At 34.9% G+C, this 72,089-nt stretch overlaps 2 protein-coding genes and 1 pseudogene across 2 annotated transcripts; 1 reads left to right on the forward strand and 2 right to left on the reverse strand.

Moving 5' to 3' along the window:
* The first annotated feature begins 3,246 nt into the window (after positions 1–3,246).
* Positions 3,247–10,939, forward strand: LOC133311622 (glycerol-3-phosphate acyltransferase 9). Its single transcript, XM_061512699.1, has 8 exons — positions 3,247–3,342; positions 3,471–3,567; positions 9,370–9,457; positions 9,535–9,631; positions 9,805–9,890; positions 9,975–10,094; positions 10,188–10,286; positions 10,752–10,939. The coding sequence occupies exons 1-8, from the start codon at positions 3,262–3,264 to the stop codon at positions 10,798–10,800; spliced, it is 717 nt and encodes a 238-aa protein (XP_061368683.1). The 5' UTR covers positions 3,247–3,261; the 3' UTR covers positions 10,801–10,939.
* A 945-nt stretch (positions 10,940–11,884) lies between these two features.
* LOC133311619 (potassium transporter 10-like) lies at positions 11,885–29,990 on the reverse strand (annotated as a pseudogene).
* A 19,787-nt stretch (positions 29,991–49,777) lies between these two features.
* LOC133311609 (ethylene-responsive transcription factor ERF098-like) lies at positions 49,778–50,197 on the reverse strand. The gene has a single exon (XM_061512677.1). The coding sequence runs from the start codon at positions 50,195–50,197 to the stop codon at positions 49,778–49,780; it is 420 nt and encodes a 139-aa protein (XP_061368661.1).
* Between the last annotated feature and the right edge of the window lie 21,892 nt (positions 50,198–72,089).

Below are 72,089 nucleotides of genomic sequence, written 5' to 3' on the forward strand. Positions count from 1 at the left end.
TTCAACTGGAGTCTCTGCTGGCTTGCATCCAAGCATTCCTGTTTCTTGTAACAGGTCTAGAATATATTTCTTCTAAGTTAAAGAAATTCCTGCCTTACTTCGAGCAACTTCCATGCCTAGGAAATATTTGAGAGATCCAAGATCCTTCAGTTCAAACTAATTAGCTAAACATTTCTTCAAAGGGCTTATCTCCTCACAATCATTACCTGTGACAATTATGTCATCAACATAAACAATGAGAATAGCAATTTTACCACCATTAGAGTGTTTTAAAAATAAAGTGTGATCAGTCTGAGCTTGGAAGAATCCTCTTCCCTTAACAGCTTGAGTAAACTTCTCAAACCACTCTCTAGGAGATTGTTTAAGACCATAGAGAGACTTTTTCAACTTGCATACTGAATCGTCTCCATTTTCAAAACCAGGTGGTGGATCCATATAAACTTCTTCATGTAGATCACCATTCAAGAAAGCATTCTTTACATCTAATTGTTGCAAGGGCCAACCAAGATTTGCAGCAAGTGATAAAAGAACTCGGATAGTATTAAGCTTGGCAACAAAGGCAAATGTCTCTTGATAGTCTATCCCATGAGTTTGAGTGAATCCCTTAGCAACCAGTCTGGCCTTATACTTGTTGATGCTGTTATCTGCATTAAACTTTATTGTGAACACCCACTTGCAACCTACTGTTTTCTTTCCTCTGGGTAATGCTACAGACTCCCAAGTTCCATTTTTGTTGAGTGCATCCATTTCTTCAAAGACTGCATTCCTCCATTTTGGATCATCAAGTGCTTCTTGGATATTTTTTGGTATTTTTGTACTGTCTAACATAGTGTTGAAAGCACGAAAACCTGGGGACAACTTTTCATATGTGATATGATGAGAAATAGGATGAGCAGTACAAGATCTAGTACCTTTTCGGAGAGCAATAGGCACATCTAGGTTGGCTGTATCAGTGTTGCTGGAACTAAGACTCGAGTCAGAATCCTGGCAGTCTAGAGGCTCCTGAGGTGATTCTCGCCTGCTGTAAAACTTTCCCCATTTCCCGGGAGGATCTCCATTATCTGACACATTAACTCCCCCTGTCTTTTGCATAATGACTCCCCCTGTCTCCAACGGCAAAGGCAAAACAGAATCATTTGGTTTCCAAGACTTATCTTAATCAACCCCAATAGACTCCCCCTGAAGAGAAGTCGAAGGAAAAAAAGATTGTCTCTCATCAAATGTGACATCCATAGAAACAAAGACCTTACGAAGTGAAGATGAGTAACACTTGTAGCCCTTTTGGTTAGGAGGATATCCTATGAAGACACATTTAATGGACTTAGGATCGAGCTTGGACCTTTGATGGGGAGGAACATGTACAAAAGCCACACAGCCAAACAACTTGGGAGGAAGGGAAGAATGAGCCCGGAAAGAAGGAAAGGTGTGGGTAAGACAAGATAAAGGAGATTGAAAATTTAGGACACGAGAAGGCATCCGATTGATGAGGTATGCTGCAGTCAAGACAGCTTCCCCCCCCAAATATTTAGGGACATGCATGGTAAACATAAGAGCTTGAGCAACTTCAAGGAGATGTCTATTTTTTCTTTCAGCCACCCCATTTTGTTGAGGGGTGTTAGGACAAGAACTTTGATGAAGAATACCATGCTGGCTGAGATAGTTTCCAAGAACAGAATTAAAATATTCAGTACCATTGTCAGTTCGAAGAATTTGGATAGAGGTCTGAAACTGAGTTTGAACCATAGCATGAAAGTTTTTAAAAATGGATGCAGCGTCAGACTTATCCTTTAGAAGGTATACCCAACATACCCTAGAGTGATCATCTATGAAAGTTATAAACCAACGAGCACCAGAGATATTTTTTTCACGGGCTGGACCCCATATCACTATGAATCAAGGTAAATGGAGAAGAATCATGATGGACTCTAGGAGGATAAGAAACACGAGAATGTTTTGCAAGCTGACAAATATCACAAGAAAAAGAACTGGGATTTTTATTGATAAATAAGCTTGGGAACAACTTCTGAAGATAAATGAAATTTGGGTGTCCTAACCGACGATGCCACAACAAAACATCATTACAATCATCAGACAAACATACCGAGTGGTTCATAAAATTTTTTCCTTCACAAGAATTTTTTTCTAAATAATAAAGTCCTTCTTCCTCTCTAGCACTGCCAATCATCAGCCCCGAGTCCTGTTCCTGGAAAATACAAGCATTGACAGAAAACTTGGCAACACAATGTAACTCAGACGTAAGTTTGCTGATAGAGATAAGGTTACAAGTACGAGAGGGAACATGAAGGACTGAGTTCAAAGTAATGTGTTCAGAAAGTTTAATGGATCCTTTTCCAGCAATAGTAGAGAAGCTGCCATCTGCTGTTCTTATTCGTGATTGTTGATAGTAAGGGGTATAAGAACAAAATAAGGTTGCATTACCTGTCATATGATCTGAAGCCCCTGAATCAAGAATCCATTGACTACTATTATCAACATGGAACGCTATACCTTGTTGAGCAACATTGCTGGATGGAAATTTACTTTCAATCAACATGGCTGCGTGTGGTAACGCGTAGGGCGGACGCTCCGTCCTTTCTCTAGCGCGTGGGGGGGCGTGGCTCAACAGAATCCGATGGTCCTTCTTGAAACTTGTAGATCGGCTCCTTCTGTTTCGAATGGTGCGGATCTTGGTCAGAAATGTCGCCGGAAAAATTTTCCGACGACTGCTGACGGTGGCTGACGGCGGTGGAAAGCTGGGATTTTGCCTTCTACAGTGATTGGTAGCCTTACTTTGCTCTTGGGACTTTGTAGGAAGGGAAAATAACCTTAATAATGGTTGGAGGTTGAGTTTTCCGGCGTTGTGCCGCCGGTTTGAAGGTGGTTGTGGTGGCTGAGTTTTCTCAGGACCAACCTGCTCTGATACCATATTGAAAAAGGTTTTCAGTATATCGATATTTAATAATTACATGAGGAATGATGAGTATTTATACAAGAAAAAATAGCTAAGCATGACTCAGCTATGACTCACTAAACCTAATCACAATCATAAGAATGACTCAGCTATGACTCACTAAACCTAATCACAATTAATTCTAATTAATTACAATTAATCCTAACTAATAGGAAATAAAAACAATCAATCCTAATTAATCTTAATTATTCCTAATAAATAAAAACGGAAAAATATTTGAATTTGAATTCTGATTTTCTACATTAACTGTATTGTAAAGTGGTCATTTCCTTCAGAGGTGTTTGGTGGAGATGATGTGCAGTTTCTTTGTTGCATCTTGGACTGGGGTTGTCAAGTACCATGGCCCTAGGCCTAGCAGGCGACCAAAACAGGTTTGTCTAACATTTATTAATGTTGTCATATTATCCTTGTTGGTTCCTAGCAATCCTTATTTATGTATTCAATTAAGAGTAAATGTTGTTTATTACTTATCTGAGCTTTACCTTTATTTGTTCAACAGGTTTTTGTGGCCAACCATACTTCCATGATTGATTTCATTATCTTAGAACAGATGACTGCTTTTGCTGTTATCATGCAGAAGCATCCTGGATGGGTTGGTAAGTATATAGAGCTATCATGTCTGTCTGGAATGTCAAACACTGTTACGGCTCTGGATTCTTTAGAAATTGGAATTGGGTATTACAGAAAGGAAGAACAAAGGAACAAATGGAAATGGAAGAAAAGAGATCTGTTTATTGATGAAAAGAGAAACAAACAACACACAAGAGACACTTCTCTTGCCAAGGGGCACTCCCCTTCTAACTGAGCACACTCAGCCTATATTCAAAAAATACTAAAACTGATTCCAATAGTAAGGACTCCCCTTTTTTATACTAATTAAACCAATCCACCGAACTAACTAACCATCTTCTAACTAACTTTCTAATGACTAAGTATATTTCCTAAGGAATATTCTTTATCACCAACCCCCTATGAAAGAACCTTGTCGTCAAGGTTGAAACTTGAAAGATTGAAAGTGTCCTTATGTTGTAATGACATCCTCCCAAGAACTTCATAATTTCATCTTCAGCTTCAAAGTTTCTTCCTGTCTGCTTAAAAGGTTCATGAGTAATGGTAGAAATGTCTTCCTTGTAAGCACTAAACAAGAAAGATGTACGAGCCGCAAAACCAATATTAATGATCTCTGGGACACTTTCAGGTTGCTGACTTATCCCAATAGTCCCTCCAATATTAATAGCTATTAGCCTGTTAGAATATTAGATATGATATGATTAGATATGATTAGATATGATTGGATTCCGTCTTATCCGTAAATATTCTGACTGTATCCTGACTGTATTGGGATTAGGTTTGGGCCTTTCACTTAAGCCCATTAGGGTCTCTATATATTGTAACTCTCTGACACAGATCAATACACAACATATTATTCTTCTATTATTTTATATTCAAGTTGGTATCAGAGCTCTTTCGTTCTGGGAACCCTCGCTTCCGCTTAGAAACCTTGTTTTTTGCTTTAAAACCTAAGCCCACTGCTTAGGAGTCCTCTTTCTTGCCGTGCGTCCTTCCGGCAAGCCTTCTAGGGCTGTAAACAGCCTCTGAGTGATTTTTCCAAACGCGTCAGCACCTCCGACGGCCACCGGAACCACCGCCCGCCGTCAGAATCACTGTTCAGGCAACCGGAGACTTTTTCCGGCGACTTTTCCGACCAAACATCACGCGATCAGGACCCTCTCTTCCCGGCGACCAGGTCTGTGGTGGTCCGGTCAGCAACGCATCTCCCACGCGCCGTCACGCGCCACCTGTCTTCTCTGCGCGTGGGCTTCATGCGCCACCTTCTGCCGGCGCGTGAGCACTATTCCGGCTGCTTTTTCCGGCCGGTCTTGGACAAAGAAGCTCGCCTTCTCCTCCCCATTTTGGATCTGTGATTGTTTCTCTGTGGGTCTGACCTTAGACGCGTGGTTCTTCTTGATTGGATATCGTTTGCCTTCGTTTACGGCTTTTATATTTTATCTTTAAATGGCAGCAGCATCTCCTGATCTCTCGGAGGTTAACTCTCCTTCTATTGTTGCAAATATAGCTCAGTCAGACAATGCATCATTTGGTTCAGGTTCGGACTATGCTGCACTCCAAACCCCTCTCAGGAAGGCTTCCCCTTAGTCTCAGCCTTATACTGGTAATCCCGTTGCTTGTGTTTCTCATTCTACATCACTTGGCACTTGGATATTTGACTCCGGTGCTACCGATCATCTCTGTGGTAATAAGGAACTCTTTACATCTCTTACTTATTCTGATCATTTACCGTCTTTTACCCTTGCGGATGGAATCAAAGCCCCAGTTCGTGGGATTGGACAAGCTCGTCCGACCCCTACCTTGGCCCTGACATCTGTCTATTACATTCCTGGCATCCCTTATAACTTAATTTCTATTAGTAAGTTGATCCACTCCCTCACTTGCACCATTACTTTCTCTAACCATTCTGTTTCTGTGCAGGATCCGGGTACGGGGAAAATGATTGGAGTGGGTCGTGAGTCACGGGGGCTTTATTATCTGGATGTGCCTCGTCCTTCAGTAGCATTCTCTCACAGAATCTCCACAACTTATCCACAGTCGCCTAGGTCATCCAAGTCTTTCAAAGTTGCAGAAAATGGTTCCTCTTTTGTCCGGTCTTCAGTCTTTAGATTGTGTGTCATGTCAACAAGGGAAGCATACACGCTCCTCTTTTGCCAGTCGAGTCAATAAACGAGCTGATGCCCCTTTCTCTCTTGTTCATTCAGATATCTGGGGTCCAAGTCGTACCTTGTCTGTCTTAGGTTTTCGGTATTTCGTTACCTTTATTGATGATTTTTCCCGTTGCACTTGGACCTATTTAATGAAAAATCGTTCCGAGCTATTTTCCATTTATAAAAAGTTTTCTACTGAGATCCATACTCAATTTGGTGTTTCTATTCGTATTCTACGTAGTGATAATGCTAAGGAATATGTTTCTATTGATTTTTCTAATTTCTTGGCCACACAAGGTACTTTACATCAAACTACTTGTCCTCACACTCCACAACAAAATGGGGTGGCTGAACGTAAAAACAGACATCTCATTGAAACTGCCCGTACCCTTCTTATTCATATGCAGGTTCCCCTTCACTTCTGGGCAGATGCTGTACTCATCTCTTGTTTTCTCATCAATCGCATGCCTTCATCTGTGCTCCACAATGACATTCCTCATAATCTATTGCTTCCAGATGTTCCTCTTTATACTCTAACTCCACATGTCTTTGGTTGTACTTGTTTTGTTCATGATCTCACTCCTGGTAAGGATAAGTTAACATCCAAGGCCTTTCAGTGTATCTTTCTTGGTTATTCTCGTCTTCAAAAGGGTTATCGTTGTTATTCTCCCGACCTTAAGCGTTACTTAGTTTCCGCTGATGTCACTTTTCTTGATCAACAACCCTTTAATTCTATCCCATCTCAGATGTCACAGGTTGATCATGTACTTCCTGTCCCTTTTCTTGACTTGTCTTTGCCAGCTGCAGGTGCTTCTATTCCAGATGAGCAACCTATTACTTCTATACCTGAGGACCATCCACTTCTTGTAACAGCCCCAAACCCTGTAGCATGATATTGTCCGCTTTGCCCCGCGCACAAGCACCGTCGAGCTCACGGTTTTGTTTCTTGGGACACCCCACAAAAGGCCTCACACTAGAAGAGGTATCCATACCCTTATAAGGCATGCTTCGTTCCCCTCTCCAACCGATGTGGGACATTACATCCTCCCCCGCTGTACACACCGGTCCAGGGCCAGGCTCTGATACCAAATGTAACAGCCCCAAACCCTGTAGCATGATATTGTCCGCTTTGCCCCGCGCACAAGCACCGTCGAGCTCACGGTTTTGTTTCTTGGGACACCCCACAAAAGGCCTCCCACTAGAAGAGGTATCCACACCCTTATAAGGCATTCTTCGTTCCCCTCTCCAACCGATGTGGGACATTACATCCTCCCCCACTGGGAATACAGCGTCCCCGCTGTACACACCGGTCCAGGGCCAGGCTCTAATACCAAATGTAACAGCCCCAAAACCTGTAGCATGATATTGTCCGCTTTGCCCCGCGCACAAGCACCGTCGAGCTCACGGTTTTGTTTCTTGGGACACCCCACAAAAGGCCTCACACTAGAAGAGGTATCCACATCCTTATAAGGCATGCTTCGTTCCCCTCTCCAACCGATGTGGGACATTACACTTCTCACCTATCAGCGTCGCAAAACTGTGCCTCCTGTCGACTCAATTCTTGCTGACTCATCACCCACTGCTGTTGCTTCTTCCCCTCTGGATCCTTCATCAGAGACTCTTCCCATTGCTCAAAGAAAAGGTACACGTACTACTCGTAACCCTTATCCTCTTTATACCTTTTTGAGTTATGACCGTCTTTCTTCACCTCATTTCACCTTTGTTTCTAGTCTTTCTTCTATTTCTATTCCTAAGACCACAGGTGAAGCACTTTCCCATCCAGGGTGGCGCCAAGCAATGCTTGATGAGATGACTGCACTTCATTCCAATGGCACTTGGGACCTTGTTTCTGCTCCTCCAGAGAAGTCTATAGTTGGTTGTCGCTGGGTTTTTACTGTGAAAGTTGGACCTGATGGCCATATTGATCGTCTCAAGGCACGTTTAGTTGCCAAGGGTTTTACTCAAATCTTTGGCCTTGATTATAGCGATACATTTTCTCCGGTCGCTAAGATGGCGTCAGTCCGCCTCTTTCTTGCCCTTGCTGCTGTTCGTCACTGGCCACTCCTTCAACTTGACATCAAAAATGCCTTTCTTCATGGTGATTTACAAGAAGAAGTTTACATGGAGCAACCACCTGGTTTTGTTGCTCAGGGGGAGTCTGGAAAGGTGTGTCGTCTTCGGAAATCCTTATATGGTCTCAAGCAGTCTCCTCGAGCATGGTTCAGTCGCTTCAGTCGTGCTGTTCAGGCGTTTGGCTTAATCCGCAGTAAAGTTGACCATTCTGTGTTTTATAGGTTTACATCTCTTGATAAGTGTATCTATTTGTTAGTCTATGTTGACGACATTATTCTCACCGGAAGTGATCAAGACGGAATTCGTCAGTTAAAACAGCATTTGTTTAGTACATTTCAAACAAAGGATCTTGGGAAGTTGCGTTACTTCTTGGGAATTGAGGTGGCGCAATCCAGACAGGGCATTTCTATCTGTCAAAGGAAATATGCCCTAGATATCCTAGAAGAAACTGGTATGTTGGGGAGTAAACCAGTTGATACACCTATGGATCCTAATGTCAAGTTATTGCCCGGACAGGGGGAGCCGTTATCTGATCCTGGACGTTATCGGAGGCTAATTGGGAAGCTCAACTATCTTACTGTGACTAGGCCAGATATTTCTTTCGTTGTTAGTACGGCTAGTCAGTTTCTTGATTCCCCTTGTGATTCACATTGGGATGCTGCTGTGAGGATCCTCCGATACATCAAAGGAGCACCAGGAAAAGGTTTGTTGTATTCAGATCAGGGAAATACAGAAATTTGTGGTTATTCAGATGCTGATTGGGCAGGATCACCCTCGGACAGGCGCTCTACTTCTGGCTATTGTGTCTTCTTTGGAGGAAACTTAATTTCGTGGAAGAGCAAGAAACAACCTGTTGTTGCTCGATCTAGTGCAGAAGCTGAGTATCGTGCAATGGCAAATGCTACCTGTGAGTTAGTCTGGATAAAGCAGTTGATTCAGGAGCTTCATCTTTGTGAACAGAAACAACCCATGGCACTCATCTGTGATAATCAAGCTGCGCTACATATATCCTCTAATCCTGTCTTTCATGAGAGGACCAAACATATAGAGATTGATTGTCACTTCATTCGAGAAAAGATTCAGTCAGGAGAAATCAAGACTGCTTTCGTCAACTCCTCTGATCAACTAGCGGATGTTTTCACTAAAGCTCTTAGAGGTCCTCGGGTTGAATACATTTGTAACAAGCTTGGTGCTCATAATATATACGCACCAGCTTGAGGGGGAGTGTTAGAATATTAGATATGATATGATTAGATATGATTAGATATGATTGGATTCCGTCTTATTCGTAAATATTCTGACTGTATCCTGACTGTATTAGGATTAGGTTTGGGCCTTTCACTTAAGCCCATTAGGGTCTCTATATATTGTAACTCTCTGACACAGATCAATACACAACATATTATTCTTCTATTATTTTATATTCAAGTTAGCCCAAACATAGCTATGATACGAACATAAGCAACAATGCTAAGCATTTCCATTGTTACCATCAATGTGTCAAACAGCCTACCAGCTGGGTCTTTGGTTTTATCTACTAAAATTGAGACAATTGACACAAAAATTTATTTATGAATTTTATCAAAGAAATTAGCTACTGTGCAGGACTATTGCAGAGTACCATTTTGGAGAGTGTAGGATGTATCTGGTTCAATCGTACAGAGGCAAAGGATCGAGAAATTGTGGCAAGGAAGTGAGTAAAAAGAAAGACGTTAGAAAATATTTCTAAGATCTAATTCCGTTTTGCTAACATAATTTTTCATGCTTCAGATTGAGGGAACATGTCCAAGGAGCTGACAACAACCCTCTTCTCATATTTCCTGAAGGAACTTGTGTAAATAATCACTATACGGTCATGTTCAAGAAGGTACGTGAATCATTTGCAATCGCAGTCAATGTAAAACGCAGTTATGTTCTCCTATCTTACTTAATGAATAAGTTTTTCTTATTATTCTTTTATTTTGTACACATTTACTTCTCTTCATGTTCCTGTACTGAGGAAACTTTTATTGAAGCCTTCTAATTTTTAACGGTGTTTAGGGTGCATTTGAACTTGGCTGCACAGTTTGCCCAGTTGCAATCAAGTACAATAAAATTTTTGTAGATGCTTTTTGGAATAGTCGAAAGTAAGATGTTTATCATGTTAATTATTTCTACTATGCACACTGTTTATTGTTGTTATAGAGATTCTGCATTTCATGCATTTGCAGGCAATCATTCACTACGCATCTGTTGCAGCTAATGACATCTTGGGCAGTTGTCTGTGATGTTTGGTACTTGGAGCCACAAAATCTGAAACCAGGAGAGACACCCATTGAGTTTGCAGAGAGGTAAATAATATTGATCCCAATTGCATTAAGAGAGGTCTATGTTTGGCTTTCTTTTAGTGTCAAAATTGTTTCTATTTTGTTCTAATTATGCAGGGTGAGAGAGATAATCTCACATCGTGCTGGCCTTAAAATGGTTCCTTGGGACGGATATCTGAAGTATACTCGTCCTAGCCCAAAGCATAGAGAAAGAAAGTAAGTTCAATTCCCTTATTTTTCTTGGGATCAACTATGCTGTCATATGGCCTGTGGCATAGGTTTTATAATTGGAATTATGAATTTTAAGGGATTTTGGTTTCTTATAAAATTTTGGACTTGTGGTGGATCATATTATATCCACCTAAGCATCATTTGCTGATGATTGAAGCATTTGATCTCAGTTGTTTGGAGGAACAACTAATTGTTAGATGTGTCAAATGTGTTACTTGAGCCTTTCAATTTTTCTCAAAATTGTGTTAGCATTTAACAGTATTTCATCTCATGTTCCTCCATTACAGTTAGGATTGGTTCTATTCTATGTTAATATTTGATAACTGTTAATGTTGCAAGTTTTTCTAATTCTATTTGTTGGAATTTACATGTACCAGTCATGTTATGTTAGATTTTTTAATTCTTAGATGTGTCATGTTACTTAATTTTTTTGGTTATCATGCTTTGTAGGCAACAGAACTTTGCCGAGTCAGTGCTGCGGCGTTTGGAGGAAAAGTGACGCGTACCTTTTGCTTATTTTTCTTAGTTATGTCATTCTCCAACCTTTCTTTCTTTTCTTCTCTTTTGTAGTTTTATTTTTCATGCTACTAGTTACATTTGTATTTATTCAGATTTACATACATCACTCTAACAAAGTTGCTGATATATACAATGGTTGTTGTTAATGGTGATATGATTGTTTACGCGTTTCGGAGCTGTCAAAAGTTGAAATTTTTCTCTTTTCCATTTTGGTACCTCGTGAATTTCACTTTGGGGTTGAAACAAATCTAAACAACACATACGTTGACACCACGTGAACTTCATTTGAGAATTATTTCTCACATATTTATGTATTTATAATTAAAATATTAGGTATGAGTTGTTATCTTATGTGAAGAAAATATATGATGGAGGAAAATTAACTTATCTTGTGTTAATGGCAACCTCGTAGAAGAATATAATGAGAGGATGAATGCCTGTGAAGAGCTCAGAGGAGAATGAGTGTGAATAAAGGTTGGACGAGAGAATGAAGGGAAATGACTTTTTAGTCTTTTCATTTTCTTTCCACATATATTTTTAGGTGGTTTAGTGAGTAATAAAAAATGAAGAGTCAGCATATATATTACTTTAAGCCAAGAAGAACAAGAATTTTAATCAATCTTGAATGAAAAGGCTCACAATTGTCAATAAATTAATAAATCCTATTCAGGTATCTTGTCACTAATTTTTTTATATTTTTGTAGGAAAAAGTACAAGAAAGGATTCCAATTGAGTAGCACAGAAAACCATAAGAGTGAATTCACTGCGCCACTGGTGCTATTAGCGCCAGCATCATATTTCAGCACAGAGCAACCGCGTTATTAGCGCGAGATTCGCGCTAGTAGCGCGAAGTCACTGCCTCCAAACGTAATTCCCACGCTAACTTGAATGTTCCTCACTAGATATATAAGCAACTCTCATCATTAGCCCTTAACATGCACTTTGTCTTTGTCCCTTCATTTTTAAAAAATTAAACAGACTCGAACTGTATAAAATTATAGTTCCACATGATAAATTTCACTGATCCTGTGCTAAAGAAAAGGAAAAGCAAAGGGGAGAGGGGGCTACACATAGAAAATCTGTCCAACATTTAGGAGACTCTCGTGAGGAATATTCAAGAACGTGCTATTTTCCCTACATATCTTCCTCAGAAAAGCATATATATAATCAACAGCTATTTTCTTGTAGATTCTTGAACCCCTGCTCGCCCTCACAACTGTGTTTCCTAGTATGTGAACCACCCCTGCATCCCTGCATTTGTTCAAAAATTCAATTTCATCATTCCCATTCTTGCTGCTTCTGTTTACTTGACCAGAGGACTGAACAGTAACAATTTCATGTGATGGAGATTCAGCTGTTACTATTGAATCTACTGATGAAATTGTAGTATCTATAAATGATGAAACTGTGTTTCTATTGTCATTCAACATGCCATCTCTTGTCTGCTCAGTTTGTTGATAATACAAACTTTCTTCCTCTGAATCTGAGCAACCCTCCATCATGCCATCTACTGATGAAATTGTAGTATCTATAAATGATGAAACTGTGTTTCTATTGTTATTCAACATGCCATCTCTTGTCTGCTCAGTTTGTTGATAATACAAACTTTCTTCCTCTGAATCTGAGCAACCCTCCATCATAGACTCAAGCCTAACAAATATGAAAAGGTTATGAAAGAGTTTTTTCTCAAAATCATCGTCTCTCTTATGCAAGTCTTTATATCCATATCGCACCACACATCTAAACATGTGGAAATTCTTTGGTCCAATTCTCTTCACAAGGAACCTCTCTTCTTCTGGGACAGTGTACACACACAAAAACAACAACAGAATGAATGGCTGGTAGGTTGGTGATGAAATGAGAAAATATGTGGGGTACTCCACTTGCAAGCTCAGTGTAGACTAGCCCAATACCAGGGACACGAACAAGTCCTAAACTTGGTCCTAGCCCAAGAATCCATGCCATTGAAACCTTACTTTGCATTTCAAACTCGTAGCGTTTCAATGTACCATAATGCCAAACATACATAATGATAAAAAATGTTCCAGCAATTGCAAGGGGAGCCCAACCACCTTGATCAACTTTGTAGAGTACAGCGGAGAAGTATGTGCATTCCACAATCAATGATGAGCCAGTGAACATGATGACGAGAATCCAATGGCTGCGCCACACTAATATCATGATTAAAATCATAAGCAATGTTGTAACCAGCATCACTATCACGACTGCAGTACCTGTCATTACAATGATATTATATAATTGTTTGTAAACTTAAATGAAAGGCTGCTATGACATTGTAAAATCAGAGGAACATAAAGACTTTGATAACATGTTACGAAACAACTCTCTTAAAAGCTTAAACTAGTTGGGAAAGACACATGAATGGTTTTCGTTATATCTCTAACATATTTATGTTATATTTAAGGGTCTCTTTTTTCTCATGTTACATGCATTCCTGTAACCGTTTTTTAACTATGTACTCCCAGAAGTACATAGTTATAATATTAAAGTTAATTTTTTTAACTATGTATTCCTTGGAGTACATAGTTAAAAAACTGTTGCTGGTTTTCTTTTAATTATGTACTTCAGGGAGTACATAATTGAAAAACGATTGCAGGAATTTCTGTAACATGAAAAACACATTTTCCTATATTTAATACCTAAATTGCATATCGCTTTTATAGGTGAAATGCACATGTGTGGTACTTCTTACACTCTTTGATGTAAAAAAAAGTAGGGAGAGACCCTTTGATGTAGTGCTTATTAGAACCTCAGCTACAAATTTTTTTATTTCTCTTCACTTGATGGATTTTGCTCTTTCTGCTTGGCAATATTCCATATCCTTCTGAAAGTTTTACCTTTTTCTCTCCTTTCTTATTAATTTCTTTTTCTTATTCACCAAAAAAAAAAAACATGAAAAATATTCCTACAAGGGAAAAACTTACCATATGCATTTCCAATCTGGTTTTGATTTTTAAACCCAGCAGTAACAGCAATGCAAAGAACCATGAGGATCCAATTAATATCTGGAATGTAAATCTGGCCAAGGATCTTCTTTGATGTATGTACAACACTGACTCTTGGGAAACAGCCATGAGCAAGGGCTTGTTTAATAATTGAAAAGGTTGCGGATATTATGGCCTGGCTTGCAACTACAGTTGCTGCTGTTGCAATAACAAATACTGGCCAGTATATTCTGTCTGCAGAACTAAGGATAATCAACATTTAACAGATAAAAAAAAATTACTACAAGAAGAAACTAATGTGCATCATTCTAAGAAAGAATAGAGGATTCTTGTAGTAGGTTTATCCCCAAAGATATTATACAAACTTAAGCAATAAGGCAAACAAGTGCAAATGATTGAGAGCATTCACATCTACGAAGCACTGACATTTCAAAAATCCTGACGTGTCGTGTCTGACACTCCCCGACACTTCAACGCGGGTTGTAGAAACTCAAAAAAAGATTCAAAGATTGCGTTGCGTTGCGTTACGTTTTTAGTTCTAACTATTAGATTCGTTGGATTACTATTACCATTTTATTGAATTTAATATAAATATTTGTGATATCTTATGTTTCTTTGCAAAATTAATGGATATTATATGTTTAGCTTTATTTTTTTTGTTAAATTATTGAATATTAAATATAATATACGCAACATAAATTATAGATATTATTCAATCTCAAAACGTGTCCTAACATGTCGAAATCTAACATTTTTTAGAATTCACGTGTCAGAATATCATGTCGTATCGTGTCCCGTGTCCCATGTCAGTATCGATGCTACATAGATTCACACAGACTGGACACAAGCTTATGCATCAGGGTCAAGAATTTACTATGAAAATTGACTGGTCTAACTTGGCTATGAAGTTATTTCTTATAACCTGCAGCTTTAGGTACATCTAGACTAGAGCAAGTATTTAGGCAAACTGAGTTAAACCATTTAAGTTTTGCATTTTTTTAAGATAACAAATTCTATGAGCAACCATGTCAACCATATTTTTAAAAAGTCAAGTGAGTCATACACAAAAAATATTTTTGTGTAAGTATCTTCCTTTCCCCCTCATTTAACTTATTAAAAAAGCTTAATGACTTAAAAATAGAAAATTATCATAAATTAGTCAACACAAACTATCGAAAAGAGAAAGAAAAGTGAAAAATTGTACTTCCATGTTCCACCAAGAAGTTTGTAATAAGAATGTAGCAATAAAACTGTTGATCATATTCTAAATACCATTGGGGCATCACAAATGGAAATTTAAATATAAAGTGACAAATATGACAAACCTGGAATAGAACGATAAAAAGCATCTTGTGAATGACTCATGTTATTCATAAGGTAAGCAGCCTGTCCAGAATAGGCCAAAAGAAGGCAAGGAAACACAAGTAGAGTAAATGCAATTTGTACAGATGAGACTGGAAAATGGCCTAGGTCAGCATAAAGAGCCTCAGTCCCTTGAAAAAAAAAAAAATCATCACAAGTTGTCAAGTTCAAATTAACCATTCATTAATTCTTCTGAAATACAAGGAAGAAATCAACAGTTATAAAAACTGAATGTACCTGTTATGCTGAGCAAGATGCCACCAAGGGAAGTCCAACCTTCTTTACCTCCTCTTAGATACCGATATATATATAGAGGTGAAAAAGCTCTTAGAACGGTGTTGCCATATTTCAAGATGTTGAATAAACCTATACCTCCAATTAGGAGAAACCAAAGCAGGACAATTGGAGCAAAGAGCCAACTAACTCTTTCTGTACCATAATGTTGCAGGCTGAATAACAAAACTAATATTGCAACAGCAACAAGCACAATTACTCCTGTAACCCAGAAAAAAAAAAAACCAGCTTTTCAAGACTAACAACTCTAAATCAGATGAACTTTGAAACCAGAATGCTTATACATGTAGTGGTAGAAATAGAAGAAAAATGCCCTTACCGTTACTCAAACCAGGGCGATTCAGCTTGATGCCACCGGCAGCAGATAAAACTACAACAGAAGATCTTGTAATGAATATCTTGAGTTAACTGGAGATGTAAGAAGGGGGGAAGCTAACTGCAGCAAAATCATACAATACATATAGATAAATGAAATAAATGAACTAAAATATATTAATCTCTAAATCATCCACACTAAAGTTTTCATTATGTTTTTTCTCTTATAAATATGGCAAATAGTTTGCTCATGTGGCAGGAATTCTTGCAACCATATCTACTCACTGGAATACATAGTTAAAAGAAAACTAGCAACAATTTTTTAATTATGTACTTCTGAGAGTATATAATTAAAAAAATAACTTTAATATTATAATTATGTATTCTCGGAAATACATAGTTAAAATACAGTTGCAAGAATCCCTGCAACATGATAAAAGGGGGACCCTATAAATATAGGGAGAATAATTTCTGCAGTTGCCGGCAGAAATCATTCCCCTGCCACTGACATAGATTTTTGTCTTCTCTTTCTCATTTTCTCTTCTCTCTCTTGTTTTTGTAGTGGTAGAGGGAATGATTTATGCGGCAAGTGCAGAAATCATTCTCCCATAAATATAATTCTTTGAACAAGCACCATAGGGCCAAAACTTATGCATGCACACCTCCTGGGGAAACAAAATTAACAATAAGTAACAAAACTCAAAACTATATAAAAAAATCAACATAAGTTAAGAATGTGAGACAAATTAGCTGGCACTCAGTCGTAACAGATTGCAAGATATGATCATCCTTCTCAACCCAATGGCTAGCAGATTGAAAGATAGCAGACAGAATGCCCACCACTGCTCACTACACACATCCTCTAATATCCTCACAACTGCCTTATCTTCCTCAAGCAGAGTTTTAAACATTGAGTTCATGGATTCTTTCACTTATATGGTTCTCAATTAATCCATTCCTAACCAATGTGAGATTTTACAACTGGCACTTGAATTCTCAACACAATTAGTCATAGACACTTTCATGCCATATCAAGTAATATATAAGGTCATTCAAAATCCTACCAATTTCAAGTTACATTCACATCACTGTCCTATTTTCTCTTCTCAAAAAATGAGTTTATAGTTTCCCTTCAGTCTGATAAATTTGCACAAAAAAATACTGAAGCATATAAATAGATTGACAGATAAACTACTTAGGTAAATAGCAAGAAAGTTCATATTTACAGAAGCATAACAAATAAATGGGAATAAGAATATCAGCTTCAAAGAGAAGACATACCAGATATAGATGGGGTAAGAATCCCATCTCCAATCACCATGCAGGTACCAACAAGAGCGAGAATAAAAATGGTATTTTTAATAAATGCTTGTTCCTCTAACCATCTTTTTGTTTTTGCAGCAAATGATCTTTCAGGTAAGGTAGAACGACTATATGTTGATAGCAATTCATCAGTACGATGCTGGTTGGGAATAGCTTTTATATTTGCATGTCGACATAGCAAGGAATAAAGAGCCAATGTTCCACCTGCTCCATAGATGTAAGTTTGGTAAAACTTAGTAGCAGCTCAGCAGTGTCAAATAGACACATTTGTTTAATAAGCCATATAGAAATATTTGTGTGCTTTACTTAGTTAATATTAAAGGAATCTACTTAGATCTTTAAATAAAAAAGTTAGCTTGCTCATGAAATCTCAAGCATTATTCGCTCTTCACTAAACTTAGTATTTCCTTTGTCCAATCATAAATATCTTAATTACCAAAAACAAGCAAAACAATATATACCTTCACCGTTGTCATTTGCTCTTAATACCACAAAAACATATTTGAGCAGTGGCACCAAAGTGAGAGAGTATATAATCAAAGAAAGAGCTCCAATCAAATCCTCCTCATCTTTAACTCCGTTAGGGAATGTATTATTGAAAACATACAAGGGAGAAGTGCCCAAATCTCCATAAACAATACCAAGGCTTTGATATGCAAGCCGCAGAAGCAACAGTGTAGAAAATCCCTGAACAAAAACAACATCAACAAGGAATTACACACCAAGTTCCAGTAGCTAACATAATATCTTATTATAGGATCTGGATAAGAGAATAACAGAATGAAGAAATCCAGATTGAAAGTTTACCTTAAAAATCACATAATAGACATGTAAAAATATGGATTTCTTAGTCTACTCGACATTTCGATACACACTTGAATTTCTTGTATGTATTTAAATTTGAAATGAGAGTAACAGTTTTATTTCAAATCCATGCTCCAGAATGTAATTTAGAGCGAAGGGCCTTTCTTGTTGCTGTTGTTAAAAAATATATACAACCATTCAAATGCCACCTAGTTTTTAGGAGTTGCTTCTTAACTTGATCTCAGTATCTATCACCAAGTGATCTCAGAAGTTTAGTCCTTGCTGCTTCCATACTTCAACTCCACTTAGTGGCTTAAGTTTTGATATCATGTTAAGGACCAAGTCTCCTAAAAGTTCAAGCATAGATGGAGGCCTGGAAATGATTTTATATCTCTAACACATTATCTTGTACAAGAGTTCTTTGGACGTGTAGCACGAATAATGCATACTCCCAGCTGAAATTTAATTTAGCTACCAAGAGTAGGGAAGCAAAGATCAAAATTTTGTCCACTTAATCATTGAGGCTCTGCTACCTTATTCTAACATTGTATTGAAGCCTTTATAACCAAGTGGTTAGAACTTAGGAGTTTAACCCTTGCATGAGCAAATAGTCTTTTGGCTTGTCAACACTCCAAGCTCAATAAAACATGTACATGTTTCCATCGAAGCTTAAACCTTTTGAAGACTTGGTCCTTGATTAATGTTAAAGACTAACAATATTGATGAAGTGCTGGAAAAACAATTGACGAGAAAAAGGGATAAATCAAATTGTAGATTCCACATCATAATTCTAAGCTACATTTTTTATAGTGACTTTTGGACATTGACCATTTGCATATATTGTATGCATGGGTCGAATTGAACTGAATTTTTTGAAGAACTGAACCGAATTGGTTTAAAAGATTCGGTTTGGTTAAAAACCAGTTCAGTTCGGTTTGAAACCGATTCGATTCGGTTCTTGAATTGGTTTCTAAAAACCAATTCGGTTCTCGAACTGGTTCTTTAAAAACCAATTCGGTTCATGAACTTGTTTTCAAAAATCGATTATTTTAAGTGCAGTTCGGTTCAGTTCACAGTTCAGTTCAGTTTTTTGGTTCTTTTGCACACTTCTATGTTGCACGAGCATATCTACTATAATGATGCGACTTGTAACACCCCGTTCTAGAACCGGTTTGTTAACATTACGTATGGCATTAGGCGCAGTTACAATCACAACAGTTGAATTAAAGTATGGATAAACTTTTTCCTTTTTATTTACAAACGTTTATGTTTAAAATCAAATCTGTAATTAAAACTGTTGAATATCATAGATACAAGAGGAAATGATAGTAATCCTTGTTGTATTAAACTACACAACATTGGTGCTATTATATAGCAAACCAATTGAAGAATACAAAGAGACACAATCAATGTGGGACTTCTACACTATTAACACTAACACTCTTAACACTCCCCCTCAAGCTGTAGCATATAGATCATATGCTACAAGCTTGATACATAAATAATACTCCCATTAGGAACCAAAAACAACAATGCTACATCAACGAAATGAAATGACTAAGTACAACAAATCAACTGGAATGACCATCAGTCTGAAGAGCTGATAAAGAGACGGTGCTGGAATGGACATCAGAGCATGGATGGTGCCGGAATTATCATCGGCAAAGACAACTGAGCTGACCAGGACATCAGCATCAAGATCCCTCTCAGACATTTCATTTAACAGTTGGTGAGCAGCTGTGGTTTCCCCTTGACTATGCTACAAGCTTATTACAAGAAAGACCAAGTAACATAACATCAAAATAAATCTCCTAAATGAGAAACCAAAAATCAACAATGTGCTAAAAATGGCGTCGAAATGAGCATCAACATGGAAGATGCCGGAATGATCATCGGCAAAGACAATTGTGCTGGAATGACCATCAGCAACATGGACGGTGCTCCCCCTCAAGAGGAACTTCTAAATAGTGCCGGAATTATCATCGGCAAAGACACTTGTGTTGGAATGACCATCAGCAACATGGACAGTGCTCCCCCTCAAGAGGAACTTCTAAACAGTGCCGAAATTATCATCGACAAAGACAATTGTGCTGGAATGACCATCAACAACATGGACAGTGCTCCCCCTCAAGAGGAACTTCTGAACAGTGTCGGAATTATCATCGGCAAACACAATTGTGCTGGAATGACCACCAGCAACATGGATAGTGCTCCCCCTTAAGAGGAACTTCTAAACAGTGCCGGTATTATCATCGGCAAAGACAATTGTGCTGGAATGACCATCAGCAACTTGGACAGTGCTCCCCCTCAAGATGGATGATGAATAGTATAAATACTCCATCTTGGGAAGAAAGAAGATTAAAGAAAAACAAAGCTTCGCGGAATCGGAAAAGTCGTCGGAGACGGCGGTGGGTCGTCGGAAAAGTCGTCGGAGACGGTGGTGGATCGCCGAAAAAGTCGTCGAAAAGTCATCGGAAAAGTCACCGGAAAAGTCGCCGGAGACGGCTGTCAACGGTGGTCGGTCAACGACAACGGTGGTCAACCCAACAACTTCCCAAGGATCATTCTTTTCTGATGTGACAGATCAATCTAAGCTGCAGTCACAGAGCATACTAAGAAAAAACCCGAAAAAGAAATAGCAACGAGAATCCCTCAAGGAGGGTGATATCTCTCTATAACCATATTGAAATTATGAAAAATAGAACTAAGTTAAACGGATTAAGATTCCTCTTGTTAGGCTCTAGATACCATGTTGAATATCATAGATACAAGAGGAAATGATAGTAATCCTTGTTGTATTAAACTACACAACATTGGTGCTATTATATAGCAAACCAATTGAAGAATACAAAGAGACACAATCAATGTGGGACTTCTACACTATTAACACTAACACTCTTAACAAAAACAATTCCAATAACTGTAATCATAACTTAAACTATGTGTGGAACACCTAATGTAATTTTATTTAAACCATACGTTACCACTATAGTGTGCCAAGTAGTCCCCTTAGACCAACAAGGCTTAAAACTCATTTTTTATTATTATTTAACACTAAACATATCTACTTTTTATTTATTTACGAAATTTTATACCACCTTTATGGTCCTCATCTTCCAATATGTTATAGATTTCTTCATTAGCTACGCGTGGATTCAAACTGCGCTCAAATCGAAGCACTGTAGCTCAAGTTATGAATTTTCCAAGAAAAACTGTTGAATTTCACATTGGTCTCGCGCTGACAGCGCCAAACCCGCGCTGATAGCGCCAACCTTACTGCCTTTTTCCCACCCTACGGCGCCGACAGCGCTAACTTGGCGCTAATAGCGCCAACCAACTCTTTGGTGGCGTCAATAGCGCCATTTTGGCGCCAAAAGCGCCACGGTTCTGGAGATTTCACTACATTTTGATATTTTACCCATAACTTGAGTTATACTTATTCGATTGACACAATCTTGGTCTCCTTAAAAAGCTAAGAAAAAGATCTACAACTTCCATTAAGACACAAGGGTCCAAATTTATCATATAGGATATGAAAAATGGACAACAAGACATAATATCCTTATATTTACATTAATTCTCAATCCCGAAGGTTTTCTTTCACCTAATAGACATTATATAACAATTTCAATGCATAATTCTTGCCATTTCAAGGCTCACATGCTATCCAAAAAGGCTTAATTATGTCAATGTACTTCAAAGAGATTACATACCAAAGACTTAGAAATAACAAGTGATCAAAGACTGTCCCTACACACTAACATGAGACTTTTCAGCGTGCTTTGTCCTCACTCGCACACTTTCCGAGAAAACTTCTCAGGAGGTCACCCATCCCAGAATTGCCCAAAGTCAAGCACGCTTAACTATGGAGTTCTTCCGTTTCGGGCTACCGAAAAGCAGATGCATCTTGTTAGTATAGGTAGTACTAATTAATTCTTATAAGTTATTCCCAACTGTACCGTCTCATACCAGCACAGTCTCTGGAATCCCTCTCTTTCGGGTGTTGATTCAATTCATTCATGTACCCCTGTCGCTGGAAGCCTGCTAGGAGCCGCTCCTTGTCTATTCCCTTTCACACCGGCGATCACTCCCCGCTCTCGTCAGCGCCCGGGATGTTACATGCCCATCAGCTTGTGCCTGGTTCGTCCTCGAAGCACACCGTACTGGAAGAGAGGCCCTGCTCTAATACCACTTGTAACGCTTAGCAACTTGCAAGGATCAACGACTGTCCCCACACACTAACACAAGACTTTTCAGCTTGCTTTGTCCTCACTCGCACACTTCTCGGGAAAACTTCCCAGGAGGTCACAGATCCCAGAACTGCCCCAAGTCAAACATGCTTAACTATGGGGTTCTTTCGTTTCGGGCTACCGAAAAGCAGATGCATCTTGTTAGTATAGGTAGTACCAAATAATTCTTATAAGCTATTCCCAACTGTACCGTCTCATACCAGCACAGTCTCTGGAATCCCTCTCTTTCGGGTGTTGATTTAATTCATTCATGTACCCCGTCGCTGGAAGCCTGCCAGGAGCCGCTCCTTGTCTATTTCCTTTCGCACCGGCGATCACTCCCCGCTCTCGTCAACAACGCCTGGGATGCCCGAGATGTTACACAACTATCTAATGTAAATATCATATTAGTGAATGTCTTGTCATTCTGGACAAAATAAGATATATGCATTCAAAGAAGTAGTAGGCTGGAATAAAAGACTAAGGATAGATACATTAATCACAGTTTTTAAAATAAAATGGATTGGATATTGATAAATCACCGTTAAAAGTATTCAATTCCATCAATTAATCAAGAAAGCTAATTAGGCATAACAATTGCAGTTTCTTAAATAATCAAAAACTGAATTTTGTAAGAGAAAGAGAAAGAATGTTAAAAGGAGTTGTTGCATCATACTTTTTCTGGGTGCATATTTCTGAGCCTTCCTGCTTCTTCATCCATTGGCTGGTCAAGATTCTGATTCAAAATCCACATACTACCTTTTTTATCACTGTCTGATGAAGCCATTTTGAGCTCAGTTCAACAACTTCCAACTACTACGTGCTGTCAGATACCCCTTGTCCTCGCTCCTCTACCATCAAGAAAAAATACTAATATAGTTACCCAAAAAATTAAAAATTAAAACAAAGTGAACTCATATGAAATCCATGCCTACTCAAATCAAGGATCCAAACTAACCTATAAAATCTGGAAAGGCAAGCAAAGTTGAAGATTTTACTCAATGTTTCCATCAACAACCATATCTTTGCATGCATGATGGAGGGGATTGGTTAATAATTTGGTTAATCAATGATTAGTCATTTAATCGATTAATTATTCGGTTAGTGATTTAGTGCATGAAGGGCTATGTTCTTGAAAGAAATTAAAGCAAAGTGGTTTTCACAATTCTCATTCGTGTATCTCCATTACCCCCACTTTTTATGATTGTTGTAAAATATATAAATTTCCAACAAGATTAGAGTTAGGGAATAAGTAAAAAATGTTGAATATTAATTTGGGTTTCATTAATTTCATGTTAAAGGAGATAAGTTATCTCATGTCATAGAGATAAATTTGTGGACTCCATCATCTGAAAAAAATAAAAAAAATAAAAAGGTGACACACTTACCGAAGAGTGTGTAAGAAACAAAGTTATTACATGTAGTATAAAAGTAATTTTTTCCTATTAATTTATATGGATACTTGCCTAGAAACCTGGTCCAAATCCCAACAATGACAACCTAACGTAATGTACCCGCTTAGTAACCTGATTTGCTCGAAAATGCCACTTCCGCAAGCAAACTTTTGGTACATCCAGTTTACTAAAATGGATAAAAAAAAATTCACTTTAACTCTTACTTTTTTATACAATGGCCGGGACAAAGGATCGCAATCCCGCGAGAGGAGCTAATTCCAAAAATCCATCCTCAGTCCGGATTGTAGGCTGCAACTATATTCTCTTTTATGTCCTTTTAAAATTTTTCTATTTAGTTAACGGATGTACCAAGTTCCGTACAACCGCAATATTAAAAATATTTCCCTATGCTTGTTGGAAGAAGCACTATAACTTAGGCCACCTACAACCTAGGCCATTCACTACGTACCTAGTCAAACGCGAAGCTAAGACAATAGATGAATTAAAAGCTAGGTTTGAAAAGTACATAAACCCATAAAACTTTGAGAGAAGGAAATTATCTTCCAACCAAATCTCCCAAAGTTATTATACAAAGCCATTGAGTTAAAAGGCAAGGCACTGCCCACTTACGTGTGCTAATATTTATGTAAAGATTATTACAAGAATGTGTGCTGAGTACTTTCATATGCCATACAACTAATTCTCTTGAAAACTCAAACCACTAGATATCCGAACACAAATACATAATCGCAAGATAATAAAGAAAATGGACACACAATAATATTCATTATATACTTTTCTTCATATTCGTCACAATACTCGATTACAAAAGAATATAAATAGGCTTAAAAATTTTAAGAAATAATAATTATATAAGCCAAAAATTTTAAGAAATAATTATTATTTATATATATGTTATATATTATATTTCTAAGAAGAAAGAGATCCAAGAGATATGAAGTGACAAAATCAAGACCTCTTTTTAAGGAATGAGAATGGCAAGGAATCACAAGCCACCACCGGAAGGGGAAGTACACACCATTGAACAAGCGTAGATCCAAGGATGTTGAACAGCCCTTGTCCCTAAAAAGGCACAACCATTAAAAAGGTCATCTAGGGTGCTCTCACGATTAAGTTTTTTTGGGTGCTTCCGGGATGGTTGTTTAATGGTTATGTCTGCGTATAACATCGTTCGTTGTTTGCAATGGGAACTCTCATGGCATCCCTTTTGGAATTACAAACTTGAATGGACTAATTCGAATGGATTTCTTCATTCCTTTGGTTGTTTGCTCGTGACGCCCTGTTTACCAATCAACACCCTATTCCATCGGAGGTCCACCTCACAACGTGGAATCCTTTAGTCACTCAAAATAAACTAAAATAACTAACTTTTTATAACACTTTGAACGTATAAATTTTGGGATAGGATATTGTGACACACAAATAATATTACGCACAATGTTACGACCACATCTTAACCGTTGATTTCCGTCAATCAACGGTTATCATTTATTGCGAATTAATAATTGATTAATAAGTTTGATTTGAAAAATGATAACCGTTGATTGACGGAAATCAACGGTTAAGATGTGGTCGTAACATTGTGCGTAACATTATTTGTGTGTCACAATATCCTATCCCATAAATTTTATAGGAAAAATATTTTTCCTTTTTAATGATACAACTTGGTGTCATTTTAAATCCTAACCGTTAATTTTCGTCAATCAATGGTTATAATTTATTAGGTCAAATTTATTAATTAATTAGTAATTCGTAATAAATTATAACCATTGATTGACGAAAATCAACAATTAAGATCTAAAATGACACAAAATTATATTATTTAAAAGGACAAATATTTTCCTCAAATTTTATTTCGTTTACGTAAAATTTTAAAATAATACATTAAAATATTTTTCGGAATAATCCCAAAGATGACACACTTGTTAGTAAAGTGTATATCACTCAGTTGGTGCATAAGAATTGAACAAGTGGGAATGAGAATATGTGTTAGATCCTTCCAATATCATCTTTATAAGGGTTTTAAAGTCTTTAATCTAAACCCGCCTCAAATTCTGAATTAGTACAAAAGAAACCTATGAGATTACTGAGAAGAAATCCAAAAGAAAAAGAAAAGTGTATCAAGAATCGGTCTTGAATTCATTGACTAGGAGACTTATTTTAGAGCTCCCGGCCCGTGAAACATTGGGTGGGGCTGAGGAAAGAGAGAGTGAAAGAAAAATTGAGGAGAGAGAAAAAATGGGAAAAAATAAAATAAAAAAATTCACATGTCACTCATTTAATGGAAGGACCATCATGGTCCAGGAGCATATCAAAAATTTCCATTGACTAGATAAAAACTATTATTCAGAATAAAATTATATATTCATTAAATTGATAATCAATAATATGATTATTAATAAATTTAATAATTAATAAAATTATTAAAATTATTTTTCTCTCAAAGTATTTTACTATATGAGGACATAGATATAAATATAGATATATCATTTGAACTTTTTTTTACCAAAATATATATATATATATATATATATATATATATATATATATATATATATATATATATATCAATTGACTCCAAAGTAAGACTTATAAGTCTTACTCCTCATCTCAGCCTTTGATTTTCGTCCATCCAACGATTATAGTTTAGAAAATCATATTAATTAATTAATTAATTATTAATTACATTACAAATAACAACTGTTGATCAATGTTATTAAAACCGGCCCGGTCATTGACCCGGTCGAGGTACTGGGTCACTGGTTCAACCAGTGGGTCACTGGTTCAACCACATGACCCGATAATTATATTCAATTTTATAATTTATATTAAAAAATTATAAACATACTCAAATATCTAAAAAAAATGATAAAAATTTCAAATAATTTAATATAAAAAGTAATAAATCACATATTATTTTTCAATAAAAGATCAAACAAAAATATAATGATCGTGATATATGGGACTTTAGGTTCAGAAAATGACATCTCTAACTATAAATTAATTCAAAATTTTCTGCATAGTACATAATTGAGATAATATTAGTGTTGTAGGTACATAATTTATGTAAGTCAATAAGTAAAAAAAATTCAAATATCTCCATTATGATTTTTTTTAGACCGGGTCGGGTCACTGGTTAACCGACCGGGTCACCGGTTTTTATGAAAACCAGTCGGGTCGGATCGGGTCGCACCGGTTCTGATGCATGACCGGTCCGTTGCTTCAACCGGACCGGTTATATAACCGATTTACCAGTTCCCGGGTCGACCCGGCCGGGTCGGTCCGGGTTTAATAACACTGCTGTTGATTTTCGTCCATCAAAAGCTAAGATGAGGAGTAAGACTTAAAAATCTCACTCTAGAGTCAAAAGAACCCTCCATATATATATATATATATATATATATATATATATATATATATATATATATATATATATATATATATATATATATAAGACAAGTATATGTCTTATATCTATATTTATATTAATTTTTATATCTATATGTTTATATATAAAAAAAATGAGATAGCTTGTAATGATGAGATAACAGATTTACCCCATTTTGGAATCTATGTTGCACCGATATCGACACATGACACGAGATACGACACGACACTCTGACACGTTAATTCTAAAAAATGTTAGATTTTGACACGTTAGGACACGTTTTGATATTAAATAATATTTTTAATTTATGTAGTGTATATTATATTTAATATTCAATAATTTAACAAAAAATGAAGCTAAATCTATAATACCAATCAATTTTGCAAAAAAGTATAAGATATCCTAAATATTTATATGAAGTTTAATAAAATAGTAATCGTAATCCAAGGAAGCTAATAGTTGGAACTAAAAATGCAATGTAACATAACCTTTGAATCCTTTTTTGAGTCTCTGCAATGCGTGTTGGAGTGTCGAAAAGTGTCGGAGTATCGGACAGTGTCGAAAAGTGTCAGACACGACACATCAGGATTTTTAAAGTATCAGTACTTCATAGTTTGGAACATCTCAGGAGCAACTGATAACCTTGTGATTACCTAAAGACGCGTGAATCACGTTATCAGGTTACTTTCACAAATTTTTCTTCTAGTACCGAAAGTTCAATGGGAGAAGTTATAGTTACTACCTTTTTTTCTTACTATTTGTTACCACCAAATCTTAACCGTTGATTTCCGTCAATCTAACGGTTATAATTTATTAAAATTAATAATTAATTAATAAGTGCAACCCAATAAATTATAACTGTTAGATTGACAGAAATGAAGGGTTAAGAGTTGATAGTAACACGTAGTAAATAAAAAAATAATAACTGGGAAAGTTCAATACATCTTTTATTAAATTTGACAAAAAGTAATATAAATAACTTTTGTCATTTTATTTATCTTTTTATGATTATTTTCACCTAAATTTCACTTTTTCCTTTTTTTAATAAAGGAGTAGATATCCCCGTATACCAAAAATGTGCTCTTACTTTCGCATGACACGTCATGTAACTTTTCCTTTTCTTTTTTTATAAAGCTATTCACTATTCAACTTATACATTTTTTTAATGAGTGTGTGTTTGATTTAACCGTGTAATTAATTTCCGTTTAAGTATTAACTTGATTCTGATTACAACTTTTTTTTAATAATTTGTTAACATTTAAAATTTTATTCATACAAAATTTAAAAGTTTTAATTTATTATAAGATTTATGCATATTAGTAGTTTGTTATCATGTATTAGACATTATTTAAAAACTATTTTAATAATCTTTAACTATTCTATCCCATGAAAGAAAATCAATTTTTTGACAAAATATCACAGCATGGTATTAGGAACTAGCTAACCATAATAATGACATTTTTCCATCTTAGCCACACATCAATTATAATGAACCGTTCTTATAAATAAAAAAACTAATTAAATATTAAAAACAATATATATGTGTGCATTTGATCGGTGCAAAGATAGTCACATGCATTAAACATTACGGACTCTGAAAATAAGTTGATAAATTCACTTTAAAAAAAAAAGATATTAATTGGTGTTTGAAACCTGTTAATCAAACTTATTATCCTTTAAACAAATCAAATTTTAAAATTTAACCGTTATTACTATACCAACAAATTGATGAAAATATTGGGAGAAAAAAAGAACTGTTCTTTTGACAAGATGAGCTATATGATAGTATTATATATATTTCTTGTCATTACATATTCTATTTTGGATAGCAAAAAAATCCTTCAACCATGATCTGGTGGAGCCGTGGAGATATAATAAAATATTAGAAGTTGTTACGTTTGGTTAGACCAATTTTAAAGGTAATCATAGCAAACGACGTAATAAAAAGATAAAGAGTAAAGTTCTTTTTGGATCCCTAATAAAAAATACGCTTTTCATTTTAGTTTCTTATAAAAAAAATTAATCCCAAAGTTTTAAAAAAATTTAAAGTGGACCTATTTAGTTAAAATTGTGGTCCCTCACAAATTTAAAAAAGACTCACATTAGTTCATCAAAAGGATTAAAATGGGTCCACTTTGAATTTCAAGGGACCAGACGACTAATTTTTTTTTGTAAGGAAATAAAATAATAATTGTATGTCTCGTAATTATATTACAAGTTACATATTCATTTTAGCCAAAAATGCTTCAGCCATAATTATCATGAAAAATCGAAAATCATTCTAAACATATAACAATATTGAGTGTTATGTAATATATGGGCTGTCTGATTGATCATTTTACATATGTTTTAACAAGAATTTTCACTTTACTCTATTTTTCAAACTATATATTAATTTATTCCTCTTTCCAAATTATATATTATTCTATCCTTATTTGACTAATGTTTGACCGATACTTAATCAAGTAAATGGACAGATTGGTGAAACATTGATCAAACAAAAATAGATTAATATATAATTTAAAAAAGGAACAAATTGATATGTAATTTAAGAATTTGGTAAAATGGTAAATTACTTTTAAAGGGGAGACAAAATGGTCAATTAACTATATGAAATAGAAAGATACTTGTAATTATTTCATTTATCTTTAAAGATAAAAATCTACTTAATGCAAAATAAAGTTCAACATTTAAAAATGTAAACTTCTTTAAATAAGTATAGAAGTAATTAAGAGGAGGGCGAAAACAAATTGTTCAGTCCTTAGTCTTGCTTCCAAATTTCTTTTCTTCTTCTGACAGAAGAAGGTCTTCCAACACCTTGTTATCCAAATACTCAAACTCAATAACTTCCCTCTGTTGTGCATTAGAAGAAGAAGATGATGGTGATGATGATGATGATGATGATACAGAAGGTAGATGAGCATAGAACTCATCAGGAAAATTAAGTATTGCAAGAGCACCTCTCAAACCAATGGCTGCATGATCATAAGCTCTAGCTGCTTCTTCTGCTGTATTAAATGTCCCCAACCACTGTCTTCCCGTAGGCTTTGTTGGGTCTCTAATCTCTGCCCCATACTTCCCCCATGGCCTCCTTCTAACACCACGGTACCTCACTTCTTCCCCTTCCTTCTCTTTCTCTTGCCCCCCCTTATGTCCCTCCTCCATGTTACTTTCTCTTTTGCTTATAAAAACTTTGGTCTCTCCTTTTAATTACCCTTTTCTTTGCATTCTGTTTTGTAGGTAAATGTTATGTTTATGCCTTACATATGTATATGTATATATATAGGTAGGCCTATATGTGAAAAATGTGTCACGTTTGAGCTTTTAGTTTGTGAATAGAAGAATGCCTATTGACTTGATTCTTAGAAGTTTTCTCAAGAAGTGTATAAATTCGATTCTTCGACTAGGCTTATATTTCGGAATGATCTGGAATGAAAATATATGGACAGGATAAGATGCACAAATTTTGGGGTATGATACACGATTAGGGATATTCAGAGCTCTTGACTCTTGTTTTCTGTTAGGTGTATCTGGGGTGGACATAACCTAATGCGCGTATTGGACTTGCTGAGTTACTTATTTATTTGACATTAGTTAGATAATTGAAACCATTCTGGTTTTGACTCGATTTTGACCTGAATTGTGTTATGATTCAATTTGATTTTAGTTTTCTATAATAATTCCATAATTTTTTTTTTCAATTATAAATTGGGCTTTATTTCTCTTATGTTGTAGGAGAGAAATTATCTTATGTTGTGAGATAAATTAAGTGGGGCCCAACAATTTTTAAAAAAAGAAAAAAAAGTGAGGTACATCTTTTTATGTGAGTGTAACATGAGAGATGAATCTTATGTAACATAAGAGTATAATTTCTCTTATAAATTAGTGCACATTTTGTTTACTTATTATTAGCAGCACTATTTAAGAAATTTCGTTTATCTTGTGTTGCAATATTCATAATAGAATCAGTTGATTTTCAAGCTACACAAGTAAATGGCTACATCATTTAAATAGTACAAGTTGATAGTCTTTCAATCTAGATAATTACCAAAATTTTAAATGTGTGTGAAGCGTCGTTACTACATGATCGCTTATCATTTTCTAAGAGTTATGATTGTATGTTAATTGAATTTCTTTTTTGTTTTTTTAGTTTCCGAAAAGTGTCCCCACCCATTTGAATGAGACTAATCCTCGTTGTGGCATAAAGTGTGAAGATTTTTACCTCAAGATGTTTTACCTAAAAATCGAACCAACTAATTTCTAGTCACAACAACATCTGAAGTATTTGAGCCTTGTATTCAAATAACTGAGTTGGTCAACAGTCAAACAAAAACAAATTAATATATAGTTTTGATAAAAGATTAAAATTATTAACTAATTTAAAAATATAATTAAGAAAAATGAGAATTTTTTAAAAAATGGAGACAAAAGTGTCAATCACCATGAATTTTAAAATAAAATTACATGAATCTACATTGTTTCCAGGGACATAAACCAAAGAGACTAATCCTCGTTGTGGCATAGAGCGTGAAGATTTTTACCTCAAGATGCTTTACCTAAAAATTGAACCAACTAATTTCTAGTCACAACAACCAGTTTTTGAAGTATTTGAGCCTTGTATTTAAATAACTGAGTCGGTCAACAGTCAAACAAGGACAAATTAGTATATAGTTTTGATAAAAGATTAAAATTATTAACTAATTTAAAAATATAATTAAGAAAAATGAGAATTTTTTTTAAAAAAATGGAGACAAAAGTGTCAATCACCATGAATTTTAAAATAAAATTACATGAATCTACATTGTTTCCAGGGACTTAAACCAAAGAATGAGTCCTCCCCACCCCACCCCACCCCACCCTCCCCTCCAATTTATATCTATATATTATTTTGTGATATGACCAAAAAAATAGTGTCATGCACACTGCTGTATTAGCTCTCAATTCCTCTGCTGAAATTATCAATTGATCATAGTTAAAATCTAGCCAATGTAGCTATATGCCTACTTGGATCCGCACAGCTTGATCTGCATAAAGCCAGGTTGGACATTTTCAACAAGTAAACACCTTAACTTGATGAGTTTGAACCATTTTGATAATCTTATATTTGTACCTTTTGAAAAATCTTGGAGGGAAAAATACTTGGTGTATATTTAAAGTGATACATTTTCAACAATTTAGATCTAATTTGATTTTTTTTCTTACAAACTTTATTTAAATCATTATATAAGATTATTATAAACTTGTTGGGTTCTTAATTGTATGGACCAACATATATTGCTCTGTCTAGAAAAATAAATTTGTCATGCGAATAGATGGTAAGGGAGGCTTTTTAATTTTTTCATAAGAATCGAGGCTTTTTTTTCCATGGAGCACTGATATTATCTCATGTTCACTGAGAACACACAAAAGTTCACCTGTTACAATTTATTTTTCTTTTCCTATTTTATTCTCTTTTACATTTTCCCTTTCATCTATAGCTAATTGTTTCCCAAGAGTCACATTAAAAAAAATGGAATAATTCATAATTACAAAAACAAATATAAAGGTATTTTTAAGTTTTTATTTTTATTTTCAGTTAATATTTCAAATCTAATGTTTACAAAAATGTCACCTTATTATTTATTTTTTTTAAGAATTTGAAAAAAAATACTATTTTTATCATTTCTTTCATATTATCTTAAAAATAAAAAAAATTAAAATGACATTTTATTATTAATAATAAAAACATATTAACTATAAAAAAAAGGGACCAAAGAATAGTATATTTTTGTTTTCCTCCACGTATACATACGGAATTTTTTTTTTTTTTGGTACATTGCCAGGAGGTATCCCTGCACCAAGCAATCCCTTGGGAGCTCAGCTGCCAACTGAGCTACCCTTGGGGGTTTATACATACGGGATTTTAAGTCCAAAGAGGTTGGTTGGAAAAGCTATCGCTTACTTCTAGAAGTTTCAATTGCGGCGGCCATTTCGTAGTTTGGTAAAAGAAGGGATACGAATTAATAAAATATCATTTTTTTTTCTTGAAAATTAGGTTACTATTATTTTTTTGGGAAAAGTTCACCAATTCTCCTATGGTTTACTCCAGAATCACTTATACCCCTATGGTTTTTTTTCGATCACATATGCCCATGTGCTTTGTAAAAACTAAGAAACCTCACGGACATATGTGATAAAAAAACATACCCTTTTACAAATCACAGAGGCATATGTGATAAGAAAAAAACCACAGGGGCATAAGTGATTCTGGAGAAAACCACAGGGGCATTGGTGAACTTTTTCCTGTTTTTTTAAAAGAATAATATTGATTAATCTCCAAAAGATAAAAGATATCATTAATATATATAGTCCAAATTAATACCGGTTTAATTCACACAAAAAATAATACCAATAAATTTAAGGGAAATACAAGTCTCATGTTGTAGAAGACTTGTTATCTCATGCCATAAACACAAAACATGTAGGACTCACTTTTTTAAATAAAATAAAATAAATACTAGCACAACTTTTGATATATGAGTAGGAGGGGTATGTTATCTCATATAACATGAGAAAAACATACTCCTTAATTTAATCCATCAATCATAAGAAGTTAATATTAATTTTATGGGAAATGTTTTTCTTCTTTGACATATGATAAGAACTTGTTCTTACACATGGATCGATTTTTGTGCCATGTTTTTATTTTATTTTTAATTTTTTTAAATTACTAACCCTATTTTATTGTGTCTGTAGGAATGAGGGGTTCTCTTATATAAAAGGATATAAACATTTCCCTAATTTTATTCCTTAATCTTTTAGAACAAACCAAAGTTAAATCAAAACTTGTAAGGATTAAAACGCATTTTTCTATAACAATTAAAATGTTATGCAAATTGAAAGGTATAATGTGACACCCTCCCCTGTACGCGTCCAAGGGAGTTGTCTGCTAAGCGGATTAGAGTCGTAACGGAATAGAATTGAATAATTAAACTTCACTTTTAAATCGAGATACATTATCTTTATTTGAAATCTGGTTGTATAAAAATCAGAGTGGAACTTGTTAAAATACATAGCTTACGTAAATGACAGTTTTCCAGAAAACCTTGTTGTCTTGTAAAAATCATATCAATTCGAATATAACAAGTTAAAAAAATCTTCTTTGACACAAGAAAACTAGATATTCGGGGCTTTACGTGCATATAAAAATTATTCCATTCGGAGGTGTATAGCTCTCGAAACAGAACTCGTAAGGCACGAGATAAGTCAGTGCAAATGTTCCAAAACTACCTAACTTGTAAAAATCATATAAATATGTGCTTACATGCAGTGGACATAAACTTTATATAAAATAAAACTAGACATCTGGGGCTTCGCGTGCATATAAATTATATGTAAATCGGAGGTCTGTAGCCCCAGATACAGAACTCGTAAGATGCTCGCTAAATCAGTTTAAAGAAAATCCGAATGTAGAAACAGACCAAATAATTTTCGCAAACGAGTTCAAAATTACGCAATTTACAGCAGTACATAAAATCCCAAAATACAGCAAGATCAGGTATGTCCCAACATTTTTCCAATCTCCCAAAATATTACACCAACGTCAAATATTTAATGCGCATTCAACAGAATCAGCAAACAGACAGCAGAAATTCCAACAGCAGCATGTAAAGAGAATATCTCCTATACAAGTACATCATCAAATGCTTTTTCGTGCTCCTGCAATTTATAAAAAAAATAGCCCCCGAAGGGGTGAGAAAAATCCCATTAGTGTGATAGTAAAACCAGTAAAGCAACAATATTAGACTAGGTACAAGATTCCAAAACAGTCGCATCAACATATAATCATAGTGCGTACATAACGCCAAAGTACTAATCATGATGCGTACATAACGCCATAATACTAATCGGAGTGCGTATAAAACGCCATATTACTAATCAGAGTGCGTATATAACACCATGGTAATGTACGTTCATAGCACTGCAGTGCACGTACTAACATACACAGTGGAGATTCGATATTGGCTCCATCAAAGGTGAATTCCAACTGTGACCTATGCGGACTGAAGCCAAGTGTCCCATACTCTGGTACCGGAGGGATGCCTATATGATGCGTGCTCAATCATATGCTTACTTATATTACATACTTCGGTTTCCAAACGGGATGCACAATGTTGTATGCCATGATATGCTTCGCACACACAAAAAGAAACAGATGAATTATGATGTACATATGCATGACTAGATCATCATCATAATAGCATATATTTCATGTATTTTTAATACCAAGCTGCCGAATAACAAATGCTTCCCAAAGCAGAATTTCCATCATGTCAAGTTCAAGGAAGAATACATATAACATATAACAGCATACGAGTCCAAGGAACATGTGAGCAACAATTCACAATTTCATACACTAGCTAATAGTCACAATAGATCTCACCACCAAACACTTACCTCGCGTCCCACAAATGTGCACCAAACAGCAGCAACAATTAGCCCACACTCAAGGGTTATGCGCACCTAATCAAGCAAAACCAAACAGAATCTCAAACGTTGGTTCTTATAATTATACAAGCACTAACCATGCCTACAAGCCTTAACATTTTACACGGTTTCTACAGGTCTTTTACTTACTGATTTTTCTGACTCTAATTCTTTTTTCTAACTTGTTAACAGCGAAGAAAACTCAAAGTTTCTCAAGTCCCCAATTCGGGTTTCATACAAAGAGGGTCTCATGATGTTTATTCATTTATTTTCCACTTCCAAAGGCCTAAGGTGCGCTAAAAGGGAAATATACAGCATGCTGTCCAGCATGTCCTATTAATTTACCATGAATAACAGTGAAATTTCCAACATACAAAATTGGTTTACTGCCCATCACTAGATGCCTAAATTGTTCATTAAAATAACATTTCTACATGACAAAAGGGACAATAAAAGGGCTTCAACATGCTGTCAAAAAATTCTGAGCACATACAAATTTTAATAATTTTCCTAGTCCAAGGGAACCATTCAACGAAAGGTAAAGAACTATTTTTCCTAGGCTCAAACTCGATTATGGGTTGCATGCATCAAATAACTATGGGGTTCTCAACAAGACAGAATGGAACTAAAAGAGACGATAAATAAGTCCTCCTAAAATACCTCTAAGGCCGAACAATGAGATTCAAGAGGAAGAGTTGATTTCAGATTCCACCTAATTGCATGCACCCCAAGGCTTCAATAATCGACCAGAGAACAGTCACCAAAGGTTGAGCCAACAACCTCACACTCCTTCGAGTTTTCAGCTGTAACAAAAGGGAAGAAACCCTTGTAAAACCGAGGTGGAACACGGATGAATAGAGATATAGAAGAAATGCTTTACCTCGTCGTATGCTAGTGCACAGCCGAACAAGGTAGGAGGAGAGGAGTGTGTTTAGAACTTTGGTTGTGCTTCAAAGAGGTCCACGGTTTTGTAGCAAGAAGAGGAGGGAATGATATGAAATTTTTCTGGATGTTCTCACTCTACTCAGCTTACGGTTTTTAGGGGAATGGAGAAGATGGAATGGCTAAATTTTATTATGTTTCACTAAGATAAATCATCAACCTATTTCCTTACACAATCAGCGCTTAGGAAGAAAGAATGGGGGTTAGGATTCTGATTTAAAAGGCTACAATGGCCAACAAAAATAACTTGACTCTCCCTCCCAATTCATGCGCACCAAAGAGAGTAAAGGAAGTGTGGGATTTCTGCCTAATACCATCACATGCAAACTGACTACAATACTCTCATTGGCTGCATGTTAATAAAGCTGAATGAGCTTGGCTAAAGCAACAAGTCATCAAAATTCTATCTACTCTATGCGCATAAAATGGATACAAAGGTGGGTGGTGTTATACCATGTGTTAATATCCAACCAATGTAAGGCAGCCTTGTGGATTTATTTAGGATAAGGTTAAGATGGATAAGGGTTTAGGGATGAAACTAAGTCCCGCAAAAAGGCTTATGGGCCGTCGACTTTGGGGGGTTAGGGTCCATAAATATACATCCAATGGCTCTCTTAACTCACGTACTAGTCCACTAAATTATTAATTCCCACATCTTCTATGTGTCATTAGGCTTTTTATATGTTACTATTAAATTATTCCAATACTTTTAACAAGAGTTTCAAATGCCTAAAATAAATACTCACCCACAATTATAATTCAAACAATTCCCTAATTTAAATTAATTCCACCCTAACGAAAATATTTATATAATTCGAAGGAAAGTACTCTATCACATTCCTAATTGCAATTTTATATAGATTCCTAATTATACGAGATGTTACACTCTCCCCAACTTATTTTGAAGCTTGTCCCTAAACTTCATCCTACCATCCCAAAAGCCACTTGCTTCGGGTGCCTAACACAAATTCATTCATGCAATATGTTATATTCCACCCAGATATACATCTATAAAGTCCTCAACATTGATCCGTGTAATACAAACAGGTTCTACTTTACATGTTCCTCAGATGTATATCTATGTATCCCAGTTTTACTCACCTGGAGGGAGACAAAAATTTCTAAACTTACTCATAACAGAACAAATGTCTGGTTCCCTTTTTATCAACATCAAAATCATGCTATCACAAAATGAAGTAAAACCGACGTATGAGCCTACTAACAAGAACTCCCGCTATCACATTTATACTGAGGCTCATAGCTCTCGCACATATTTGGTTGGCAAGTTAGACAAATTCATTTACAAGACACTTCTTCACTCTATAAACTTTCATAAACAATATTAGTGCGGCATAAGTGAGCAGAATTTTATTCACCCTGCTTCAAGATTTCAACCGATGGAGCAAAACATGACAATAGACAGATGGCCTCTCAAAATTCCCTATATCATCACTCACCCTTGAACTCACACCATGCTACTACTCAACTGATCATAAATTTAAATGTTTCCATATAAAATGCAATTAACAAATCAATGGCCTAAATGGAAAATTCCTTAGAATGTAGAGTTCCATTTAACCATGAAGTAATATTACCTCCTATTACCTGTGCAAATATAAGGGCTAATTAACTAGGATCTCTAACTACAAACGTTTCGTCTTTGCAATATACATGTTACAATTTAGAAGTGCCATTACTCCCTACTTAATTTTTATCAATATTAACGATTCAGTTCACTCACTAAACACATCACACATTTGCGTCATATTCAGACTTCTACATTAATTACTTTACTTAATAGTATCACAGACAGAATTCTATACTTATTAGCCTTCCGGAAGTCAAGCAAGTAAAACAGAGCACATTACATTCTAAGTTTCATACGAGAGAAGTCTTCATAAAATCACAAAACCTTTATCCTACTTTTCAGACATATCATGTTAAGTGGTACCCCTCATACAGTTCGTCAAAACACCCATATGAGGAAACTTCCTCGCGCTTTCCGCTGTCCTAGGTACCTCGGATGTAATTGACTCCACTGATCAGAGGATCCATTAACCATGATATGAATTTTCCAAACATTGACACATATTACAATTTGAAACAGCTATCCAACATTAACAACTAACAGAGACCACACTTTCATAATTCAAGTTCACAAAGACCACATCCAACTCCGAGTTGCAATTAAATTTCTATCTAGAGTGACAAGTCAAAAACACGACACAAGACAACATGCATGAAAACACCAAGTCCAAAGTCCCTTAAATAGATAACTGAGCCCATCCATACAAACAGTAGTGCATCTATGCAATAATGACATCTCCAGAATAATAGCAATATCTTATGATGTTTGCAAAACAATTATTAAACTTTTGAGCATGAGATTTACAACAGTGTATTCCAGTTCAAAATGGAATCTTATGCCTGTTAAATAACAATTAAATATCATCATAGTGCTAAAGTTAAATTCAACTTTTATATCACATACTCAGCCTTTATGTTAGATGTCCACGTAACGATGCAAGTATAACAGGAGAGTTCCAACCAATAACTAGCTCTAAGGACATATCCATAATTAATTTGCAGTTCCCAACAATTATAAGCAGACAGTGAAGGAGATTCGTATTAATTCTTGTTTAGCAGTTAAAGCATATATGCAATTAAATCGAGAGAATAGTTCAAGTTATTACACAATGCAGCTATATTAGCCTTTCTCCTTACACACACTCAGTTAATACCGATTCACCTATACATACAATTCATATTTCGAGATCCAACATGTACTGCGTTGCAATTTAAAATATACCCCTAAGACAATGCAAGATTTTACTAACATTACCAGTGTAAGGGACTACTACTCAGAAATATTATGATAGAGAAAAGTTCAAACTCTTAAAGTGAACAGAAAAGTAAGTACTTCAACATATAATGCAGACCCACATACAGACAATGATGCATATGTAAAATTGCATGCTTAAGCACCCAATGTGCCAACTTATGATTGCTTCGACCACTTGAACTACTAGGCATGAAAATTGCATGTTTATACATCGGGAACGTTTATAAGGTGTATATTATATGTAAGAGTATGCAACACTTAAATGTTGTAAACTTGGACAAATTAGTAAGCTCGGTTAAAATGGTTAAAGAGGTTACACATAGCATGTTATATGAAACAGGTGTTGGTTTGCGTCTATAGTCAGTTAACTAGCTCCACAATTTCAGTATTAAGTTACTCGGCAATAAACTGAATCATGCAGTCAAAAAAAAACATTACAAATGACCAAGTGTGTGGCGATTTAAATGTGAATTATTGATCAGAAGTAGTGAAACTGAGTTGACCAATTAATATGATAATGTCCATAAAGTAAACCAAACCTAAGGTTCTATGTATCTGCAGATATCAATTTTCTGAGCCCACAGTTTAATAAAACGAAGAAAGTATGAACATATAACAGTCAAAACTTATAAACAGTCAAATTCCAATATATCTATTTAAACCCATTAAGTCATTGACGCAGGCTATCAATATCTGTACAAAAATTTATTACAGTGACCCAGTTAAAACCTTCTGATGCTTACTCGGGTATTAAATTTAGCAAAGTGTCAATTAGCCAACATAATAAGACAAGCCAAATAAGGTGTAGCTCCATGTAATCACAATTTACCAGTTCAGTCCACTATATTCTAAGTTCAATCCAGATAACCCTTCTTTAATTGTGCATTCAGTTCCAATATAATGTTAAAAATCTAAACTAACAAATTCAAACAATCACCATATAAAATCCGTTACTCTAATCAGAGACAATAAACTATATGCAAGTCTAAAAGTGGCCAACATCATACAAAGCAATCCAATACATATGAACTAGAACGACAAGTATCACTCACATGAAGGACAGGGAGGTAGGAGTCAAGTACCCTCCTCCACACATCACCATTTTTCACAGCTTCTTTCTCAAGAATGATGTCTAGTGCCAATTCACCATTAGAAAATTTGTAAGGACAGCGGACCCACATGCTTAAGCCTTAATTATTTCCAATTCTACTCTCTAAGGGCATTAACTGGATCTACTTAGATAAGTGATCTATCCCTACATAGATTTGTCTACGTACAATTTTAAGGTCAAATAACAAGTCCTTCTTAATGCTAGTTAACTACATCAATTATCATGATTATATCACTGCTACTCTTACTCAGTTATGAGACCTGGCGGAATTGGTGGAAAAGAACAACTGTTTCTATTATCCAGCAATATACACAACCACGCATGCAAAGGAAACAACATAAATCTCAAGGGTAAGTACGCACCAGCAGTCATTATTTAAAGATTCCATGTTATCATCCACGACTTAGAATATCACAAAAATATTCACATCAAGTATATATATATATATATATATATATATATATATATATATATATATATATATATATAACCTTCCTTATAATCTATAGGAAACAGAATTGATAATTAACCATTAATTCAAGTAGCAATTCACAATTTCACACATAGTGCTCAGGCCCAAGTATACCCTGTGATCACCATGATTGTGCACACACATCTTGCGCGACAGTGAGTTGATCAGGCTCACCACCTAGCAAGGAAATGGTCACAGCCATGCTTAATACCGGGTACTACCAGTACCATCACCACCTAGCAAGGAAAAGAAACTTTAGTTAACAACCCATGCAGTAGTTATATTCAAACCGCAACCACTCAACGAACATACACAAACAACCAATAAATTCAAACAACAACAATTCAGCAACCAAGTACAAACAACAAATATTTCATTGAATACAGGCACCTTGATCAAAACTGCTCTGATACCATTTAGTGTGACACCCTCCCCTGTACGCGTCCAATGGAGTTGTCTGCTAAGCGGATTAGAGTCGTAACGGAATAGAATTGAATAATTAAACTTCACTTTTAAATCGAGATACATTATCTTTATTTGAAATCTGGTTGTATAAAAATCAGAGTGGAACTTGTTAAAATACATAGCTTACGGAAATGACAGTTTTCCAGAAAACATTGCTGTCTTGTAAAAATCATATCAATTCGAATATAACAAGTTAAAAAAATCTTCTTTGACACAAGAAAACTAGATATTCGGGGCTTTACGTGCATATAAAAATTATTCCATTCGGAGGTGTATAGCTCCCGAAACAGAACTCGTAAGGCACGAGATAAGTCAGTGCAAATGTTCCAAAACTACCTAACTTGTAAAAATCATATAAATTTGTGCTTACATGCAGTGGACATAAACTTTATATAAAATGAAACTAGACATCTGGGGCTTCGCGTGCATATAAATTATATGTAAATCGGAGGTCTGTAGCCCCAGATACAGAACTCGTAAGATGCTCGCTAAATCAGTTTAAAGAAAATCCGAATGTAGAAACAGACCGAATTGTTTTCACAAACGAGTTCAAAATTACGCAATTTACAGCAGTACATAAAATCCCAAAATACAGCAAGATCAGGTATGTCCCAACATTTTTCCAATCTCCCAAAATATTACACCAACGTCAAATATTTCATGCGCATTCAACAGAATCAGCAAACAGACAGCAGAAACTCCAACAGCAGCATATAAACAGAATATCTCCTATACAAGTACATCATCAAATGCTTTTTCGTGCTCCTGCAATTTATAAAAAAATAGCCCTCGAAGGGGTGAGAAAAATCCCAGTAGTGTGATAGTAAAACCAGTAAAGCAACAATATTAGACTAGGTATAAAATTCCAAAATAGTCTCATCAACATATAATTTTCCGGACAGATGCTAACATATAATCATAGTGCGTACATAACACCAAAGTACTAATCATGATGCGTATATAACGCCATAATACTAATCAGAGTGCGTATATAACGCCATAATACTAATCAGAGTGCGTATATAACGCCATATTACTAATCAGAGTGCGTATATAACGCCATGGTAATGTACGTTCATATAGCACTGCAGTGCACGTACTAACATACACAGTGGAGATTCGATATTGGCTCCATCAAAGGTGAATTCCAACTGTGACCTATGCGGACTGAAGCCAAGTGTCCCATACTCTGGTACCGGAGGGATGCCTATATGATGCGTGCTCAATCATATGCTTACTTATATTACATACTTCGGTTTCCAAACTGGATGCACAATGTTGTATGCCATGATATGCTTCGCACACACAAAAAGAAACAGATGAATTATGATGTACAAATGCATGACTAGATCATCATCATAATAGCATATATTTCATGTATTTTTAATACCAAGCTGCCGAATAACAAATGCTTCCCAAAGCAGAATTTCCATCATGTCAAGTTCAAGGCAGAATACATATAACATATAACAGCATACGAGTCCAAGGCACATGTGAGCAACAATTCACAATTCCATACACTAGTCACAATAGGTCTCACCACCAAACACTTACCTCGCGTGCCACAAATGTTTACCAAACAGCAGCAACAATTAGCCCACACTCAAGGGCTATGCGCACCTAATCAAGCAAAACCAAACAGAATCTCAAACGTTGGTTCTTATAATTTTACAAGCACTAACCATGCCTACAAGGCTTAACATTTTACACGGTTTCTACAGGTCTTTTACTTACTGATTTTTCTGGCTCTAATTCTTTTTCTAACTTGTTAACAGCGAAGAAAACTCAAGGTTTCTCAAGTCCCCAATTCGGGTTTCATACAAAGAGGGTCTCATGATGATTATTCATTTATTTTCCACTTCCAAAGGCCTAAGGTGCGCTAAAAGGGAAATATACAGCATGTTGTCCTATTAATTTACCATGAATAACAGCAAAATTTCCAACATACAAAATTGGTTTACTGCCCATCAGTAGATGCCTAAATTATTCATTAAAATAACATTTCTACATGACAAAGGGGGCAATAAAAGGGCTTCCACATGCTGTCTAAAAATTTTGAGCACATACAAATTTTAATAATTTTCCTAGTCCAAGGGAACCATTCAACGAAAGGTAAAGAACTATTTTTCCTAGGCTCAAACTCAATTATGGGTTGCATGCATCAAATAACTATGGGGTTCTCAACAAGACAGAATGGAACTAAAAGAGACGATAAATAAGTCCTCCTAAAATACCTCTAAGGCCGAACAGTGAGATTCAAGAGGAAGAGTTGATTTCATATTTCCACCTAATTGCATGCACCCCAAGCTTCAATAATCGACCAGAGAATAGTCACCAAAGGTTGAGCCAACAACCTCACACTCCTTCGAGTTTTCAGCTGTAACAAAAGGGAAGAAACCCTTGTAAAACCGAGGTGGAACACGGATGAATAGAGATATAGAGGAAATGTTTTACCTCCTCGTATGCTAGTGCACAGCCGAACAAGGTAGGAGGAGAGGAGTGTGTTTAGAACTTTGGTTATGCTTCAAAGAGGTCCACAGTTTTGTAGCAAGGAGAGGAGGGAATGATATGAAATTTTTCTAGATGTTCTCACTCTACTCAGCTTACGATTTTTAGGGGAATGGAGAAGATGGAATGGCTAAATTTTATTATGTTTCACTAAGATAAATCATCAACCTATTTCCTTACACAATCAGCGCTTAGGAAGAAAGAATGGGGGTTAGGATTCTGATTTAAAAGGCTACAATGGCCAACAAAAATAACTTGACTCTCCCTCCCAATTCATGCGCACCAAAGAGAGTAAAGGAAGTGTGGGATTTCTGCCTAATACCATCACATGCAAACTGACTACAATACTCTCATTGGCTGCATGTTAATAAAGCTGAATGAGCTTGGATAAAGCAACAAGTCATCAAAATTCTATCTACTCTATGCGCATAAAATGGATACAAAGGTGGGTGGTGTTATACCATGTGTTAATATCCAACCAATGTAAGGCAGCCTTGTGGATTTATTTAGGATAAGGTTAAGATGGATAAGGGTTTAGGGCTGAAACTAAGTCCCACAAAAAGGCTCATGGGCCGTCGACTTTGGGGGGTTAGGGTCCATAAATATACATCCAATGGCTCTCCTAACTCACGTACTAGTCCACTAAATTTTTAATTCCCACATCTTCTATGTGTCATTAGGCTTTTTATATGTTACTATTAAATTATTCCAATACTTTTAACAAGAGTTTCAAATGCCTAAAATAAATACTCACCCACAATTATAATTCAAACAATTCCCTAATTTAAATTAATTCCACCCTAACGAAAATATTTATATAATTCGAAGGCAAGTACTCTATCACATTCCTAATTGCAATTTTATATAGATTCCTAATTATACGGGATATTACATTTCGGGATGAAAAATAATAATAATTCTCCCATTTGTCATCACTGAACATTTTTTTGTAAGCTGTCCTCACTGAACTGTACATATTTATTGTGGGTAGGATTGAGTTTTTATTAAATATAATGTTACGTCTCGCGATTGGTGATTTGTTTGTGTATGATTGTCGATTGTGATGTTATAGGATAGGGAAAAAGAATCCTACAGAGATAACTTTTAAGTGGGATCCGCATTGTTTTTAAAAAAAAGAAAAAAAGAAATATGCATATTTATCGAAGAATCAGCAGGATACTTAATTCGCTGTTCATGTTCAGTAACATAATATCTAGAGGTGTTCATCAACCGATCCAAACCGCGAAAACTGCAAAAACCGAACTGAAAAATCGATAACCGAATAAACCGAAAACCGAAAAATCGGAAACCGAAAGAAAACCGCAAATTTTAATTAGATTGGATCGGTTTTCGGATGGGTTGATGAAAACCGATCCAATCCAAACTGATCTAATATATTAATTATCCTCTACCTACTTGTCTTTTTCTCCAATCATAGCCCAAAATTTTTTAAACTCAAGACCCATTAACTCATCAACTAAACCAAAAAAAAAACTTAGTCACCTCTCATCAACTATAGTATTGTTTACTAAAATTTTTGTATTTCAATTTTTTTTTTTACAAAGTCAATATATACAAAAGATGTTATTTGCACAATAATCACGAAACTAATTTTAGGATATTCAAAAAACCTAAAACCGATCCAATCCAAACCGAAAAAAATTGGATTGGATCGTATCGGATTTGAAAAAAAATCTAAACCGAATGGATGATTACATGATCAAACCGAAAGGATTGGATCGGATGAGTTTTACTTCCAAAACCGATCCAATCCAGACCGCAAACACCCCTAATAATATCTATATTTTCCCTTTATCTTAATTTCTTTATCTTAACATATCTTTTTTTTTTTTAGAGATATTGATATATTAGGTTAATTTCTTCTCATCTTTCTCTTTCGTATTATAACCCTTCTATCCCTTTTCTTCTTCTTCTCTATTTTTTCTTGTTTTCTTCTTCTCCTCCTCCCTTTCTTCACCAAACATTATATTCGTTTCTTTTTCTCATAACCATAACAATAACCGTTTTTGGAAAGTTTGAACATGATTTTATCGCCAAGCTCAAAATCAACGATGAGAAAATCAAAAACGAAGACAAACAAATTGAAGAGGAGGTAAAAGAAGATGACGAAGAGGAAGAGTTTTACGTTGTCGGCGGCAACATCTCCGATGACGGGAGTGCCAGATGGGTCTTACTGCGAGTGGTTTTCGCAAACGGCGGTCAAGAGCAACTCGATGGGATTCTCGAAGCTGTGGAGATTGCGGGGTTTGAAACTCCGGAGCAACAGCGACGTTAAGGATACCTTCATGTTCTTGAATCTTGCGACGGAAGCAAAAGCGAAAAAGGCAAGATCTAATGAAGGTAAAAACATCGTCGCAAACCAAATACTGATAGCTCAGTTGACGCATGGGAGCTAAGCATGTGGGGATGAGAACGTGTGTTCGAATCTCTCGCTTTTGGGAGAAGTTTAAAACCTTAATCCTGGACTCGCTCCGAATCGAATTAATTGTAAAACAATGAACCTATTGAAATATTTTCAAAAAAAAAAAAAAAAACATCGTCGTAAAGAAGGTGAAGGGGAAAACGGTGTTGTCAACACACGAGAAGCATTACGTGATGAATAGAGCGAAGAAAGAGAGTTATAAATGCAAGACTATTTGCCGTATAGGCAAGAACTGTTTGCTTTCTTTGCCAATGCCAACGAATTTAGCAGGAGTGTTCATCTTTATATTTTCTGGACATATCTTATCAATTTTAACATCATGTAAAATATTTGAAAAAATTATATAATTTCTTTATTAAAGGATAATTTTTGTCAAAAATATTTATTTTTATCCTATCTAGTATTATACAGTAAATTACCACACATGGGTTAGTATTATTTTATACAATACATTATCTTATAAATACTATGTCAAACGCTTGACACTATTAAAATTTAATCAAGTCTTATATAATAAGATTTTTTACTATCAAACTTTATCTTATCCTATACACCAAACATGCCCTAATTAAGATACTCATTCTGCATTGATTTTACGTACCAAAAATTATATGGCTTAAAAGTCATTCTACACTCAAAGTTATCACACATTAATGAATTAAGAACTGCCATTTCATTTATCACAATTTATTTTATTTCTGATGTGAACCTATCCCACACGATATTATAGACCCAACCAATAATAGGTCCAAAGGGTACAAAAGACTATTATTTAGTGAAGAAGGAAAAATATGCATCCTGCGTATCTTGACAATCCCGCAACCACCTGACACTCATAATCAATTGCAGTTATACAACATCAGCTGCTCAAAGCACCCTGACCCCATAAAACCCATTGGCTTAAAGACCTGCATATCGCTACATCTATAAAGGCTTAGCCTGACTGTAGGCATCTTGCCCAGAGAATAGTATGTGAAGATTATCATTCTCCACCAATAGAAATTAACACCGCCATATTAAGGCGACATAAGCAGGATATTTATTTACTATAAATACATAGGCATTGAGTCCATATATGATCATCTTCCTCAATACTTGAATGCCTTGAATACATAATTACTTGAGTGTCGCAGTGCTTTGGAGGTACCCACCACCAATCTCCTCAAATTACTCCAAAGCACTAGATCTAGCCCAAGCATCTCTCAAAGCATGTCATCATTCAATCAAGCATCCCGCCAACAAAATATCAACCCAAGAACAACTCAACAGTGTGTGATCTAGTCCAATAGTTATTGGATGGATCATTGGTGTTGTCTTTCTCTCATCAGTTTTGAGAAATTATTATTTTATTTTATTGTTTTAGGAAATTGGCAGGCCCAGTGGAGAAGGAGGTTGCAAGTGCAGGAGTAGGGGATGAAGTTGTTTCCTTGGAACTTCATGGTTCCTGCTCCACCTGGTTGGAAAAAGAAGCTCCCACTTCTGGTTCCTTGTTTTTCTCTCTTCTTTGACTATTCAATTTAGGGGAATTTGCATGTCATGTTTTCGTAATTGCTCGTTTCCTCTCTAATTTTGATGTGGGTTTCGTTTATTTTGCGACTTGCGCTGGTTAGATGCTGAGCTGATGCTATTAAATGACATTGTGTTCTACTTTCTTTTTCTTATATAATCGATTATTATAATATTTATTTTTGGGACAGGTTATATTTATAAACTTTTTTATTTACAAACTACACTATGTAGGACCGGTCCTACATTAATCACACAGTGTACGACCGGTCTTACATTAGTGTAATTGCAAATAAAGTTTGTAAACCGATCTTGTCCCTTTATTTTTATAAAATAATGTTACAATTTTGCAATGTTAGTATTTATTCAGTTTAAGAACATAATTAAACTAAATTGAGTTATTAAGATTATAAATATGATTTTTTTCTAACTGAAATGCTAATATAATAAATGATATTAGATTATATTATTATTTTTATAATTTTTAATAAAAAAATTTAAATTTATATTTACTTATCTGGTTTAAGCAGTTCGACCAGTGACTCACTCATCCGGTACCTCGATCGAGTTGATGACCGGTTCGAATTTTATAACATTAAATAAAACATTAGAAGTTGTTAAGTTTGGTTAGACCAATTTCAAACGTAAATAGCTAACAATACAAGGGGAGCCTCCCACTTAGAGGTCGTTTGTATTGACTTATGAAGAAAGTTCTTTTTATCACTTCCTTATTTTAAAAGTACTTTTTATAAAAGTTACAGTTATTTAGATTTTAAAAAAAATATTTATTTTTTAAAAAAATATTTGACTTTTGACTTTTGCTTTTTTTAAAAGCTAAAATTTTTAGCTTTTGAAAAAAAAGTAGATTTTTGACTTTTTATATGACTTCTGCTTTTTTAAAAAACAGGCATCCAAACAGACTTTTTCGAGAAGTGCTTTTTTTATAAATAAAAAAAGCAGCTTCCGAAGAAAAAACAGCTTCTAAAGAAAAGAAAAAAAGTCCATCCAAACGGACTGTTAGTACATTTCCCATAACACTTGAATATTACAGCAAGCTGCACTCTAACTCGCCTCTTTGACACTAAAGTCAGGTACCCGTCTCTTTGACGTTAAAGTCGGGTGGGCTACGAAAGCCTGTTGAAGGATATCACCACCAATAAACTAAATTACATTAATTGTAGATGAGTTTGACATCATATCTCCACTCAAAATCTTAAGACATTAAATTTTTGGGTCCTATAATTTTTATACACTTTACTTAGCTCGTTACAAATCACTATAAGACTTCGTCACATTTCAATATCCCAATAAAAATATCTCATGTAATATGTAGAAAATACTCTTACGCAAACAAATAATTTTCAGTGACATACGTTTACATTATTGACTTTCAAGTACTAACTTGCTAGGATATTAAAACATTGCCAAAATAAGAGAATATGGCTTAACATGTTAGAATTTTTTGAACAATTTCTTCAACAAGTAAGCCTGAAATTTTTATGTTATAATTTTATATAATCCCAATTTATTTTTACTTACATAACATACTAATTGTATTTATTTACGTATGTCTTATTATATTACAAAGTTACGTATTCATTTTATCCAAAAAAATGCAAAATCGATAATCATTCTAAACATATAATAATATTGAGTGCTAAGTAATTAATTTGAGAGATGATTGACCATTTTGCCAATGTTTTAACAAAAATTTACGATTTTGTTCCATTTTCCAAAAACTATACATTAATTTATCCCTTCCCAAAATCATATATTTATTTATCCTTATTTGAGCAATGTTTGACGAACACTTAATCAAGTAAATGGACAGATTAGTGAAAATATAGTCGAACAGGATAGATTAACATATAATTTGAGAAAGGGACAAATTGATATATCATTTAAGAATGGAATAAAATGGTAAGTCACTTTTAAACAAGGGATAAAATGGTCAATTAACTATATGTGATAGAAAGATACATACTTGTAATCATTTCATTTATTTTAAAGATAAAAACCTGCTACTTATGCAAATTAAAGTTCTAACATTTAAAAATCTAAGCTTCTTTAGATAAGTATATTAAGAGGAGGGCCAAAACAAATTGTTCAGTCCTTAGTCTTGCTTCCACATTTCTTCTCTTCTTCTGACTGAAGGAGGTCTTCCAACACCTTGTTATCCAAATACTCAAACTCAATAACTTCCCTCTGTTGTGCATAAGAAGAACTTACAATGGCAGCATTAGAAGAAGAAGATGATGGTGATGATACTGAAGGTAGATGAGAACAGAACTCATCAGGAAAATTTAGGATTGCAAGAGCACCTCTCAAACCAATGGCTGCTTGATCATAAGCTTTAGCTGCTTCTTCTGCTGTATTAAATGTCCCCAACCACTGTCTTCCCGTAGGCTTTGTTGGGTCTCTAATCTCTGCCCCATACTTCCCCCATGGCCTCCTTCTAACACCACGGTACCTCACTTCTTCCCCTTCCTTCTCTTTCTCTTGCCCCCCCTTATGTCCCTCCTCCATGTTACTTTCTCTTTTGCTCATAAAAACTTTGGTCTCTCTTTTTTATTACCCTTTTCTTCGCATTCTGTTTGGTGGGTTAATGTTATGTTTATGCCTTACATGTATGAAAATATATAGGTAGCCCTATATCTGAAAAATGTTTCACGTTTGAGCTTTTAGTTTGTCAGTAGAAGAATGCCTATTGACTTGATTTTTTGCAGTTTTCGCAAGAAGTGTATAAATTCGATTCTTCGACTCGGCTTATATTTTGGAATGATCTGGAATGAAAATATATGGAGAGGGTAAAATGTGTTGAGATATATAGTCTCGTATTGGTTGTATCACGGAGTTTATAAGGTTTTGGGCACTCCACTCTTTGAGTTAGCTTTTGGGTGGTATATCTCAAGGTTCTTTAAGCCCGTCCCCCACTTTAAAGTGGAATAAAAATAAAAAGCACAAAAAAAGGTAAACAAAAAATTGGGCTTGTGCACCTTGAGCACTCTCACCCTTTGAGCTAGCTTTGGGGGTGGTGCATCCCAAAGTTCTTTACAAAATGCACAAATTTTATGGTATATGTTCGTGACTTAACATGGAACGTTAAGAGTTTTTTTTTTTTGCGGTAATTTAATTTTTTTTCTTACAAATTTTATTTAAATCATTGTATAATAATATTATAAATTTGTTTGATTCTTTATTGTATGGACCAACTAATATATATGTATGGGATTGTATTTGGTCATGTTACATTGGTGGGTCCACTGTTTAAATAAAAAAACAAAAAATAAATTAAACAATTAAACAGTGGATCCACCAACTTTGTATCTATAACATGATGTAACTTGTGTGATATAACATGATAATTACATTTCCCTATATGTATTGGTCTGACAAGAAAAATAAAATTGTCATACGAATAGATGGTGATGGAGACTTTTTTTTATGTTCATTGAGAACACACAAAAGTTCACCAGTTACAATTTATTTTTCTTTTCGGCTTTTCCTATTTTATTCTCTTTTACTTTTTACCTTTCATCTATAGCTAAATTATTTCCTGAGAGCCATATTAAAAAAAAATATTTTTGCGTAACTCATAATTACAAAAAATATTAAGGTATATTTTATTTTATTTTTTATTTTCAGTTAATATATTTATGGGAAAAATATTTCTCCAGTCACCAGAGATAAAATTATATCCAATAAGCTCAAAACAACGTTGTTTTGGGTTATAAGATTAAAAAATTATAATGATAAAAACTAATAAACCCTGCAATATATTAGAATTACAAAAACACATTTATTTTCGTTCCAAAACGACGTCGTTTTGAACTTACCGGAGATAACTTATCTCCATATTGACTGGAAAAATTCTTTACCCTGTATTTATACTAATGTTTAAAAAAATGTCATCTTATTTTAACTTAATTTTTTTTATTCATAAAAAAACAACAAAATCTTAATTTTACCATTATTTCACATTATCTTGAAAATAAATATCAATTATAAACATATTATTTATAAAAATAATAAAATACAATAAAAAAAACCCAAACACTGCTATATTTCCGTTTTCGACCTCGTATACACACGTGATTTTAAGTCCATGGAGGTTGGTTGGAAAAACAATTGCTTCTAGAATTTTCAATTGCGGTGGCTATTCCGTAGTTTTGTAAAAGGAGGGATAGGAATTAAGACTTTTCTCTTTATATATTTTCAATAAATTATCATTTTATTTTTTGTAAAAATTAGGTTAATATTATTTTTTGATTAGTGTAGAATATTGTGATATAATCTCAAACACCTGTATAGTCTTTTTTTAGTTTTAAAATGTAAATCTTAAAGCTATTCTGTTTCAACCTAGCTATGCATAATATTCTGTATAACTGTCATCGAATTGCATTTCAATTTTTCTGGTCATAATCTACTTAACCAATCTGCTTTAGAAGTGAAGAGAGTATTTCGAGATATCAAGAATCATGTCTTCATTAAGTACATATGATACTAAAACATACATAAACGAAAGACTTAACTTATAATCTTGCATTAGCTTACGAAAATACGAGTTAACTTTTTTCTTTTCTTAATTTCGTTTCACATGATATATAGCATTGCATCACTTCATTCTTATCAATCTCAACTCTTTTTCTAACATTCATCTTTCATCCATAACCATACTCAATAGCCCTCTACCATCCGAATATGACAACAAGTGTCAATCCCAACGGAATTCAAAATCGGACAGTGTAACGGCTATAAACAAGACAAAAGGGATTTAGAAATCTCACTCTTGTATCCACACAAAAACAAATCTCACTCTCAATGTTTCTTGATAAACAATTCATATCGTATATAAATGCAGAAATCTCAAACATCAATCAATGATCAATTACCCATCCATGGACACATACATAATTGGCTACGTGTCACTATGTCTAACAGCATACTTAACTCAACATATGCATATATCTGAGAACTACCTTATCATATACATAGGGGTGTTCGCGGTCTGGATTGGATCAGTTTTGGAAGCAAAAATCATCTGATCCAATACCTTCGGTTTAATCATGTAATCATCCATTCGGTTTAGATTTTTTTTCAAATCCGATCCAATTTTATTCGGTTTGAATTGGATTGGTTTTCGATTTTTTGAAAAGCCAAAGATTTGTATGATGATTACGGTGTAAATAACATATCTTTTGTATGTATCAGCTTTGTAAAGTTTCTATTATGATTATTGTGCAATCTAGAAGCATTGTACAATAAAAAGTTAAATTACCATCTTTTACCTCCAACAAAAAATTTATAATATGGTTGCCTGAGATACGAAGTAACCAAAATTTTCATCCTATAGAGGAGTTGTTGTACAACAATAACTCATGTAAAAAAATATATTATCTATCTTACCAAAAAAAAAAGCATAACATAGATCAAGCACAACATACTTTCTCCAACATGATAGGTTAACGGGTCTTGGATTTAAAATTTTGCTATATGGTTTTTGGGGGCTTTTTGACCCTTATAACCCTTTATTAATAATTAATTACCAATTTGACCTTAATTATAAACTATTTCAAAAATTTAACCTCCTAAAAAAATATAACACCAATCTGCCCCTGTTTGACCGTTGACCACCAAGCCTACCCGGGTACACCCCTCGCTACCCGGGTATTTTTTGAAAACTTTTGCCTACCCGGGTAGGTAGGGGTGTACCCGGGTAGTGTTCTTCGAATCTGGGAATTTGCTTGCATTATTTACCCAGGTATGGAGGGGTGTACCCGGGTAAATGTCGTCCAGAAACCCCAATATGAATGGGTTGCGGCCATTGTTGCGAGATTTAGGTTTTTTGCCCCCCAAATCTCTGTCCCTTGAGCTCTCTCGACCGAAACAGCACAAATATATTTCATGTCATCAATTTCTCAACGTTAATCTTTGTAGGACATTGAGATTACACATCCACACTCCTATTTTGTGCTCAAAAATCTGAACCAAGCTCCAAACCCAAAACCTAGACCTAATTTTCGTGTGAAAGATGAGTTCAAGTCCAAACATGGTTCCTGTAGTTATTTACTACAATGGAAGGCATTTTTAAGGTCCGAACGGTGTCCGATTTGAAGGAAAAACAAAAACGATGAAAATCAAACTGGGCAGTACATGCAATGAATTGAAGGAGAGAATTCTCCAAAAAAATGGGGTTAGAAGGCATACAATCCATCCACCGCATGATAGCCAGGTTAGAGACTGTAGTGGATATTGATACAATATACTACATTGGTAACGATATCAATGATGATGAAGATGTGGAGTTCGTAACAGATGCGTTTGTTGGATGGAAAGTATTAAAATATATTGAGATATATGTTGAAGTTGATGCTGGTTAGTCTTCATCTTTACCGGTGCATGCAACCACTACTGCACACTGTACTGGTCAAGAAGATACAGTTGTACGATCTTCCGCACCTCCTCAGGTAGCATTGGATGAGGATGAAGAGGATGAAGATGAGGACTATCTGGACAGCGAAGATGAGGGAGAACCTGAATATGCTATTCCACAAGGTGATTCGTCAGACACTGACGTTGACGGAAATTTTGACGCTAACACGAGTGTGGTAAGTCTGGGCACCCCAGCCTTGTCACCACTTCATGTTGACCCAGTCAGTAGTGGTAAGTTATTAAATTTAGACAATTTATTATTTGTGGTGATATTCATTCAGACAAATGAGAGTTGATCTTTAGATGCAGGGACTGCGGTGGAGCCTTTTTGGAATGAAATCCAACATTATTCATTCATCAATTGGGCGCACCCTAATGACGAGTTGGAGGTCCTATATGGGGATGATGACTTGCATGGAGGTTGGAAGTTAGGAGATCCATTATTTGTGCAACAAGAATTTGGCTCCAAACCTGAAATGCAACATGCTGTGAAGATACATTGTATGAAGGGGCGCAGGACAGCCATAGTTGAAAAAAGTGACGAGTCAAGATTTGTTATGAAGTGTAAAAACCATGATGACGGTTGTCCCTGGTATATGAGGGCAATTAAACCGAAGAAGGGAGCTAATTGGGTGGTCCGTAAATGGGGTCAAGGTCACACATGCCTAAATTAGGGCCTATCACAGGATCATAGGCAGTTGGATTCAAATGTCATTTGTGCGGCTATAATGAGTATGTATTCTACTGTGTATTTAATGATTCAGATTAATTGAGAATATGGTAAAGTTATTTTTTTTCCAGATATGTTAAAGGAAGATCCATCCACAAGACCAGCTCTGATACAGGAGAGGATACAGGGAACATATAGATACAACATAACGTACAGGAAGGCCTGGAAGGCAAAAATGAAGGCCATCGTTAAGTTGTTTGGTGACTGGGAGAAATCGTACGGTTTCTTGCCCAATTGGTTGACGTATATGACACAGGTGAATGTGGGTTCTGTGTTCAAACTTGATACAAATTAATGTTTTGACGAACGTCGGGTTTATACAGACAGGGCCATATTTCACAGGGTTTTTTAGACCTTTCACCAATGCATTGAAGCATTCAAATACTGCAAGCCTATAATTCAAATTGACGGCACTCATCTGTATGGGAAGTACAAAGGAACTCTCATCTGTATGGGCAGACTGCAAACCATGAAAATCACATATTATAAGTATCACATTAGTATTAAAAAAACCAACAAAAAAATGCATAAATCGAAACACATCACCTGCAGGTGCATCCTCTATCTCAGCATCATGGTGGACTGGGATCTCAGGTGGTTCTGTTGCCTTCTTCCACATCCAGATACCCGCTCTGTTCGGCAGGATCTCACACTGCTTCAATAGCCTCTCACCAAATATAGCATTCCAGCCTCTGGCGGTCTTCAAGGTCTCTATTGCCATAGGCACACCAAATCTATGCAGAATCTTCTGCACCAGGAATGCAAAAGGCAATTCAGCTTTCTTTGACTTGGCAGCCTTCCACATCAGTATGCATATATAATGCCTCCAGTTCACCTGCTGACGGTGAAGGAGGGCCCACAAGATGACAAAGTCCACTTCCAGCACCTTCGAGTGATTATGCGGGCGCTAGAAAATAATATGTGTCACCACGTAATGAAGAATGCGAGCAGACACCGACAAGTTGCTCACAGGATAATGAGCAAAATGTCTGGGCTCAGCGTCTGCCCTCCTAGTCTCTGTAACAATGGCCTCCCGGTCATAATCACCAAATATGTGATGGTTGTCTCCATCATATAGTGCTGCTCCTGTGACACCATCAAAATCAAACCCCAGTAGCTCCGTCCAGATAGGAGCAGTCATGATGATATCAATCCCGCAGACACGGGAAGTCAGCTCGCCTTGCGAGTACCCAAGGTTCTGGTAAAAGGCTCTTACCATAACCTCCGAGTATGGGCACCGCATCTCCGCCAGGTCAACTAAATGTGTCTCCTCAAGAAGCGGCACAATGTCAAACCGCTCCAAGTTGAAGAAGGCCGAATCCAGTGATTTCGGCTCGCAGATCTTCCGGCTCATGAAATACTTCACGAACCTCTCGTGTGCAAGTATGTCATCCTCAAACAGATATCTGAACGTCAAGTCTGGAGCCTGACTCGAAGCAGCCTGGGGCTAAGAGGATGACCCTCCATCGTGACGACTCTTGGTTCTTCTCTCGGAATGGGTCACTGGCAGCTTTGAATCGCGTCTAGAGGTCATTGCGCCACACTATTAAACTGAAAAAATAACCAAAATCAGAAATCATATGCATACAGGTTAGGGTTAGGGTTAGGGTTAAGGTTAGGGTTAGGGTTAGGGTTAGGGCCATTTTTTTCAAAAATTAATCGGTCAAAATCAAATTACATAACCATGCAAACTACAAAAACGCAATAAGGGACAAACATATTGGATGAAATCAGAACAGGAAACATCCAGAAAGAAAAAAAAAATTTACCTTTGATGGATTTCAATCGGTAGAAGGCAGAGACTCACAATGCACGAACTAATGATCACAACCACAAAGAATTTGAGCAAGATTTCGTCCTCAATCGCGCAACACAAGGAACTTCCAGCAGCTCTACTCGGGTACCACTTTGTGGGTTTTCCAAATGGGGCTGCTGGCTTGTTAAAAAACCCTACCGTCGATATTTACCCGGGTACACCCCTCCATACCCGGGTAAATAATGCAAGCAAATTCCCATATTCGAAGAACACTACCCGGGTACACCCCTACCTACCCGGGTAGGCAAAAGTTTTCAAAAAATACCAGGGTAGCGAGGGGTGTACCCGGGTAGGCTTGGTGGTCAACGGTCAAACAGGGGCAGATTGGTGTTATGTTTTTTTAGGAGGTTAAATTTTTGAAATAGTTTATAATCAAGGTCAAATTGGTAATTAATTATTAATAAAGGGTTATAAGGGTCAAAAAGCCGGTTTTTGGGCTATGATTAGGAAAATGCCCAAGTAGGTAGATGGTAAGGTTGGAAAATCATTGGATCGGTTTGGATTGAATCAGTTTTCACCACACAATCCAAAATCGATCTAATTCAATTAAATTTTGCGACTTTTATTTTTTTTTTTTTTTTTGATTTTAGGTTAATTCGATTTTCGGTTCGGTCACTACGGTTTGAATCAGTTTGGATCGGTTGATGAACACCCCTACATATACATGCCTCACAAATGTACATGCATCAAAATAGAAACCATGTACAAAATATATACAGGCCATATATAGTATAATGGATCAAACATCATGATCCCAAAAATGAATAAAATGCGAAAAGCAATAAAACAGTCCTCCAAAATAATTGTAGCATAATGCTACCCAAAATCCGGTCTACTATGGCACCTCATGCCTAAATACACAAATGTACATGCATCAAAATAGAAAACATGTACAAAATATATACAGGCCATATATAGTATAATGGATCAGACATCATGATCCCAAAAATGAATAAAATGCGAAAAGTTAAAAGAAATAAAACAGTCCTCCAAAATAACAACAGCATAATGCTACCCAAAATCTGGTCTACTATGACACCTCTAGCCACGGGTCGTATCCTTGCCCGTGAGGACTCACCGGTGGTCTGTACACCTGAAATGATATCCTCAAATGGGGTGAGATAACAAATCTCAGTAAACTCCATGTTTATAGAGAAGTCTTTATACCCTGGGCCCACTCCTGCATGAAATTCAGATACAGAGTATACCAAGCATCATATATACAAATCCATAACAAAACTAAGCATATTCATATGCCCTATCACAAATGTAAGCAGTAATTCCCAAGGGAGAACCCCAAACGAAAAATCAATGCACGTGTTCCCAAGGGTAGACCCCAAGCGGAACACAGAACATAACAGAGATGTACACCGTCAATCCCAAGGGAGGACCCCAAGTGGACATCAGGGCACAATAGATCCATTGGCCAAAAATCGTCACAGTAATCCCATCAAAGCAAAGCACATCATGTTATCATTTAACTCTATATGAATGCATCTATACTAAGCATCAAAGACAATCATACAATCCAACCATAGTCCACTAACCATGGTGGAGCACATAAGTAGAAGGGAACTCCTTAAACATAGAGCTTACTTTATAGTAGCTTAACCAAACGCTTACTTGTATTGCAAGCTCCAACACTTGATCCACAAACTCTGAATCCCTAGGCACAATCCTAGAGCAGGAATCCATGTCAACAATTATCATATAATCTAATTTCCAATTAAATGCCAAACACAAGTCATTACTAAATTTACTTCAAAACTTACCTATAGTACCAACAAGGGTGATTGCTTGTTAGACAAGCAACCCAATGCTTCATAACATATATTTACCCTAGGGGTGTTTTAAAATTACCACTAGACATCACTTAGAATTTGTAAAGTCCTCAACCTCATTCAATCAATGACTCACAAGTTACTTGTTATAGCAGTTAAACAATTTAAACTCATTTCTACTCTCTTTTTCCCTTACACAAATAATTATCCTTATTTCTTATTCACATACCATCAAGCACTTGGTCTACACATTTTTATTTTTATTTTAATCATAGGCTGAAATGACCTCTTAACATTCATCAAATCTTAGACAATTTTTCAAGCTAAATCATACATAGTTAACTCCATATAGGCAAACAACCATCAACCAACATCAAAACATATCCATAACATTTAAACACCTTAAAACATAATCTTCCCCAATAATTTGCTTCATGGCCAAAAATACAATAGGAGAAAACAAAGTGGGATTTCAAGATTTTCATACAACTCTTGTTGTTTACTAACAATGCACCAAATAAGCTACATTTTCCTCAATCAAAACAAACCATGAATTAATCCCTAAAAATCCATTTTTTTGCCACAAGAACATAAATTTTCAGCCCCAAAAATAATCATTAAAGTAGTGTTTCTTACCTTCAAAGGTTCACACAAACTTGAGATCAAACCACCAAGACCGAAGCATCAACACACCCATTTATACAGCTGCGTGAACAGTACCAAAGGGTGAAGAAGAGGAGAAATCTCTCTTCTTAGAGCTGCCCAAGAAGAACCAATTGGTGGGTTAAGTTTGTAAGACCTTAAGCTTCATTTTTTATGAGATAGGATTTTTGTGAAAATGAACCAAAACAAGAGCTGCAAGCCTCCCTTTCTTCATATAATAACTCTCACATGTAGTTGTGGATTTGATATTGAAGAATAATTATAAGAAAAGTATAAGAAAAATAAATAAAGTCACCTTTGGTGAAAAGGGAGTTAAAATGACAGTTAAGAGGTAAAAGTGCAAGTAAACAAAGTTACCCTAAAATGAAAAGTAAAATTATAAATATTACCATAAAAATATTTTGGACTAGTGTGCAATGTTGAAATGAGAGTTTAGTGAGCAGGATGGATAAGTTTATACCCATTGAGTCAAACAACCTCACCTAAATGACAAACCCACACTATTCCATCTCTTTCTCCTTCATCTTCCACCTTGCACCGTCGACAGAGAACAAAACATGGAAAAAAGAAGTTTTGAGTAAAAACCTTCCAAAATTCATAAAGAGAGCTAGAGACCTCCAGATCACTTCGTTCCAAAGCCAAACTTGTGAGAACTTTCGAGAGGAATCCATTGGTACTAATATTTTTGGGTGGGGTTCACTGTAGAGAGAGTTATTCTCCCCCTAAGATTTCGAATTTCATGGAAAAGATGGGTTTTGATGGAGTTTGAGGCCATGGGAGCTTAGAAACTCATCTCTCCTTTGTTTTAGAGTGTATTGTGGTAAGAAATTCCGTTCCTTTTCATGTTTTTATGAGGATTGAACTTAGATTTTCATTTTGAAAGTTTGGCTTGATTGAGCATGTTAGAGCTTGATTGAGTCTTAGCTCATGTTGAGAAAAATGTTTAGATGGGGATTTTAATTGTGAAAATGTATTCGAAAAATTAAAGATATCATATTTTTGAATAGTATTATATACATGAATAGTGACGTATACGTGAATAGTGTGAGACCATATGTATGCATTGATGATGGATAATAATGGAAATGTGTTCCTTGGTTATAGTGTGAGACCAAGTGGACTTGTGGAGCAAGAGCATGGACATTGAGCAAGGCTCTTGATTACTTGAGATTGAGGTGTGTTGGTCATTTGTTGAGCATTTTGTTGGCTTGTGGATCCTTTGACCTGGAATAGAAAAAGAGCTATTCCAGGTAAGCTTTCGGTCCTTGGGGTTAATCTCCCGTTTGTTCCACCAAACTCCAAGGGAGGGTGGTAGTTTGATATGGTATGTTAAAAATAATTTGTTGTATGTTGCATATATATGTATGTATGTTTGTGTGCCATACAAGACAGTGTTTCCTTGTGTAGACATAAGACGGTGTTTCCTTATGCATAGTATAAGACAGTATTTTCTCATACGGTATGTTGCAAGACGGTGTTTCCTTGCGTAATGCATACTTGTTATATTCTCTGGCCAGTAGGATTTATTATTTGCACACCACATTGTCATACATATTATGATGCATGCATAGATATTTTATGTACTGTGATTATACCAAAAGTGAGCTTGGGGGTGGAGGAGCACTCCAAGGGTCCCTAGCTTACTGAGGTAATTATATTATCTCACCCCGCGTTATGGGGATAAACATTTCAGGTACAGGAGCTGATGGTGCTGAGGCATAGCGTGGCAAGAAGCCAGACGAGAGATATTACTTGACATGATAATCAGGATTAGCTTGTTATGCTGATACGTATTTGGCATGGTTTTATTTTGGATATGTATCTATATGCCATGTCATTATTTTGAGAGCATAGGAGATGTCTATGCCATGTTGATAGTTTATCTATTTTGTTAGTTATGTCTGTATATGTCTAGGTTACTTATTTGATTACATCTCTTTTGGTTGGTTGATGTAATCATGTAAGTAACTCTATGAATATTATTTTGAGACCTGTTATGTATGGGATAGCTTATGACATGGATGGCTGGGTAATATGACTTATGTCTGAATTATATTAAACTGTCAATCAGGTTGAAATTATCATGATGGGAATTATGCCCAGTGGTCCAAAAACAGACGAAATGTTCTCCATTTTATTTTGGCCATGGAAGTAAAAAATTTTGCAATAAATAAGAAAAAAGGGAAAAATTAATTCAGTTAGCTTTCACATTAATTAAGTTGAGCATGTTGCGCTTACTATCATATTAATGTTAATTAACCGGTTGTAGATGGGGTGTTACACTTCAAGTGAGCTGGTCGGCCATGGAGAGGTAGAGAGCATGTCGAGAGTTTGAGAGAAAGAAATGGGGACTAAAATGTGAGGGAAAGAAAATGAATAAAGTAGAAAATTTGAACTTTACTTAAAATTACTCCTATTAGTTAATATTTTAACCCACTTTGACCTAATTTCTTAATTTTTTTAACATAGTAATTTAAATAAACAACCTTTTATACATTTTTCTCATTTATGAGCTCTAGCAGTAAATTTCATAGCAGTGTAAAATATTCGACAGAAAATCATTATTCACGAAATTTTCGCAAAAGGTGTCAAAACACTCGAAATCAAATTCTAAACTCATATTTGACATTTATATCCTCAAAATAAATCTCTAATTAACGATTTATCGGTTAAGGTCATTATATTTAGTACTCTAATTTGATGTAATTCTAATTTTATTTTTCTTGCAGAATATTATTGAGTAGTTCAAAGTGTGCTACTCGAGTAAGTTGTTTGAAAAAAATTTGGTACCTATAAAATTCTGATCCAACCTGACTAAATAAATGTTCCTTTATTTGTTTGTGAATGTACTAGTAAAATATCACTTTGATTTTATCCTGAAAAGGTGTTGAGTAATAGTTACTTATTGATTAAATTCACTTGTTAGCTTATTAGAATTGATCTGTGTGGAATTTTGTGAAGGTAGTTTAGTGATAAATCCTTTTATTGAATAGATCGTTATTACACACACATATATATATATATTATGGGATCAATCGGGAGTCACGTGGTCACTTCGCTGACCCAGTTTTATACATTAAACAAATTTAAATATATATCCTATATGAAAAATTCAAACCACCAATCATTAAATATTCAAAATATACTTAATATAATTCAACCAATTACATCCACAAGTCAACATTCACAAGCTAATCTAAGTATTAAACTATTAAAGTATAAAACACATATTCTAATGGAGTTAATAAAAAGTTATATTATCAAACTCAGGCCCTTCTTGTCCTTTTCATGCACCTACAACAGTATGTGAAAGGAGATTTCTTACCCAATAAAGAATAACAGAGGAGAGGCGGTGGCACGACAAATTAAGGGAGGGGAGAGAAGAACTAGCACGGTGGAGGAGATCACTGGATCAGGGAGACTAAGTCTGGGTCTGGGAGAGAAGATCGGAAGAGAAAAAGAAGAACGATTCAGATTTCAGATCTAGTTCTAAATCTAGGCAGCATCGAGTTTTTGTTTTGTTTTTTTTTTACATATCAAGCGACGCCATTTTGTGTGTAATTTAAAAAAAAAATACAGTGACCCCTCTGACCCAGGAGTCACGAGTTTAACCGGGAGATTTTGGGGGTTAGAGGGGTCAACGTGCAGGTAGGTCTAACTACTATCTCAAATCCTCAGAGAGAAGAGATCAGTCACACAGCAGGATCGACCCTGGGATGGGGCGGGATTTTAAAACAGTGGTTGAAATCGAACCAATATTAATCGCCTAAGTGATACTTGAATATAATATAGTAAGATAAAGAGAGATAATCTCAGTTTTGTTTATGCGTTCTTGAATTCATTTTTTTTTATTTTTTTTGGTGAATAAATTCATTTATTTCATTTTCATTAGACTAACCATTCACTCACAAAAAGTTTTTTAAAAATTATAGAACACATATTCATCCCTTTTAGTATTCTTACGTTCCTTCACTTGCCCAAAAAATAATATCTAAACTATATTGAAAAAATTTATATATATATATATATATATATATATATATATATATATATATATATATATGGGGAAGGATATTGTAACAACCAAGTTGTGTTACTATCATGTTACTACCAATCAATCTCACTGTTAGATCGATTATGTTGATCCAACGGTTATATTTATTTTCATCTTTGTATGGTCATGATTTTCCAAATTTAATACTTTATATTTATTTCCAGCTTTTTATGATTATGATTTCTAATATTTAATGCTTTCACTTTAAATATGGGGAATCATAACCATATAAAGATTAAAATAAATATAACTATTGAATCAACATAATCGATCTAACGGTGAGATTGATTGGTAGTAACATGGTAGTAACACAACTTTGTTGTTACTTGTTACAATATCCTATATATATATATATATATATATATATATATATATATATATATATATATATATATATATAGGGAAAAATATTTCTTCGGCAACTTGAGATAAGTTTATCTCTGGCCACCCCTGTAACACCCCGTATATATCCGGCAATGTTATCATACTATCGTATTAAGTTGCGCTTAATTAAAAATGCGGAATATCTTTTTCTTTCCAATTATGATGTCATTATCATTACCAACTTGCTTATTAATCAATTAATAAAACATCACCTGTATGTAATTGCAATAAAATAGCTAACTGAAATACCTCATAACATAGATAATATAAGTGTGTCTCTAGAAATCACGGGACTACCACGAATAGGCCGGACCAATTAGCAGGTTATACAACTCCAATCTAAAAGTACTAACAGAAAGTGTCATGGACAATCCCCATGCTCACTCAAATAAGGCAATAAGCCCAACATCAGTCTCAACAACAACATAATCATAAATAGCGGAAAACATAAACAGCATCCAAATCCAGTCATGTCAGCAATACAGCATAAATATCATAATCAGCTAAGCTCTGGCCTCCTGCCGCCAGAGGCATCAGTCCCCATACTCCTGAACCTGAAATAAGCATTCCCCAAACGTGGGGTGAGATCTCTAAACAAGAAATCTCAGTAAGGCAATGGGTCCTCAAGGATCTTCCACCTCAAGCTCACTTACATGTGCAATATAAGTTCAAAAGCAGTTTATCATCATCAGTTCTAAAATAGTGCAATGCAGCAGATAATTATGTCATGTGTGTCAATTCTATTCTACTAGCCAGAGAAATGCAGGATTTATATACGCCAAATACCCACACTAGTGCAAGACGCCACTTGCATCCACCCCGGATCACCGTCTTGTATGATGCCACATACTCAGGCTTACCGTCAAGATGGAACAACACATGCATATTAAAAGCCATTACACATAAAGCTTAACAGCATTTCAAATATCCAAAGCATGTAACACAGCATGCATATATCCATACCCCCATGGGACATGGTGGAATCACAACATGGCTAAACCGAGGACACGAAAGCTTACCTTGTAAGCTACCTATCCAAACCAAGAGTCCACACAGCTCAAGGCCCACAAACAGCACAATCACAATCTGCCCATACCATAATTACTCATCAATAATCATAGCTCAGATTACATTAAGTGATTAAGTCTTTCCTACTCATTTTAACTCATTACATGTTGTTTCTGCAGGAAGTATTCGAATACTTCACGAGTAGTATTCGAATACTCCAGCTCTCCAAAAAGTATTCGATTACTTTCATTAAAGTATTCGAATACTACCAAGAATCCGAATACTTTTCCCCCAGTATCCGAATACCCAAGTATCCGAATACTAAAACTTACTGTATTTGAATAATCTCTAGTATTCGAATACTTCTTCAAAGGTATCCGAATACTTTTCTTCCCAGAAAAGTATTCCAATACTCTTGCCATGAGTATTCGAATACCAGATAAAAACTACCATTGAAAATATTTACCAAATACTCTAAGATTTTACTATGTTAAACTAGACATCTCAAGCTTTCCAAAGACATATTTTATGCCTCAATCGGAGTTGTATAACTCCGGTTATGAATTTTGCAAAGTTCCTACAACAAGCTGAATTTCCAGCAATAGGGTCTCGACTTCAAACATACACTTCGAGAAATCCACTTATCTAATGGATCTGAAAATTTACAGGGTTGTATCCCTATGTGTTAGCTTCACATAGGTCCAAACCTCACTCAATTTAGAGCTCTAAAGCTCAAGATATCGCAATTTTACTAAACTAGGTCGCTGTTGTCTCGCGAAGTATTCGATTACTGCATTTTCCCAGAAAAGTATTTGAATACTACCCGAATACTTCTTCGACAGAATGCAGAAAACTGAGTTTTAAAGGTAAAATCGACCTCCAATGATCCAAACTCGATCTGGAGTCCAAGAACTCCTTAAACAGATGTTTATTAACATGTTATGAACCCAGAAACACATTCCTTTTATCACATGGTTCAAGTTACGATTTTTAATTGCTTAAACAAGCTTAAAACATCAAAATGACAAGAGTTATGATCAAGTATACCTCTAATGCACCACAAATCCGAAAATGAGGCACACAAGGGGTCCTCTACACAACACATAGGTTCTGTCCCACCAAGACTACGAAAATCAACAACAAGCTTTGACCTTTCACCATCAAAATGGCTTCTTGAAGCCTCAAAGAACAAGAACAAGGCTCCCTCCACAAGACTCAACAACTCAGCCCTCAACCACCCAAAGGTAGCAGCAAACACTCAAAAGGCTACACCACACTCTCTCACAATGCCCAACAAGACAGTGTTTACGACTTCAAAGAGGAAGAATCAAAGGAAAGGTGAGACCTTGGGGAGATTCTAAAGAGAAAACTCAAGTTTGAAAGGAGGCTCTGATTGAGAGCTTCAGCAAGTGACTCACGTAGGATAAAATGTGGCCTAGGATTTTGGGCCAAAGTGAGTATTTATAGCTCACTTAAAATTAAACACACAGTATTAACAAAAATAGTTACGCTTAGCATTTTAATCTCAAACTTTAGATTCTGAACCTACTCATTTTTCTAAGATTTATCATATTTTTATTTTATTTTTCGGAGCACTTTTCCGGTACACGCTTTTCCATAGCTAATATCAGTTCTGGCACCAGTTCTCATTATTTTGACTTGAAACTTGTTTTACAAGTCCTATATATTATTCCCATAATATATAATCACTTTTCATAATTTTCCGGGATACTTCGCCGGTACGCATTTATATCGACTAGCAGAACCGGTATCTGCACTTTTCGTAAGAAAAGCGACTTTCAGCATTATTACTCACTTACTATAATTATTAGAGCCTCATAATAATTATTATGGTCAATTATGGAATTATCTCATAATTATCTAATTAATTTCCTTAATTAGCGGTGCGGGTTCTTACAACCCCAAAATTACGTCGTTTTGTTTATTTATTTCCTTATATTAATTGATTCACCTTTGAATGGTTATGATTCTCTTTTTTCTCTCTCTTCTTTTATCACCATTAATCTATCTTTGTACGATTATGATTTAATGGTCGGAGATAAAGTTATCTCAAGTAACTTGAGAAATTATAAACCATACATATATAAGGATTTACATTTCTGCAGCTGCTGTACGTGCAGCAATCAAATACTTGTCATATATATACTTGAAAGCATTAAATGCAAAGAATCATAACCATACAAAGGATGAAAATATTAAATGTGAGAAATCATAACCATACACTTATCGTTGTTGTACATAAAGTGGCTGCAGATATGATTTTATCATATATATATATATATATATATAGGGCTTATCGTTTCTCAAGCTGCCGGAGATAAAATTATCTCCGGCTACTCAATCATAACAGTACAAAGATGGATTGATGGTGATAAAGAAAGAGAGAGAAAAAGGGAATCATAACCATTCAAAGGGGCAACAATTACTATAAGGAAATAAATAAACAAAACGACGTAGTTTTAAGGTGACCGGAGATAAACTTATCTCAAGTTGCCGGAGAAATATTTTTCTCATATATATATATAATATTTATATTTTCCGTAGAAATATTTATATATATATAAATATTTTTATATATATATATATATACATACATATATATATATATATATATATATATATATATATAGTATATATATATATATATATAAATATTTTTATATATATATATATATATATATATACATACATATATATATATATATATATATATATAGGGATAGGTTATTCTACCTACCATTTTTTTTGTCTACCTTTGCCTACCACCCTCCAACACCGTTAGATCAAAATCTCAAGGAGAGAGAGAAAGATAAATGTTACTTAAGATTCTGATCTAATGGTGTTTTAGAGTGGTAGGCAAAGGTAGGCAGAAAAAATGGTAGGTAGTATTACTTATCCTATATATATATATATATATATATATATATATATATATATATATATATGTGTGGGGTAAACATTTCTACAGCGACTTTAGATAAGGTTATCTACAGCTACCCCTAAACTACGTCGTTTTGATTAATGAAGAGTGTTTCTGTAATTTTAAGTGAATTAATGAAGGGTGTTTCCGTAATTTTATTTTATTTTTATCATTTCAATTTTACTAAAACACCCTTCATTAATTCACCTAAAATTACATAAACATCCTTCATTAATCAAAACGACGTAGTTTTGGGGTAGCTGTAGATAACCTTATCTAAAGTCGCTGTAGAAATATTTTTTCATATATATATATATATATGGGTTCGCTTTTTCTGCAGTTACTGTAGTTAAGTTATCTGCAGTAAGTCCAATACGACATCGTTTTGAGGCGAAAATCATGGTGTTTTTGTAATTTTAATTTATTTCAGAGTTATAATAGTCTTTATATTTATAATTTTTTCAATACCAAAACGACGTCGTTTTGGGAATAAATGCAGATAAGTTATCTGCATTAACTGCAGAACATTTTTCCCTATATATATATATATATATATATATATATATATATATATATATGAGTAAGCACCCTTTTTGGTCCCCGGCAGTATCTACGAAATTCTTTTTAGTCCCTGGTAATAAAAAAGGACCAAATTGGTCCCTAACAGTATGCAAAAAGGGCCACGTTAGTGACGGAGGAGTTGACATAAGGACTAATGTGGCCCTTTTTTCATAATTTTAGGGACCAATTTGGTTCTTTTTTATTGTCAGGGACTAAAAATGATTTCGTAGATATTGTTAGGAACCAAAAAGGGTGTTTACTATATATATATATATATATATATATATATATATATATATATATATATATATATATGAAACACAACCATTATTCAACATATGTAAAAAAATCATAAAAAAATTTAGTCAGCCCAACTAAACAAGAATGTATTCGAAATTCTCCATCTCTTTACTCTAGTAGAACTTTTCCTGTTGGTTACTTCAATTTTTCTTAAGTCCTTTACTTTGTTATCAACCAAAACCATCACAAGAGGAAACGATGTCGTGTTCCCTCCACGAATGGCCGTCGAAGCCAAACCCAAAGGTAACACTGCTTTGCCTTGTGTCAATTTTGCCAACGTTAAGAAGAACGTTGAGGTGGTCAGCCCCACTTGATCAAAAAACATACCACAGGCACCGTAGTTTTCATTGGTCAATTTTGAGATAATTAAGCACAAGGTTCACAATGGCCTATTGGTGTAGTAGCAAGGACATGACCTTAATGAGAATTAAAAGAGTTGAACCAGTGATGGCATGAAATTGACGTTACATTTTGAAAGAATGGTTGATAGATAGTTCTCATTTTTTATATGTGTAATGGATTGAGATTTTAAAGAATTTTAATGGATTGTTTTTGGACAAAAAAATCCATTGGTGAATTAAGATTTTAAAGGTGGTATTCGATTAGAGTTTTAAAAGATTATTGCAGAGTCTGTCCAAATTCTTTGGTATTCAATCAAGATTTTAAACAATGAAAAAACAATATTGTGGTATTCAAAAATCTAACAATTTTAATGGATTTTCTATTGGTGTAAATTTCGTGAGACTTTTTAGCGAGAAACGTAAATAGGATGTCTCTCTCAATATCTCATCATAACTCCTAGGATTTCTTGAGATTTCTCTATTGCAGTGTTTTCTTCTAGGTTGAGCCGCTGGAAATCGGGTTCCGTAATGGGAGCTTCGTCAAAACTCAAAAATAGCAGATTTTTGAGCAATTTTCATCACAAAACAACCCATAAACAACAAACCAACGATATTTTAATATAATCTATCTCAAAAACAGCATATTTCTTAGCCATTTGCGAGATTTTGGAAGTTTAAAAATGATTTTTCAAGCTATATGTCGCGATTTTTCGTGGCACAAAAAGGTGTGATTTTTCTATTAAAGACAATATAAAACAGTGAAAAAATAATAGGGGAACTAAAATCCTCAAACCGTTTAATTTTTTGTTTTACATCAATAAAACTATCAATTTAAAGAAAGATTGAAACTTTCATAATATGAATCCTATATTTCGTAACAATACATTCATGAACGAAATTTCTTCACTATAGGAAACGATTTCAAAAAAAATTGTGTCAATAGATAACTAAAAACTTATTTTTCAAAAGCCCTAAAGCAATTTAAGGTTTCAATATATCGATTGAAAAAAATCTGAAAATTTTTCTAAACTTTCATGTAATAAACCCCAGAAATTCAGATTTGAAATTTTTTAGAATATTCAATGAAAACATGCATATGATATATGGTTAGAAAACTTTCATCATGTAGAACAAAAACCCCAAGGTTTTTAATATCAATTGCAAAAAAATCCAAACGAAATTTTATCATGAACTTTAGGTTCTATATACAAATTTAGAAATATTTTAATAATTAAAAAAATTGAAACTTATAATCATATATACGTAGCTCTGATACCAAATAAATAAGATAATTTTAACCCATTGGTCCAATGTTATCAAAATCGCGTTTTGAATCGTTGAATCGTACGATCCTACGATCTTTTGACCAAAAACGAGTTGAATCGCAAGAAAGATCGGTGTGGAGCAGGACTGTGTGGGATCGTAGAGGAAGATCGTAAAATCGGTGGGATCGCACGATCCCACCGTTTCAGAGATTCTGAAGAAAAAAAACACTGAAACTTACCTTGTTGACGAGCGTTGTAGGGACCAACACACAAATCCCAAATTTCACCGACCTAAAGAAACAATTTACAATATCAAAAAAAAAAAAAAAAAAAAAACAATTTACAGTTTCATTTCATATTCACCATCTCTGATTTCGCAAATGAAGAAGAAGAATAAGAAGCAAGCTATAATAAATGACGTTACTGTTCCGATGCGAATGATACACTCAACGGTGAGGGAGGATCATGGAACGATGTCCAGGTCTTCTTCCATCTTTTTTGTTGCGGCGTAGCAGTAACGCATTAGAGACACAACATTTACAAAACTGAGTCTCTTTTGTTGCTTCGACCCAGATCGAAATAGTGATGTTATAATATTCTGTGATTATAGTTTTCAAATATATATATATATATATATATATATATATATATATATATATATATATATATATATATATTCTGTGATTATTATCTTAAACTATCATTAAGTTTTTTATTTTTTATTTTATTTTTGATACATATCATTGTAAGATTAAATGTAATAATTTCTACTGATATCAATGAATTATAACACATATGTTTACGTACACATGATATAATCTTTTTCCCAATAAACTTATATATAACGTTCAAGAAATATATCTTAATCTTAGTATTATTAAAAAAAATTATAATGAAAGTATGACTTTTATGTTTATTATTATTATTATAACAGTTCAATTTTGATAAATATTGTAATATATTTTTAAATATATATATATTTATTTAAATATATTTTATATCTTAAATAGTGTCGATCTTACGATCCGTGTCGATCTTACGATTTACGATTTTTTTACCCCCTTTCGATCTTAGATAAGATCTCGATTTTAACAACCTTGCATTAGTCAAACCCAAGAGCATGAACGAGAAAATACTAATGCGTGGAGGACTAGTATAGCTTTAGATATGTGAAGAGTTGTTGCTTACTAATTTTGAATGTTTGTTAAAAATTATATCATGTTTTGCTGATTGGAAAAATTATATTAGATTTTACTTTGTTTTTATTAATTTCAATGCATTTCTTTGTTTTTTTTATTGACTCTTGTAATTTTGAATGTTTGTTAAAAAATCATATGATTTTTAAAAATATTATAAATCCATATTGTCCTTTCAAATCTTATAAATTCTATTAAAATTCTTTAAATCTGAATCTTATAAAATCTTGATTGTAAAAAAAGTCTTTTAAAAAAGTCTTTAAAGTCCCTCCAATCCTAAATAGTCTTTTAAAATTTATAAAAAAAATTATCTCAAAAAAATCTTTTAAAATTCTAATCCAATACACCCCTTATATTAATTGGAAAAATTAGATATGGGACATGAAGAAGGGACATATGATTTGGATCCCTTGAAAACAAGGGAAGTGATTCGAAAACTCATTAACAGCTAAAATTCCCACTATAACAAAAACCCACCATGAAACAGATCTAACGTGGGTTTTAGATTATTGTGCCCTTTAGGGTCTGTTTGGGAGATGGTTTTAGGAGAGGAAGAGAAGGGAAGGAAGGATTTTAGGAAGCTATTCTCTTGTTTGTGAGTTAAATAAAACGAGGGAAAGATATTGTGGGGTTTTACTAAACCTTCCAAAATCTCCCTTCTTCTTAAAATTTAAGTTCCCCCTATTTCAAGAGGTTTAAGAGATAAAATATTTAAAATTACTTTTTTACCCTTCCCATTAAAATCAGAACATCTTCTCTCTTACTCTTTCTCTCTCCCTGTGTCGCATTCAAGTTTCTGTCTGCTGAAGTTACTAATCCATATTTTTTTAATAAAAAATTAAAATCCATATTTTTTACTAATCATATCTGTAATCAGAACATCTTCTCTCTCTTACTCTTTCTCTCTCCCTGCGTCGCATTCAAGTTTCTGTCTGCTGTTTTTATT

The sequence above is a fragment of the Gastrolobium bilobum genome, unplaced genomic scaffold, assembly GCF_033153095.1.
Source record: "Gastrolobium bilobum isolate Gb01-03AN ecotype WA unplaced genomic scaffold, APGP_CSIRO_Gbil_v1 utg1842, whole genome shotgun sequence".
Classification (NCBI taxonomy): domain Eukaryota; kingdom Viridiplantae; phylum Streptophyta; class Magnoliopsida; order Fabales; family Fabaceae; genus Gastrolobium; species Gastrolobium bilobum.

What these genes read in the sequence shown, in the direction of transcription:
- LOC133311622 (XM_061512699.1), top strand. Translation starts at nt 3,262, where the DNA reads ATGATGTGCAGTTTCTTTGTTGCATCTTGGACTGGGGTTGTCAAGTAC. An exon ending in GAAGCATCCTGGATGGGTTG is followed by an intron (nt 3,568 to 9,369) that starts GTAAGTATATAG and finishes GCTACTGTGCAG; the next exon opens with GACTATTGCAGAGTACCATT. An exon ending in CCCATTGAGTTTGCAGAGAG is followed by an intron (nt 10,095 to 10,187) that starts GTAAATAATATT and finishes CTAATTATGCAG; the next exon opens with GGTGAGAGAGATAATCTCAC.
- LOC133311609 (XM_061512677.1), bottom strand. Translation starts at nt 50,197, where the DNA reads ATGGAGGAGGGACATAAGGGGGGGCAAGAGAAAGAGAAGGAAGGGGAA.